The sequence below is a fragment of the Onychomys torridus genome, chromosome 2, assembly GCF_903995425.1.
Source record: "Onychomys torridus chromosome 2, mOncTor1.1, whole genome shotgun sequence".
NCBI lineage: Eukaryota > Metazoa > Chordata > Mammalia > Rodentia > Cricetidae > Onychomys > Onychomys torridus.
In genome coordinates, this window is record NC_050444.1 from 57170422 (window position 1) to 57242510 (window position 72089).

The 72089-nt window shown below is 40.9% G+C and overlaps 1 protein-coding gene across 1 annotated transcript; it reads right to left on the reverse strand.

The window, feature by feature from the left end:
- Nucleotides 1–303: 303 nt before the first annotated feature.
- Nucleotides 304–32455, reverse strand: C9orf72 (C9orf72-SMCR8 complex subunit). The gene is made up of 11 exons (XM_036179804.1): nt 32390–32455; nt 24566–25051; nt 23320–23379; nt 18946–19041; nt 17992–18056; nt 16309–16381; nt 14089–14205; nt 6376–6611; nt 3755–3812; nt 2191–2300; nt 304–2065 (listed from the first exon to the last, which is right to left on the reverse strand). Exons 2-11 carry the CDS (start codon nt 25007–25009, stop codon nt 1879–1881), a joined length of 1446 nt encoding a protein of 481 aa, XP_036035697.1. The 5' UTR covers nt 25010–25051; nt 32390–32455; the 3' UTR covers nt 304–1878.
- Between the last annotated feature and the right edge of the window lie 39634 nt (nt 32456–72089).

The window sequence follows — 72089 nt, forward strand, 5'->3', positions numbered from 1 at the left end:
AGCCCCATACAGCTCAGGCTGGTCTTGAACTCACTATGTATTTGAGGCTGGCCTTGAACTTCTGATCCTCCTGCCCCTACCTCCCAAGTACTGGATTACAAGCATGCACTATCATATTTGACAGTTTTATTATTTTTTTTAAAATGTGAGACTCCAGCATCATTCATAAACTTTAAATATCTTCTTTGAAAAGAAAAGATTAAAGACTATGGTTTATATTCAACAAGATTGTCAGCAGAACAGGAAACTAATCACACCCCTCTCACAGCAGTATTCTTCCTGAATGAAGAACTAAAACAGACAGAATTTCAAAAGTATTTTATTCAAAATTCCCCATCTAGCAGAAAGGATATATAACAGTGTTTACACATGCTTCAATAACTTATTTCACTGTACAACTTACATTCTCTATAGCAACACAGTAAACCAGCAAAAGAAAACAATTAGCACTTAAATAAGACTCTATTGTGTAAAGCAATGAGTGTGGGACACTGAAAGGTGAGATCTACACATTTTACCACAACTGAGAGGCTTGGAGTTCATAAGCCATCCTGGTCAGTGTGTGTTTAAAAATCAAGATGGCTATACTTTTCTGATTTGTAATGTCACAGCCACTGAGACCTTTCAGAACATTTTTTTTTCTTGCTAAATTTGGTGGGTGGGGAAAGGGCTCTATTTTTATCCCTTTTGTAAAAAATAAATATATTCTCCCTTTTCTGTTAAGTCCAGTTTTAAATAAAATACTTATTTGTGTTTATGCATACTCCTATGTCAACACTGCTCTAGCACAGAACTCTACTAATCAGTATTTCACAGCCAGCAAGATGGTCAAACATTACAGGATCAAATACAGACCACTGAGCTTGCCATAATAGCACCTAGAAAAAGAGTACTGGGGTCAGAGTTCTCCTGCGGTTCTTGTGATGCAGGCAAGGTGGAAAACACCACAGAATCCAGGCAAAACCATAAGGAAGGAGGCAAGAACCTTTTCAGATCTAGGAAGAAGATCTGACATATTTTACAAGGACTTCCAAGCCAGGCACACGGCAGACTGCGCACGAGTAAGTCAGATGGAGACGACTGAGCAGTGAAATCCGACCCTCTGCCAAGAAATTACATTTCCAAGACTGGGAAAGGCACAGGAGGCGCACATTTTAATTTGGCTCAGAAATAATGAAAATTAATTTTAAAAGTTGGCAACAATTACAAAAACAAAATGCCACTTTCTTTGACCAAGTTACAACAATAAACCAACAAAAGGCATACCAGGGTTCACGATATTCAATGACCACACATGACTGCCTGGCATTTCTATACAGACCACATCTGAAGGACTAAGTCTATAAAGGAAGAGCTAACAACTGATTTCACCCAGAACTCTGCTTTATCAATGCCTTCTTCTAAATGCTAATCTGTAGTCAAGCTAAGTTCCTTGCTGTGGAACTGGAAACTTGAAAGGCTCTAATTTTCAGTTGTTGTAGAAGTATGTCATCCTACACACCACAGGACACTGAGGGACAGAAAGTCAACTCGCACTGTATCCGCGAAAGCTAACTAGGGTTTCACTGTGATACATGTAAACGATGAATCATAAGTTTAAAAAAACAGCAGTTATGTCAAGTTTACATTCTATCATTCATATCTTTAAAAGACAGCAATAATATTTAGGATAACTGTAAACATAAGTCCCTAACAGAGTACATCTATTCTAGGAAAAGTGACATTCACTGTAACGATGCACCTGACACCCCTGGACAGACCTCTAGCGACAAGTGTAGTGTGACTAACCCTAGAGCAGGGCCCTGGAGGAACAGTGTGTCCACTGAGCTACGGTAACAGCAAGCCTGACTGTGATAAGATATACACAGCAAACCACGTTTAAAAAGTCATTAGAACATCACGTTCTTGTACACTAGTGTAGAAAGGTCTCCCAAAGATGAAAGAGTGTAGGCCTGGCTTAATTTTCTCAGCTAGAGCCATTATTATGTTAAGATCGCCCTCTGCTGTTAAATCAAGATCTATCTTCAGGTTCCGAAGAGATTTAAAGGGCTTTTTCCCCTTCTGCCTAAAAATAGAACAAAACAAACAAACAAACAAAAAAACCAAACATTATAATACAGACACTGTTCAACGGGAACAAAACAGAAACTTACAAGGCATAAGGTTTTTCTATAGAGGAGCTGGACTCACGTGTCGTCCTCTATGTATTTGATTAGTGTCAAGGCTTTTCTGTGAAGAACCAGTAGGAACTGGGCAAGGAAAGTGCTCCTGAGAGACAGGCCAGGTTTCAAATGGAAGACCTGCAGGTACACAGTAACAATGCAGTGTCCATATATTTTTATGTAGCAGCTGCCATGACAATGTTGACAAGATCTGACACACATTACCTATTACAGCCACTTCTTCCTGTTCCCAAAGGCAGGACCGTGGTAGTGGCAATGGTCTGGAAAAACTCTGACAGTTTCTGAGATTTCCTATTTTACTGTTAAAAATGCACTGAGATTTTTGCATTCTACACCAAAATATATCCTTATTTTATTATGAAAAATTGTTGTGTGAATTGAGGTTGTGTGGAGGAGAGGACGAGGGGGATTTTATTTCAGCTTTAGAAACATGGAATTACACGACTATGGATTATTCTCTAACTCTGTACTATCACACATCACACAGACCCAGATACAACTGTCCTAGTTAACACGAGGATCTCATTATCTAAAGCCAGGTCTTTTTGACACAGGGTCTTGGCCTGATTCCCAGAATGGTATTTTGACAAAGCTCTGGTTACAGTTAGAAACAAGTCCCATACAATCCATCACCTTCTCCAAATGTGTAATTCAGTAGATATATTAAAAATTGAGACAATAAAGATGCTACAATTTAAATACAAGTATACTAAGTTTTAAAAATATTTTCAATTCAATTAAGGCAAATAAAAGCATACTCCTCTTCAATGAAAAAGTCCTTAACGTGTTGTAGAATGTTATTTTAAGGTGTGTTACATCTGTTTATGTGTGGAACAGTTGTTTAATGATGCAAAGATGTGTTGTATTCTTATATGTTGCTTTTGTTTAACTCTGTGAAGCTGTGATACTTTGTTTAAAAACCTGATGTCTATTAAAGAGCTGAATGGTGAGTAGCGAGGCAAGAGAAAGGATAGGTGGGGCTGGCAGGCAAAGAGAATAAATAGGAGAAATCTGGGAGGATGAGAAGAAAGAGCAAGAGAACAAGGAGAGGAGGATGGTAGAGGTCAGCCACCCAGTTAACCAGCCAGCCACAGAGTAGAGTGAAAGTAAGACATACAGAAGTAAGAAACGGAAACGGCCCAGAGGCAAAAGGTAAATGAATGGGACAATCTAAAGTTAAGAAACAAGCTGGCAAGAAACAAGCCAAGCTAAGGCCAGGCATTTATAAATAAGAATAAGCCTCCATGTGTTTTATTTGGGAGCTGGGTGGTGGGTCCCCCAAAGAGCAAAAGAGCCAAAAGAATTAAAAACAAACAAACAAAAAAACCTAACAACATTAAAGTATAGGGTATTACTTAAAACAACTACTGGGATGGGGAATGCTGTTTTTAACTGTTAATATGCAGGCTATTTTCCATTAATAATTCAAAGGGAAATTCATTTACAGACTTCAGAAAGGAAGCACTTTAATTCCTTGGTTCTTTGTATGTATTCTGAAGGCACTGTGGGACATATTTTAAAAGAAAACATGCAATGTTACTTTCTCTGGCCATGGGTGGCATCATGCTTACCTGATCCAGGAAGGCTTTCACTAGAGTATCTCTGTGTAAGACATCTTGGAAAATATTCCTAAGAAGAAAATAGTCCAAATATTAAATGGTTTTACAGAGCCAGTTTCCATAACCTCTCACTCCAGTCAAAAAGTTAACATTTTATAAACAGATATGTAAGAATACAGATGTGAATGTTTGGAATGCATACTTAGTTTGCATGAGGCCCTGGGTTCAATATTTAGTGCCCACAAAATCACCACACACACACACACACACACACACACACACACACACACAGAGATCCATTTTAACTCAAGGGAACATTTGTACATTACTGGTGTTTTTTCTAGCCAGCATAAGCTGAGTATACCTAAGAAGGGGGCACATGCCTATCTGTCAATGAGTTTTAGAACCCACACCTTACAAAATGGGTTTATGTCAAGAGACTCACTACCTGTAAATATGAACCAGCAACCCAGTAAGTTACTACTACTTCAGCTATGGCTGGCATGTAAAGTCCAGACGAAATGGCCAATTGAAGTGACCTGTGTCAGCACAGGTCAGAGCAGAAGCTAACAGACAAGACTGTTTTTTTCTCAGACACCATTCCTTTCCACTGTTTTCCGAGGCTACTGCACTCATGTCAGAGGGAAGGTATAACACTTATTATGGAAAGACAAATGAAAAGCCAGACTGAGACAGTAGATCACGATACACCTGGATAGGAACAGCAGAGGAAGCAGGGAATGCACAGAAATAAATGGAAAGCACTGCAGGTTTCCCAGTCTTAGGAGATGAGTGGACCAAACCAGACAAAGAAGCCAAGAAGCAGGAACACCAGCATTTCACAATAGCCCTGGGAACTGACAGAACACTCACTGGGCTTCGTGGTCAGATTAGGACTTAAGGTCACCATTTTCCAATTTCTATTTTACTGAATAAAAATGTGGGTCACAAAAGAGCTGGACAAGCAAAGACTACCTCCAGAGAAAACACATATTTTAACTGCTTTTGTCTTCAAAAGGTTAAAATTAAAAATTAATTAATTGGGGATGTGGTTCAGTGGTACAGCAATTGCATAGTATGTGTGAACAACTGAATTTGAACTCCCAAACTTCCCACACTTAAAAGCATTATTATTTAAAGCATGCTAATACTAACATGAGTCCACAATAATAGAAGTGAAAATATAATTCTCTGGTTGAAAATATTTTTGACAATTTTATATTCAAAACATTTACTTAAAACTGGAAATAAAATTCTCAAATTCATGGCATTATTTTGTCATGCCGGAATAGCTGACCAATTGCTTTTGTCAAATCAGCCAAGCAAACATTCCAAAACAAAAGCACTAACAGGGTGCAATCCACTCAAGTCTGCATTTTCTGAGAAGAGATTCTAAATAGGACTTCAAGCACATTGGTTATGAGGATGATGCTGGCATGCAGACTCCGTGAGAAGCCTTCTACACGTTTTCCAAGATTACCAGCATGCGAACTGGTGAAATGAAATTTCAATTTGACCAATTCCTTTTCTGAAGCAATTCCTCTTAACCATTCTAAGCAATACAAAGAGCACAGGAGAGCTGTGCAAAATGTTCTGTTCTTCTACACGCTAGGGCCTCCAGGCATCATGCTCCCATTTGTGGCTCTGGCCAGCAGTTTACTGTGGCCACGGCTACCTCTTGCTTTGGCTGTTCTCTTCTTCAGACACAGCATACACCCATCTGCTGCAGACTTACTGCTGCCGAAATCTTCAGCCCACATAATCACAATGAACACCTTCTGAGTATATTTCTAAGGACTCCGATTTCAAGCTCTTAACTGATTCAAGAGAACAGTAATACTGTATCACAAGTCTTTTCCAGACCTCAGAACATCATTTAAATGTTTTCTTGGAGTTTTGTAATTTAAGATCACAATTTTTCTCCTAATCAACCAATACTTAATTATTGCCTTTTACTTTGCTGATCACATTTTCTGGTAAGAAATGAATAGAAAAATGCACAATGCAAAGGAAAAGTGTTCTCTGCATATGTATCAACTGTTCTTTCTGTTTTATATTCATATCCAAGAAGAAAGGCTTAGAATTACTGCAGTTTAGTGTATAAGAATGTCCAATAACCATTAAACACTAAATTACCAGCAGTATGGGCTGGCATTTTCTGGCTGATAATTGCTAACCCTGGCACTTCACTAAGTAATTAGAAGTTCAGTATATATTTACTAAGTTTTTTTGTTTTTGTTTTTAAAAGAGGAAATCTTAACCTATTTTACAGGAAATAATATTTTAAGAAATGAAGATTTAATCCAGGTATGGTGGTACACACCTTTAATCCCAGCACTTAGGAGGAAGAGGCAGGTGCATATCTGTGGATTTAGGGCTAGCCTGGTCCATATAATAAGTTTTAGGCCAGTCCCAGTGAGTTCTCACTGGGCCATATAGAGCTGCCCAGTGAGACTCTAAAAATAATAATACTTTAAAACTTAAAACATGAAGTGGCTGATTAAAGCTTCTTCAAGCCTCATTATGCTTGTCACATTTCTTTCCTTTTAAATACAACTCGCATTGTTTTTACTCGTAAATGATAGAAGTTTTATGTTGTTTGGCAAGGACACCTAAGGCCACGTGTCACATACAAATCAGGAGTGAAGCTTTCATCTGTGTAGATGATGGTGTCCTGAGCCATGTCCTCTTCTGAAGTTGCCCTCCAGAAGGCTGTCAGCTCTGATCTCATGTATCTGCGTTGATTGTAAATATGTTCATGACATGGTGGCATCTGCTTGACAGTATTGACATCCACATCAATGTGCGTGGTTGGATATGGAGCATACATAACCTGCCGGAAGGGTAGGACAAAGCTTCCTGTCGCATCCTGTCAAAACAAAGAGAAAACTTACTGACCACATGCCAAATGAGAAGCCATTTTAAAATAATGTAATAATGATAATAAGAGGTGTGCACCTCTGTACATTTGGTATAGGGCTCTTTCAGAAGTAACTCAAGAGGCTACTATGTAAAATCCAGCCACTGCAGTTTGTGCTTAGTGAAAGAAGTATATACAGTGTACCATTTAAAAAGCAGGTCAGAACATGCCAAGTATAATCCAACAGTGGAGTGTGGCACTGCAGAAGAAAAAGCCTACAAAGACCTGTGCCAACCATTAATGGCTGGTCTGTAAAATTATAATTGTCTTTCTTTCTCAATTGTTTTATCCATTCTGTAGCTAAACGAATATGTAGATTAGTAGGTAAACTATTTGCCTCTTTCTAGTTTGTTGGGCAGCCAGTTACCATGTAACAAAGACCTGATGTGTGTGGTATTGTGCTAAGTGGTGTGAACAGAAGAGAAAGGCTGCCTAACCCTCTCACTCTTAACAGCCTAAGGATAATCACTGTATGTCAAGGGATTTTCTGGAAAGCTATACAACTTAGCTTTGCCTGGAGAACTCTCAGGGTTTCACTCAGTCATAGCTGTGCATTTCCCCTGGGTGTACTGGGGGCTCTTTCAGAAGTGACAGTATGTAACTGAACAAGGGGTGCTAGGAAGCGCTATGTACTTCACTGTGCCTTTAAAGAAATTTGGTAAAATTGAGATTTGTAAAGTTACAATTAGAAGTGTATTTTCTTTAGTTCTGAGCTCATGGCATGTACATGATTTGAAACCCCAAAGCTGATTTTCATTTTGAAGGTGAAATGGGAGATTGAACTCAGGGCCTTCAACTTTCTAAGTCAGCATTTCTCAACTTTTGGGGGTCACACCCTTTGGGGTCTCATATCAGACATCCTGCATATCAGATATTTACATTATGATTCATAACAGCAAAATTACAGTTATAAAGTAGCAACAAAATAATTTTATGGTTGGGGTCACCACAGCATGAGGAACTGTATTAAAGGGTCACAGCATTAGAATGGTTGAGAACAACTCTCTAGTAAACAACCAACCACATCAATGAAGTGTATCTCAAATCTCCAAAAGCTAAATTTTTATTTGTAAGAATTTGGTTTTTAAAAAATATTTTGTAATTTTATGAACTTCATTATAAAAAAAATCTTACAAGTACACAGCAATTTTTCACATAATACCAAATATCACATACCCAAATTAACCAGACCCAAAGTCTACACAAAGCATGACTTAGCATATAGTTAGACTAGGCATTTGGGACAGCTGTGGAGCTTCACATTAAATTTTACCCTTTCAGTATCAAATGCATTACTGCACTTACCCTCCACTTAACACAAATTAAAACTAGAAAAACAATTAGCTTTATATTGTCTTTCACAACGTGTGCCCATTACATTTGCATCCAGTCTGTTCTCATCCCCTTTATATGTTATATTTAATTTTTAAATAAATATCATCCCAGCACTCAGAAAGTTGAGGCAAGTGGATTACTGTGAGTTCAAGGTTAGTCTAATTTTATGCCCCCTGACACAAACTAGAGTTATTAGAGAGGAGGTTGACTCAATAGAGAAAACGCCTCTGTAAATATTGGGCTGTGGGCAAGTCTGTTGGACATTTTTAAAGAGTGATTCTGAGGGGGGGGGCACAGCCCACAGTGGATGGGGCCACCTGTGGGCTAGTAGTCCTGACTTCTATAAAGAATCAGGCTCAGTAAGCCATGGGGAGCAAGCCACTGAGCAACACTCCTCCATGGCCTTTGCATTAGCTGCTGCCTCCAGGTTCTTGCCCTGAGTTCCTGTCCTGACACCCTTTGGTGATAAACTGTGATGTGGAAGCATAAGCTGAATAAATCCTTTCCTCCAAGTTGCTTTGGTCATGGTATTTCCTCACAGCAGTAGTCACCCTAACAAGGACAGACACTGGTACCAGGAAGTCACAGCTTCAGTACCAATTAAATGACAGCAGCATGGAGGGCTAGGGCAGGTTCCCCGACGGTGGTACATTCTTTGAATCGGCATCCAATACGGTACAATTTCTTCCATTAGTGAGGGTCCACAGGCCCAGGATCAAGGCACAGAAATAGAATATTTCCACTCACTATCACCCTTAGTGACCCACTAGGAGATTTTTTTGCTTCCTAATCCTGTGACCTTAAGTTCTGCTGCCTAGAAGTTTGGGTTACGGAGGGAGCGCTCCTGCCCGGAACCACAACTAACATTCCACTGAACTGGAAGCCAGCTTCGCCTCGGCCACTTTGGACTTCAAATGCCCTTAAGCCATCAGGCTAAGAAAGAAATATCAGCATTAGGAGGGGTGATAGATCCTGATCACCATAGGGAAGGAAACTGGATTGCTTCTCCATAATGGCGGTAAGAAGGATTATGTATGGAGTACAGGAGAGCCTTTAGGATGTTTCTTGGTGCTACCATGTCCTGTGAATAAAGTCAATGGGAAACTACCACAGCCTGATCAAGGCAGGATATTTTCTTTCCTTAATTTCTATATAATGTGATATAACACCAATTAGGAGAATATCAATGGTTATCATAATTAAGTTTGAGATACGAAAAGAATGTTCCTTGAAGGACATTGCCGCCCATTCTAAATTTATAATATGTTTGCAGTTATATGAGGGATAGTTATATGATGTTAGGCACAATCATGACCTGGTGAAATAGATAATGCCTTTCTGATTGTATGTGGGATAGTTATATCATGTTTAGGTGTTGTTATGACCTGGTTACTGGAATTTAATCATGACATAAGGAGATATGATTGTGTGTCAAGTTGACAAGGGATGGACTTGTGATGGCTAGTTTTGGTTGTTAACTTGATTACATTTGACCAAAATCCAAAAATGGCATGAATACCTGTAGGGTATTTTTGCTTAATTTGAAGTAAAAAGATCCACTTCTAACTGGATCTTTGAGGTAGGAAGATATGCCTTTAATTCAGATCATTTGAGCTAGGAAAAGATATGCCATTTAATGCTGTTTAAAAATTTAATACTGCCAGTCGGCAGTGGCACACGCCTTTAATCCCAGCATGTGGGAGGCAGAGCCATGTGGATCTCTGTGAGTTTGAGGCCAGCCTGGTCTACAGAGTAAATTCCAGAGCAGGTACCAAAACTACACAAAGAAACTCTGTCTTGATAAACAAACAAACAAAAACAAAAAACAACAAAACAAACAAACAAAAACCGACAACAACAAAAATCCCTTCCCCAAATTAATGCCATTAAAAATACATTTAATACAGATCTTTAATCTGGATCTAATCTGGAACACACCTTCTCCTGGAAGCCTATATAAGGACATGGAAGAAGGAAGCTTTTGCTCTTTGCCTGCTTGCCCTTGCCTTGGTAGCAAGTCCATTCCTTCACTGGCATTAAACTTTTTCAGGGTTCTAGCTTCTACTGAAGACTAGCTGAGAGATCAAGCCTCATGGACTGAGAAACTTCTGGATTCTTATACTTTGTTCACAGCCCTCCATTGTTGAATTAGCTGGACTGCACCTGTTAAGTCATTCTAATAAATCCCCTTTCTATATATATAGAGAGATTCATTCTATAAGTTTTATTATCCATCCATCCATCCATCCATCCATCCATCCATCCATCCATCCATCCAATCAACACAGAGCAATTGTATTTGCAGGGTACAGTGTAATATTTTATGCATACAAAGTGTATGATCTAATCATGGTGTCATACCTATCATCCCTGATAGTTACCATTTTCTTTTGTTATGAACATTCAAAATCCCCTTTACGAGATTTTTTTTTTTTCTTTCGTTTTTTGAGACAGGGTTTCTCTGTGTAGCTTTGCACCTTTGCTGGAACTCACTCTGTAGACCAGGCTGGCCTCAAATGCACAGAGATCTGCCTGCCTCTACCTCCCAAGTGTTGAGATTAAAGGTGTGCGCCACCACCGCCCCACTGAGGTGTTTTTTAAAAATAAAACTAGAGTTGAGGCAATGGCTCAGTGGGCAGAGTACTAATGCTGCACAAACATGAGGGCCCAACCTGTGTTAGGATTCCCAGCATACATGTAAAAGTCGGCTGCAGCAGCCTGTGCCTATAACCCAATGTGGGGGGTGTATGTGTGGACAGGTAGATCTCAGGGCCTCAAAAATCACCTAGTATAGTCAAAGTCAGCCCAGGTTCAATGAGAGACTCTGCCTAAAAAACACAGTGGAGAGTGAAAGAGTCATACACTCCATATCAACTTCTGTCCTACACATTTCTCTCTCTCCTTCCCCTCCTTCTTTCCTATACACTAAATAGAAAAATATAATTGACTGTCATAATTATTCTACATTATTAGAGAACACTGTAAGTTATTCTTTTTATGCAACTGCAACCCTAAGCCTAGTAATCATCCTGTCTCTCTCCAGCCTCTCCCCAGCATCCTCTCTATATTTTGGTAATTTCTATTTTAACTTCTGCTTCTATGACATAAATGTTTTAGCTTTTACATATAAATGATAACATGCTGCATTTATCTTTCTGTACTTGGCTTATTTCACTTAACATTATGTCCTCTAGTGTCACCCATGTTGCAGCAAACAATAGGCTTTCCTTTTTGTGATAAACATTCCATTGTGCATATGTACCATTATTTCATCCATTCACTCATGGATGGACATTTAGATTGATCCTATATGCCAGCTATGGTGAACAGTGCTGCAATAAACATGTAAGTGAAGGTGTTTCATCCATATAATGATTTGATTTTCTTTCAAGACTTACCCAATGGTGAGATAACTGGATCATATGTCTAATTATTTATAGTAATAAATAATTTATTATAGCACTGAACCTTGTTATGTTCTGGGTGAGTGCTCTACCATTTCCAATTTTTTTAAATTGTCAAATTGTTCTCCATAATGGCAAATGAATAATTTACATTTCATCAGTCATGTGACAGGTATCCTTCCCCCATATCCCCATATCCTTAAAAGTGTTTATTGTGTTGTTATTGTTTTGATAATATCCATCTAAATGGGGTACTATCTCACAGTTGTTTTGAATTTACCTTATACATAAGCAATGCTGAGCACTACTTCATATATTTATCAGTTATTTTCATATCTTCTTTGGAGATGTCCACTCCTTCAGTCTACTTGCTCATTTTCTGTGTTATGATACTTACACTAACCTGTCTGATGAACTGTTCACAAGTATTTTCTCTCATCCTATAGGCTCTCCTGATTGTTTTCTTGGTTGTGCAAAAGCTTTTTAGTTTGATGTAATCTATCAATTTTTGGTTTGTTGCTTATGATTTTTGGGTTACATTAAAAAAAAAAAAAGAAAGAAAAAGAAAGAAAACAAACCTTTTCCCAGATCTATGTCCTGAAGTGTTTCTTGTAAGTTTTCTTCTAACAGTTTGTGTTTAGGATCTCAGTTTCTAGTGCCTGACCTAGCTGGATTTGCATCTGGTAAGAAGAGTCACTCTTTTCCACAGTTCTTTCAGAATCACTCTTGCAAGAGACCCCCTTTTCTCTGATGTACATTCTTACTATAACCATCGGAATTCAGTCACCACAAATCTGAGGAGTTAAATCTGGGCTTTTGATTCTGTTCCACTGGTGACTATGTGAAGTCAGGTATTTCTATGCTACCAGCTTTTTTCTTTTTGCTTTGCTTACTCGGTGTCTATATTAATCAGATTTTCATTAATATGTCAAACTACCTGAGGAAATCAGCTTTAAGGAGGAAATACCTCTTCTGATTCACTGTTTCAGCCTATGGTCGTAGTTTGCCTTACTTTGGGCCCATGGACAGGCAGAACACCATGGCAAGGCACACAGGGCAGAGCCTGAAGGGACAGGGCTGAGGTGCAGGCCAGGTTCCTCTTATGCCCTTCAAGGGCATGTCCTCCGTGATTTAATGTCTCTCAACGAGGCCACAATTGCTAACATTTTCTCCACTTCTCAACAGTAGCACCAGCTCAGATTATATGTTCAGCAATACATGTGAGCCTTGGGGACACCGCAGTTCCAAATGGCAGCAGCCTCAGGGGCGCTTCTTTCTAGTTCTGTGAAGAACATCTTGGTTCTGTGGAAGGTTCTGGATCGGAGAGATGTTTTAGCAGCAGTCTTTTAATCCATGAACACTGGATGTCTGTCTTTCAGGTGTCCATTTTTACTTCTTTCATTGGTGCTTTATAATGATTGCAGCAGACATCATTCACTTTCTGGGTAAAGTTATCTACAGGGTTGTTTATTTTGTAACTACTAGGAGTGGGATTGCTTCCTTCACTTCTTTTTCTAAGAAATTTCCATTACTGGCATGAAAAAAAAAGTTGATTTTTTTTTTTTTTAGGCTGTACCTGCTGCACTCTCACTGGTTTTTATCCTTTATAGTATTATTTTAGTGCAGTCTAGGGCATCCAGCATGTTAAGCAAGCACTCTACCACTGAGGTGCAGCCTCAGCCTGGAGTCTATGTTTTTGCCTGATCTTGGACACAATGATTTCGGCTTTTCCACATTTGGTATAATGGTGGCTGTAGGGCTGTTGAATATAGCCTTTGCTTTACAGAAGTAAGGACTGTTCCTTGAGTATGTAAGTTTACTTAGGGTTCCTGTACCAGTATTCATTTTGTTTTCTTTCATTTTGTTATGCTTACATCCTTAAGAATAACTATGAAAGAACCACACAGTGATCACGAAAAGCTATTTCTTTATGGCTTTGTGTGTGTGTGTGTGTGTGTGTGTGTGTGTGTGTGCGCACGCGCACATATACATTAATGTAAGCATGGTATGCATGCATGTGTATATGAATGTTCACGTGTGTTGAGTATACATATGTCCATATGTATGTTTGTATACATGCATGTGAAAAACTGAGGTTGATGTCTGGAATTTTCCTTGATTGTTTTTCCACCTTATTCTTTTTTGAGGTAGGGTCTTTCACTCAAACCCAGAGCTTGCTGGAAAAATACTTATTTCTACTTAATTATTGAAAAAAATTGCTAATTTATATTTATCTGTTTTGCTTCTTAGAAATGAACCAAATTTAATATAAAAAATTAAAAATGTAAGTACTAGAAACAGACATTTTGCATAAGCTTTAAAAGATGTTTAAATTTTAAAAAATGAATAAGTATGGTACATATCCAAATCTCCTCAGCAAGCAAAAGAAACATTACCATTTCAGAGGCTCAGTCTGATTCAAGCATGTATTTAAAAAGAAAATACTGAGGCTAGAGGGATCCAAGTGAAATATAAATACTATCCCATGGTGCTTCAGGGATGATACCAGCTATAAATCCGTAAAACCTACACTCCATGCTCAGAACTATTAAAAGAAACCAGTCCCCAGACAACTAAAATATGATACATTAAATGCTAACAATATACTTTACAAAGATTCTCAGTAATTATACTTAAAATTCATTTTTCCTTGTGGCTTCACATATGAAAATGAATGGCAAGTATACCTTTAGCAGGCCTTGTACAAAGAGTCCTGATTCGTATTTAAAGGATGATTCTGCTTCACACAACCTGGAGCATTTCCTCTCTGCTGGAGTCAGAAAAAGGCATAACGTTTTCACTATCTAGAGAAGAAAAGATTTAGCATTGAAATGTGAAATCAAAAGACCACTGTTTGCTTCTGTAAGAAACTTAAGAAATTTTTGTTGCCATCACTAGAACAGTTCCCAAGTAAGGAGTATCCCTTGGTTACGTGAACAGGCCACAGGTCAGAATACACACTGCTTACAAACAGATTTTGTGGCCAGTTAAGTTTAGGAAGCAGTTGGAAAATCAACTGCATGGTATGTCAGAACTTGAATAAATACTGTTGTTCTCTAAGTGAGCAATATCCATTCTTTTCCAAATTTACTTATATCACATTTATTGAGCCTTTATCTCAGTGAGAAATAATAACCTAATGCAATACTTGACTATATCTCTACCCAGCAACAATTGCTTTTCAAGTAAGCAAAGAGCTCTGAGAAGAAATCCATGTATTTAAAGGAAACCATTGTGTGATACAAACAGACAAACCACATTACAACAAACAACAGGGACTGTCCAAACCTTCCCCAGGACAAACTACAAGTGAATGCGGTGGGGGTTTAGAAACGGCTGACATTAAGAAGAGCTGACCGAAAGCTGTATCGGGGAACAGTGACAGCCATGTAAGTGTAACTATGGGGAACTCTGCCCAGAGACAGCTCGGAGAAAGTGGTTTTCAACTAGAGTCGTGACAACTTGTCTCTCAAAATGAAAAGATAAAAGACAACCTATTCAACCTGAAAGGTGAAAAAAAAATTAATAAATGAAGATCAAACCATGGAGCCTATCTCCCTTCATAAAGCCAACCAAGATGGGCCGCCTCCCCATGGAACATAAGCCATCCAGTGTCTCAAGTGGAAAGCTACTTTTGGGGTCACATATAACAGCCCTAAATGCCTAGCTAAAATATAATGAGTGGTTTATTATTCTCTCATAAATGGTTGAATGAGAAATATAAATTTGGCAAATTGAAGTTCATATAAGCACACAGGGTGGCTTGCAAAAAAAAGATGAATAACTCTGTAAAGCAAATAACCATCCTAACATATTTCCATGTAAACCTTTTTGAAAAAAATTAGGTTTGTTATAAATGATATGAATATATATTTATGTATCTTTAGTGGCTATAAAGATAGCTGCACACTTTTGGCACTAACTTTGAGGAAAATTTGATCTCTTACTGAGTTCTCTGCCCACATGTATCTCTTTCAGGAAGCTACCCTGAAAGATACCCTAAAAGGGTAGTTTTGTAGCGTAAGACATGCCTACATTCAAGCTCACATCTCTCAGTTCAATGCTGATCTATAACTTCCCTGACAGCAAGAACATTAATTATTTATGTGCCCCCCCATTATGTAGATGGTAATAACTCACATATTTTGCACATCACGTCCAGAAGCTAGATGAATTATTTAACTTGCTCTTTTATATTATCTGCTTTTCATTACTCTCAAATATTTGTTTTAATCTAAAGTTGTATGTATTCACTCAGTACTTCATGGTTATATTCACCAATATAGTTTCCTCTTACCTCATATATTCAATAACAAATTATTTAGTAGGTAAAGTCATACAGGAATAAAAAACAACTGGAGGTTGGGGATGTAGCTCAGTGGTAGAGCACTTGCCTAGCAAGCGCAAGGCCCTGGGTTCGATCCTCAGCTCAAACAACAATAACAACAACAACAACAACAACGGGGACATGGAAGAAAAAGATTTCATCTAAAGGTCAGGCAAGATAGTGCATACTTTTAATCTCAGTGCGTGGGTAGAAGAGGCAAGTGGACTGTGGGGAGTTTGAGACTAGCCTGGTCTCCATAGTGAGCTGCAGGCCAGCCCAGACTATACAGAGAGACCCTGTCTCAACAACAACAACAACAAAACAAAAACAAAAAACAATTTTTTTTCTCAAAACTATTTATGATACAACTGAGAGTGATGAATTATCAAAATTAAAGTAGTAATTGAATTCTTACACACTTTATTAGTCAGTTTTGCTAGAGGTATCAGAGTAATTTGGTAAAATTACATTGCCTCCTTATACCATTAGGCTATTTCAATTGCAACCTAATGTTTAAATGGTAATTCCTAACATGACAGAGTACTAAGTCAGGTCTTATTTGAACTGTAAGAAGAATTACCTTATTTACTTTCTCTGCACTGCTGCCTACTACGACAGAGCAGCCACAGGTCTGCAGATGGGAGCTGATGGCGCTGCAGGTTAACAAAACATTAGCAGAATTACAACTTCACAAACAGGAGAAAACTAAGCGAGCTTCGAATAACACAGAAAACCTTTACTGGACAAACAGCAAAGCTGTCAGTATGACATTGTCTTTTCTTGTGTAAAATCGCATTGTCTAGGCGCCTTTCACAGACATCAGACTACCTGAATCTTAAGACAATCCAGGAGAGATGGCCCACTGGCCAAGAGCACTTGCTGCTCTTGGAGAGAAGACCCAGCACCCAAATGGTGACTCACAACTATCTAGTTCCAAGAAATCCAAAGCCCTCTTCTGGCCTTCGCAGGTACCAGACATAGGTACACATGTGGTGCTCATACATATATGCAGGTACTCACACACACATAAAATTAAAATACATTTTAAAGAAAAACTACCCCAGTTAGTTAACAAAATGCCATTGTTTTATTGTAATTTCTATAAAGACATATTTGAAAACAATATATGAATGGCTGACACTAGCAAACTTTATAGAGGGCTTCCGAGTCAAGCCATTAAGACCTTTATGTTAAGGACACTCACACCTGGCATTTCATTGTGAGCTTAAAGGAAGAGAATGTAGAGGTAAATCCTTTTATAAAATACTTAATCACTGGCTGGAGAGATGGCTCAGAGGTTAAGAACACTGGCTGTTCTTCCAGAGGTCCTGAGTTCAATTCCCAGCACCCACATGGTGGCTCACAACCATCTGTAATGAGATCTGGCGCCCTTTTCTGGCCTGCAAGGATACATGCAAACAGAACACTGTATACATAATAAACAAATCTTTAAAAAAAAATACTTATTCGCTTCTCATTTTTAAAAACAAAAGCTGGTGACAGTCTGCACCTTGCGCAACAAGGAGACCATCACAGGCGATTGGTACACACGCAGAACACTGAGTACTGCAGGAGAGCACACAGCTGCTCAGTATGTACTGGCTAGTCCACTTACCATCTTTCACGGAGGAAATAGGAATAGAAAACATTGGCTTTTGGCTACTGAGGGAGGTGATGTGCCTGGCACTGTCCTATGTGCTTTATATGATTCATCTCACTCGATGCCTACAATGACCCTATAAATCAGCTGTTATCACTGTTGACATTTCATAGCTAAGAAAATGGAGGGACAGCTTTGGGTAGCTTGACCAAGTTGACCCAGCTGTAACCCAGACAGTTGTAACCAGTCTGGTTTTAGAGCTCATGCTCTTAAGTATTAAATTCCATAGTTAGATGAAAAATATCAGTCCAAAATATGAATGATTTCTATTTCTAAACCTACAGAATCCACAAAAATTTACAATGCAACTCAACTTGATAGGTTTCTAAGGTTTATCTTTAATGAGAATTACAAGTAGAGACCAGAACCAAACAAAAGACCAGAAGTTGTCTGGGTACTCTGGAAACTCAGCTTTTTCAGACCGTGGAAGGGCTAACATCAGAGATGTCACGTGAGCAGCAGCTCAAATGTGCAATGCTGTCTCTAAATAATTGGAGTAAGTAGGTATTCTATTAATTTTTCCCATTAAGTCTTGTCATGGGCAAGCATCAAGACTTTTATCTGCTTTACTAAGTGTTTCAGAAAAAGAAGTAAAATGCTTACTTGAGAAGAAAGCCTTCATGACAGCTGTCACCAAGGTCATCATCATTGAGCACGGTGTCAGCTATCTGAAAGGCACACACACACACACACACACCATCAGTCTGTTTACAACCGGGGTGAGAGAACTCTTAGTAAAAAGTATGCTGACGTCTAGAGTCAACAAGACACAGCACTCTGGTTACGAGCATAAGGAATACCTATAAAATGGGGCTGTGCACGTACTTTTCAGAAGAACAAAGGGGAAAGTTGGCCAGGCAGGTTAAGCAACAATTTTTACAACTTCCACCTCTAAGCTATCAGAATCAGGAGACCAAGCTTAATGACAAGTCAGCATTAGGAACAGTGTCTAGAGGAAAATGTGTGATCAAAATGTCCTCAACACATGATCAAAGAAAGGGAAGAATGAGGCACTGGAGAGATAGCTCAGTGCTTAAGAGCACTGGCTGTTCTTCCAGGGGACCTGAGTTCAATTCCCAGCACCCACATGGCAGCTCACAACTGTCTGTAACTCCAATTTCTGGGGATCTGACTCCCTCTTCTGGAGGGCACTGTATTCAAATGATACACAGACACACATGTAGGCAAGACACCCAAACACATAACAAATAAAAAAGAAATTGGAGAATGTGGCACCCACTCACAGCTTAATTGGCACACTGCTCTGTTCCAAAGCACTTTATTTAATACTAATTGTTTCTATAAATGCCTGGAACTCCCCCCTCTTCTTCACCAAAGTGAAGAGGTAGTGAAACAAAGGAAGTTTAATGTTATCCGAACATGGTTGATCAAAGCAACCTGTCTGGTCAGAAAATTCAATGGATTGAAGTTGATTCTTCATATGATAGTACTACAACAAAATTCATACTACTAAAACAAGAACATTACCACTCCCACCCCACCCCACGAATCACTCAAGGGAATCTAGAGAGGGTACAGATGCCCCGTGGCACTTACATTTATTTCTTCGGGAACACTGTGTGACTTCATAGATGCAAGCAGCTCCATCACAGGAATGACTTCCCCAGTGAGCATGGGAATGATACTCTGACCCTGTATCAAACATAATAAAGTGAAGGAAATCACAGTGTGGGTAAGCCAGGTAGTAAACACATTTCAAATGAATGCAGAGAGCAAAACACCCCCAGAGGGAATTGCTCAACATGATCCCAAACAAGTCTACCACTCCAGAAACAGTTGTCAAGTATTTTCATGCTCTTTAAATTTATTTCCATTCTTTTAGGAATAATTTCCTTCAGTGAGTATGGTTTATAATTTACTATCACATACAACAATCAAACCACAATGCCACACTTAGAAAGGATCTCCTTTGGAATTTAACTAAGACACAAAACCTCTTGTTGAATGCCATCTTTATACTTTCCTTTTAAAAAGTGAGAGAAGTCCAACAAGAAAAGATGTTGAATCATTGGAAAGGAACCAGGAAGCTCTTCTCAATATCCAACCTCCACATTCAAGTGACATAATCTACTCATATGCATACTAAAGACATCACACAGAGCAAGAATCAGTAAGGCAGAAGATCTTCCCTGGAGAACTTGCCAGATAGTACTACCATTTGCTGCATCTCTGAAGTACCACTTTAAAGTTTGTGTTTTCTGGCATCCAGTTTGTGGCATACTTGCAGTGTGTGACACACCGCTTACTCACTACCATCTCTCCAGTCTGTCCATGGTCACCTAAATGGGATGCTGAAACTGCCAAGTGTCTATCTGTCTCAGCTGAACATATTCTAAAATCAACCACTTCTGTTTTTCAGTAGGTTTCTTTTGTTCACTCAGGTTTCATGAAATGAGTATTTAAACCCCTCACATGTATTTTAAAGTTATAACCTTAAATTAAGAGCTGAGGACTATATACCACTCAGGGGCAGAATGGCTGCCTGGCATGCTCGAGGCTCTAGGTCTAATCCTTGCATACAAACAAACAAAAATCCATTTTCAAATCCTTTTATCATGAAAGGCATTTATTTCTTTTGGAAAATTATCCTAATCCATAAATGTCTATGCAGATATAGAAAGTTTCATTATTTCAAAAAATTCCTCTTACAGTAACCTCCAGAATAAACTATACATCATTTCTGCTTTTTAGAGTAGTCGCTGAAGTGTCTATTTACAAATACAATTAAGACATGGTATTCCGCAATGTATGTTAAACTTCCTTCCTTGTTCGGTGATTTTGTCAGATGACAGAGATCCGGACCCCAGACTCCCCAGGGCTGGAATTGTTTCAGAGTGCTGTGCCACCCTGAAGCAGTAGCAAGATTCACAATAGAGCTGCTGCAAGCACCTTCCGTCAGCTGCAAATACAAAGCAGGAAGGGTGGGTTTTATCTCCCCTTGGGTTCAGGCATACACAGCACTTCAGATGTGGACTCTTGGGCATTTACCATCACCAGGAGTGAACGAACAGTCTCTCTGGAGTGCAACAAAAAAAAATCTTACAGGAAAATTGCAGAAGAAACTGGCTCCCTGTGTTTTTCTAACTTGACCTTCTGTGGGACAATGTTTCCACTTCACATCTCTTTAGTTTATTCTCCATGTACTTTCCTCCTGACATGGAAGGCGAGGATAACATTTTTAAGTACAGCTGGAAGAGCAGAAACTCATCTTAGTAAGTACAGGACTCTGGCTTTAAAAAAAAAAAAAAAAAAAAAAAACTGAGCCGGGCGTTGGTGGTGCACGCCTTTAATCCCAGCACTTGGGAGGCAGAGCCAGGTGGATCTCTGAGTTCGAGGCCAGCCTGGTCTACAAAGCTAGTTCCAGGAAAGGCACAAAGCTACACAGAGAAACCCTGTCTCGAAAAACCAAAAAAAAAAAAAAAAAAAAAAGTAAAATTTTATTTGGTTCTAAGTAGTTTCTTTATGTTGAAATGACTCTCCCTAATTACTCCAGAAATACAGTTCGGAGGTCAGTGAAAGTGACTTTATTCTTGGAGACCCTGTTTACTTATCAGCAAGCAATAAGGACTAGATTTCTAATCCTTTAGTGTCATATCTTTTGTTGGACTAGTTCTTTCTTTTTTTGTTTTTGTTTTTGAGACAGGGTTTCTCTGCGTAGTCCTGGAACTCACTTTGTAGACAAAAGCTGGCCCAGAACTCACAGAGATCCACTTGCCTCTGCCTCCCAAGTGCTGGGATTAAAGGCATGCACCACCACCACTCAGCTCCTGAAAAGCTATTTAGCATTCATAACAGTATAACACATAATTTTGTAAAGGTCATTTGTGTGTGTGTGTGTGTGCTTGAATAGGAATGGCCCTATAGTAGACTGTTTGAATGCTTGGCCCACAGGGAGTGGCACTATTAGGAGGTGTGGCCTTGTTGGAGTAGGTGTGGTCTTGCAGAGGAAGTGTGTCACTGTGGAGGTGGGCATTGAGGTCTCAAATATGCTTAAGCCACACCCAGTGTGACACACACACTCCTACTGCCTGTGGATTAAGGTACATGGTAGGGGCACACATCTTTAATTCCAGCACTCAGAAGGCAGAGGCAGGTGGATCTCTGAGTTTGAGGCCAGCCTGCTCTACAGAGTGAGTTCCAGGACAGCCAGGGCTACACAGAGAAACCTGGTCTGGAAAAACCAAAACCAACCAACCAAACAAACAAAAAAGATATACAACTCTGCCTGCATGCCACCCACTGTGATAATGGACTAAACTTCTGAACTGTAAGCCAGCCCCAATGAAATGTTTTCCTTTGTAAGAGTTGTCATGGTATCTTTTTACAGCAATAAAAATCCTAGAAAAGACATGAGGGATCAAACTAAGGTCCATGCCACAGAGGACAGGCAAATATTCTACACCACACTCTCAAACCCTCAGAAATATTTAAAACAATTAGTTTGTTCAAGTACCATTCTGTTTCAGTCATGCTAAGGACAATGAGAGAAAAGGCCACACAGCCATGTTTAAACACAGGAGTTTTACAAGGAGAAATAAAGAGAGTGGGTGGCATGCCAGGGGAATGGGAAGAAGTAGCCCTTTTCCGATGGGGACTCCCCTCCACCGGTGCCCCTTCAGAAGAACTTGTCTGCCCCACACAGATAAGGTGGAAGCCATTTCATCACAAATCGTGTTTTTAAGACTCCACTGTCACCCCTGAGGTCATTTAGAACCACAGGATAAACACAGCAGTATTTCCTAGAATCACTGATATGAGAAGCCTGGATGGTAGGAAGATAAAGGATATTACCAGCAAATTTCAACAATAAATCAAGTAACTCTACCATGGAATACATATAAATAGTCTGAGTTTGAAAAGTACAACATAAACCTTTAAAGAAAACTGTCTACAGCTGGGTCTGAACCCCTAAGCGGCTACCTCAGGCGTGCGCTCACCTCCTTCAGATTGCAGCTTCTTCTATGAAAACAGTTGCAGAAGGCTTGCCTTTTAAAACTTGCATGTGCACAGGGTTTGCACAGCCTGGACCTGATGGGGTCCCAGTGCTGAGAGGAAGTGGATGTAAACCCACATCCCTAACCCAGAACTATGCCCAATTGATAACTGCCCACAAATGAAAACTTAATTTTCTTCAAAAGTTTCACTGAGTATACAAACCACTCTGAAAGTCAGGCCCCACGCCCAGCACTAGACAGCTAACCCAAAACAAAGTCAGCATTTCTGGAAGTTCTCTACCTATAATGCTGTCAGGGCTTTGTGTTTTCCTCTTACGTACATACTATAGTTTCCAGTTTTGTGTTGCTAATGGGATTTCTGTGTTTGCAACTGTGTGTGTCTGAGTCTGTCTGTGTTTCTTGAGCTTTTTCTTTTGTTCCTTTTTCTTCTATTTATTTATCTTGTCCTATTCTGGTTTGTTTTTATCTAATGTTACTTTACTATTATTATTATTATTTTAGATGCCTGTTTATATCTTAATGAGAGAGAGAAAGAATGGGTATGGATTTGGGTGGGTCAGGAAGTGGAGCAGGTTCTGGGAGGAGTTGAGGGAGGGAAACCATAATCAGAATATATTATAAAGTCTATTTTCAATAAATAAATAAATCACATGTAATTTCTTACTTTTACTCTGAGTACATGATCCCAAACTTATTCTGGCAGATTGTAAAAGGGTGGTCAAATATTAATTTGTAGATGCAATTATCTTTTCTTTTTTTTTTTTTTATCAAGTCTTCAGATTTAGGCTGCAGAAATTTTTATTCAGTCCATTCTATACAGCTTCACAAGAATTATTTGTTTTCAGGCTCCTCTGTCAAATTAATACATCTTCAGGCCCTTAACAAAAGTACCACCAGCTTATACAGACAGAGGCAATGGGGAAATGTCATTGGCAGCATGTGATGTGCACTCTACCTGATCTTCCATTCTCTCTGTGCCTTCCAAGACAATTTTCTGGACACTTTCTTGTCTTTCCTAAGAAAAAGAAAATGCGGTTTAACAAATCCAGTTTGGTGCTTGTTTATTTTTCAATGTAGATACGTTGTCATGTGTATTTCACAAGCAAATCCTTTCTATTGCAGGTGGGGGAAAAGGAGGGAGACAAGAAACTATCCCAACAAGTTCCCGCTCTCACACACAACATAAAATATAATCAAAGCATCCTTTATTCTACAGTAAAGAGATGGGATAATTTGGTAGAAAAGAATCCACGTAACACCTGCAGCTTCAAAAGAAAATAATTACACACTACTCAAATCAAACAAAAGTGACTTGCATCTGAGGAACAGAGCAATGGTTGTTTTAGTTTTGCTTATTTCTGGGACCGGATCTCACTAGGTAGAGCAGGCTGGCACTGAACTCAAGTCCTCCTGCCTGAGTCTTGAGCTCCATGATTGCTTGCCTGTGCTACTACCTGCAGCTAGGCTTTTAAAAATCTGAATGATTTTCATTAAGTGTGTCACAAATAAGAAGGTGGGTCTGCAACAGGTTTAACAGAGAAAACTCGTCTTGAAAAATGCCATTTCCCCTTATAACGGGTTAGAGGCCTTAAGAAACTAGTCATGCTTTAATGGACTTTCGGGATGGTCTTAAACCAGAAAATAGGAAGGACAATTGAGTTTGTTCTTTAGATATGCCAAAAATACACAGCAATGTAAGTATCAGGAAGAAACAAAATTTCCTATAGCTAAATCTGAAAAGTGAAAGAAGTAAGTCCCTAGAATCCATTTTGTCTATGCGCCCAATTTTACAAATCTGGCAACTTAGGAAAGTGGCTTTGCCACAGTAGGCTGTGCGGCTGACAGCTTATAAAAATCTGTGAACTTTTATACTTCCCACAGTTGTAAGGAAAAGACAAAGTCACACAAGAAAAGGAAAACAAAAGGGATGTAGAGTCAAAGCTTCCCAAACAAATTCAGACTAAATGTTAGTGTCTCTAAGCCTTAACTTTTCACTTGCAATGGGGAGCCACTGTCTCATCATCTATTGATACCATGAAGACCATGGTTAGGAGACCAGCTCTCTGTGTGCCCAGGAGACACAAAAACAATATCTACTATCTGGTTCTAATTGCGTATAATTTCCAAACTTAAGTGTAAATGTACCAGAAGATAAACTTTCAATGACCAGGTTACCATGAGCATGCTAAAAAGCCCCTTACCTTATGCATCCATATTCTTCCTTTGCGAATGATGTGTGTTAATCTGTCAACACACACCCTATGAAGTGGGAGGTAGAAACCAAGTTCTGTCTGCGGAAGTATAATTGATAGTCCGTAAGTGCTCCGATCTCCATTCCAGTTTCCGTCGAAGATTAATGAAACAATAATTACTCCTTTTTCAGATAAGACAAAAAACTTTACATCTATAGCTCCACTCTCTGCATTTCGAAGAATTTCTCCATTTAGAGTGTGGTTGGCAAGAAAAGTTATTTCTCCATCGCTGAGAAGTACCTGTTCTGTCTTTGGAGCCCAAATGTGCCTTACTCTAGGACCGAGAATATTATCCCAGTAAGCAAAGGTAGCTGCCAACAACGGTGATTCACCACTTAAGGCAATCTCTGTCTTGGCTACAGCAGGAGATGGTGGTGGGCAGATAGTCGACATCCCTGCATCCCAACTCTCACATTATCCAAAGGCTGGCAAAAGCTAGACAGGGACATAAAAAAACAGGGATTAGGTTTAGCCACTTAAAGATATCCATCCAAACCCCAACTGACTTAGAAAAATGTCACATACTAATATGAACAAAGCATAAGCCTTCATTATCTCCAAATAGAAAGCCTGCATACAATGACTGGATACTTGGTCCCTAAACCATTTCATCCAAAGAACAAAAGAGCCAGGGGAGAACTCTATATAAGTGAATGGAAGCTTACTTGCAAATAGGTACAGTTAGACCAAGGTGGTCTATACTAGAGTGGAATGGGTTCTAATCCCATGACTGCTGTGCTTAAGAGGAGAGGGGGAAGGAGAAGGAGAGCTGGAGCAGGAACGGAGAAGGAGAGGGAGGGGGACCCACAAAAGCAAAGCAAGCCAGCTGCAAGAAGACAAAGGGCCAGGCACTGGAATGCTGAACCTGGAAGGCAAGAGTACCATGAATTACTGGTCACCACCAGATGTGGAAGAGACAAAGATGGAGGTTTCCCTGGCGTCTTCAGAGGACCATGTTCCTGACAATCACTTGACACTAGCATTGAGCTTAGAGTTCATAGAACTGTGAGAGAATAAACTGCTGCTGTTTTAAGTCCCCTTGTTTGTGTTTTCATTATACTGTTCCTAGAAAAGTGATTAAAAAGACTGATAGCAGAAATACCATACAACAGCTAGGAAGATGTAAGATCAGAACCACAGCAGAGCAAACAGGTCTGTCATAGAGAACTCTGGTACTAAGGTACCGCAGCCCAATACTATTGTTAAAATGACATTGAAACAGGGAGACAAGCATAAACAAAGATGCTAGTTCCGAAGGCAGTAGAGCTATATGAAGGGCTTATACTAAGTCATGAAAACAGTAGAATTTCAGTTACTCAGAACACAGAGAACAGAAGAGCCAACAACCTCACAGCCAAGTAGGGTTCCACATATGGATCTTCATTCATACAAACACACTGCTCTGGAAGAAACTCTACATACTATCTGCATAAAAATCAATCATTCTTACAAATACTCTAATTAAAGGAAGACATGTAATCAAAGATTTAAAGTAGAAAAAAAATACAACAAAATGGTAGCACAATCCAAACATCCCATCATTATACTGGAAAGGAAAGCACTTCTTAAAGGTAGCAGTACTGGAGGAAGCTAATGGGTGAACTCTGATAAACCTATTTCTTTGCCTGTATAATTACTTTGGGAATGAACATTTGATCTATAACAAACTGATGTCCAGTAAGTAATTTTATTTAAAAATGTTTATCTACTGGGCTGGCAAGACCGTTCAATAGCAAAGGCTCCTGCCACCATGTCCTGTATTCAGTCCCTAAGGTCCATATGGTGAAGGGCATAGCTAATCCCCTTCTCTCTCTCTCTCTCTCTCTCTCTCTCTCTCTCTCTCTCTCTCTCTCTCTCTTATCTACATCTTGTCAAGAGAGTTCAGAGTCTCATGCAAGGGAGTACCATCTATATTTAGAATGAGTCAGTGTTTTTTTTTTATCATATTATGATTAGGCATGCAGAACTTGGCAAACATTTAACTCTAAGGACTAGTTTACATGTGCATTTTTAATTTTAGAAATTCACTTAGATATGATTTAATTTTTAATGTCAATTTGATAGTCTGAAGAGACCACATACTATAGAAGATGTACAGCTTGTTTAAAATATCGAATATTTTGGATACACCTAGAAAAGTCAGTTTTCAATGAGGGAACAGAAAATGTAATCTGAAGTGAACTGTAATGGTGCTACTGTCCTCATTAACAGCAGCAAATAGGAGGCCGACATGACAAATTAGCTGAACGCACAACCATAAAATTATATTGCAAACATATTCCCTTTCCATTCTTTCTGTCTGTTTGTTTAAAAAGGTGAATAATTCCAGGGTAGGCCCAAATGAGAATAATGTGCATAGAAAAAATTTCCTTGAAAATATGACCACCAGTGTAATATTTTCAGATGACATTCCGTGGGGCATGGCCTCTACCCAAAGGCATTTCTTTTCTTCCTGACACTGAAATATGACCTTGTAAAAGAATGTTTCAGAGTTGGGCACACATCTCAGTGTAGAGCCCTTACTCAGCATGTGCAAGCCCCTGGGTCCCATCCTCAGCACCAAAGGAAGAAAATGTTTCATGTTTAAGTATGTCCCACAGAACATGAAAAATCTATATACTATAGCAGAATGAGTAGAACTTTTGTAGCATTACTAGCAATGAAATTTTCAGAGATGAGGCTTTAAAAAAATTTAAAGACCTTCATTATACTTTTCATTAGTCCAGAAATATTTTTATATCTAAAGAAGCAGTTTTCAACCTGTTGCAACCCCTTTGGGGGTCTCATAACCAGTATATTAGACATTTACATTACGATCCATAACAGTAGCAAAATTACAGCTATTAAGTAGCAATGAAAATAATTTTATGGTTGGGGGTCAGCACAACATGAGGAACTGTATTAAAGGGTCGCAGCATTAGGAAGGTTGAGAACCACTGCTCTAAAGGACCCTCTTGTGAACCAAGCACTATCTGATACTGGGTTGTAAACCTTGCCTAGAAAACTGTCTCCATCTCCTGCCCACTACCCATATTTATATGCTAATTAAATCTATCTTTTTAATAAAGGTGAATAATTCTAAATACAGAAGCACAATCCAAACATCCCATCACTAGACTGGAAAGAAAAGCACTTTTCTTTTTTTTTTTGGTTTGTTTTTGTTTTTTTTGAGACAGGGCTTCCCTGTGTAGCTTTGCACCTTTCCTGGAACTCACTTGGTAGCCCAGGCTGGCCTCGAACTCACAGAGATCTGCCTGCCTCTGCCTCCTGAGTGCTGGGATTAAAGGCGTACGCCACCACTGCCAGGCGAAAAGCACTTCTTAAAGCAGCATTGAGCCCCAGAGCATAATCCTAAAGAATTATGGGAAAACTTTTAACCTGATTGTGAAAATTAAACTATTATAAGCCATTAATTTTATTTAGCCTTATTCCTGGTCTAATTATAAAGAAAGAAAGGACTAAGGACCATGTTGGATTGTTTAGCTTCAAGTGCAGCCTGCCACAAAATAGTACTTGCCTCTTACCCTCAGGGGATGAAGTGTAAGCCACTCCCCTGAATATCTAAATTGTAGAGTATACATGTATGTGCTGTCTTTTTCTTTACATTTCATTTCCTGTAAGGTATAATTTACAAATTAGACACTAAGAGATTATTAATAACAAAATGTAACTATTAATAATGCACCAGAATAATAATGAGCCATATGAATGTGGTCTCTTTCTGAAATGTCTGTTTGACTCACTCTCCTTCCGATGATAACAGGGGATGGTACACACTACATTGTGAGATGTGCTGCAATGCAGTGAGGCGAATGGCACAGGCCTTTAGGTTACTGCTGACCTTCTGATGTGTCAGGAGATGATCCTGGATCACTATGACAACCCTGGCAGTTAGATGTCAGGGAGAGGAAATGGTTCAGAGGTTTCCACAGCTGAAAGGTCTTCTGCCCAGTTCTGGAAAGACATCGTATTCAGAAGTTGGTGTCTTTTTTAACTCATCCATTTGTGGCTGCAGCAGTTAGAATCCTTTGGATGATTTTGTGCTGAGCTCCACCCGAGGTCTGTATTCCATGGCTCTGTCTTTGAAGACCTTCACAATTGTATACACATCATCCTCATCACATTTCCATGTCTACATCACAGGCTGTTTCAGTTTCTTCTTCCCCTTTTTCTGTAGATTAGTAAACATGTTCTTCTAATTCCTCATTTGCGACAACTTCCCAGTAGCCTTCAGCATGTCTACACATCAAACTTGCAAGCAAAGCCTTCAGCAACTAGACTTGCAGCTTCTCTGTTAACTTGTTTCTCTGGTTCATACACATCCTTGCATCCGTGCAGCAGCCTTGTGAGGGGCTTAGTGTCCCTCGCTTCCAGAGAACTTCACAACTTATTTATTTTATTCCTGTTTATTTATTCATGATGCATATCTATTTGTATTTATATATTTATTATTACTGTTAATTATTATGTATACTTATTTAACTTTATGTTTTGCCTGCATGTGCTTGCCTGGTGCCTGTGGAGGTACCTGGGTCCTCTGCAAGAGCAAGTGCTCTTAACCACTGAGCCATCTCTCCAGCTTCTTCAGAACTCTGGCTGAAATCTTTGAACAAGACTAATGCTTTAGGCACAACATGCTCTTAACAACTGATCAGAACATGGTTTCCTGATTATGTCTTCCACCCACAAATGCAACTTTTTAAAAGATATTAAATACTGTGGTTATCACTTTGTAAAATGAATTCAACAGCAAGACCAGCAGAACTTTTATCCCTTCCTCACAATTTCACAGAAGATGTAGTCTTACATGGTTTTCAGTAACATCAGCATGGTCCCCATTCCCCATTTATGGTGACAGCTTTCACCTTAAAAGAGGTACTTCATGGCTTCTCTCAGGTAAATCCAAATACCAGTATCATTATCTCCTATGCTATGAGGCTATTATTAAGTAAAGTAAGGGTTAGATACAAGTGACTTTATAACTAAATTGTCTACTGAGTGACTAGGAAGCAGGTGGCATGTCCAGTGTGTATACAATGGACACAGACATACTGAACAAAGGGATTGACCATGTCCTGGGCAGGACAGAGCAGAGGTGCAAGATATCGTCAGGCCGTTCAAAATAGCACACTGCTTAAAACTCAGAAACTGTCAAGAATATAATTATTTTCGGACTGTAGTTGAATGTAAATGAAATCATAAAAAAGGGGAAATTACTATAACCTAAAATATGAAGTATTCTGGAGAAGTATAATTAGGGAAGCTGTAAGTACAATTTTACTAACACTTGAAGTTAGCTTTGATGAAAATCCATATGCAAATATGGCAACAATTTTCGTTTTAAATTTAAAATTTTTTTAAAGTCCACAGAGTCTTTTGAGGAAAGCCAGGATTCAAACCAAGTGAGATGGTGGCTTGCCACTTTATAAACAAAACTCAGGGTTCACAAGGGCTAACCAATACTTCCAAAAGTAATTAACAGCATATTTATGTTAATAAGCATGTTAACACTGTTAGCAGTTAGGCACATTTGAGCCTTTTTTTTTTTCTTTCTTTAAACCTGTGCAATACAAAACAAAAACAAAGGAAAACCCCAGCTACCTCTTTGCAGGTTGCTTTTAGGATGTTCCTTTGCCTTCTGCTACTGTGAGGCAGGATTATACCATCATAAGGCTCTCACTTCTTGTAACAAGTGCTTTATTTCTCCCAGTAAAGAGAAGCAGGGCCATAAACCAGCCTCGTTAGCCAAACAGGAGCTAAGCAAGGCCTCTGTAAAGGCAGGGGGCTACGTGGGAAGCTTTGTCATTCTTTACAAATTTTCACTTTCAGTCAAGACTCACACACTCCTGACACAATGCACCATCGTCTCTCACAGTTTCTCAGGCAGAGTAACCTAACACTTTGGAACTATTCAATTAACATGGGGCTCTAGGGCAGGCTCGAAGATAAAAATCTTATTCATTTAATCATTCTCTAAAAGCAAATATTAGATGGCCAACATAGCCAAGCAGACTATTTTACCAGCTTCTTAGCTCTATTGACATTTCTCTCCCGGAACATGAAATGCTGCAGAGCGGTCTGAAGTTCCTCTCCTTTCGTGTGGGATGAAATAAGAGCATGGCCACCTTGAGGCACCTCCCAGCTGATTCAGAGTTTTCCCACAGTGCCAACGCTCAGTGATGTGCTAGTTGGCAGTGCCTCACACAGACAACACTAGTTCCTCCTGATGCACAGACTATTTTCTGAAGTTTCAACACCTGTAGTAAACTTTAATCCCAAAATGGTAAAATTCCCAGAAGAATCTAGCTGGTAGGTGACGAACGACAGACACATCATGCTGTGCAGTGCGATGAAATCGTGGGCTGGCTGTCTGCTCCAAGGTTGAGATTCACCTTTGTCCAGCATATTCATGCTATCCATGCTGTCTGCCACTAGTTACTTCTCTGTCTTCTCGATTATCAGATCAGGTGTCCAAGGACTGAGGTGTCTGCATTCAGGTAAGTCCTGTCTTACTTAACAGGGGTGAAAGTACAGTAAGCTGCTTTGAGAGACTACATTCACAGAACTTCTATTACTGCATAGCTGCAATAGTCCTACTTTGTTATTAGTTATTTTTAATCTCTTATTGCGCCTAGTTTCTAAACTTTATCATGTGTATGATATGTAAAGAGGGAAAAACACCTTCATTCACACAATAGTATATATGGGTGCTTCTCTTCACTGGGGGCCTTCTGGCATGTCCTCTTAAACACAGGGGACGATTACAGTATTTCAAATATTCTTATTCCATATAATTATTAACATCCATGTATTACGGTCTTTTACTTTCTGTGCTGTTTCTATATTATAAGTTTTCTGAGTTGACTACAGATCCTATCACAAAGTATTTTCCAGTCTTTTGGGGGGCCCTTTGTACAAAGTACAAGTATTGTTGAGACAGACTGTGTATCCGTTTTACACTACTGGGGATGGACAGGAACACTGTGGATAGGGATTTATCCACCTGCCTGGACAAAACTCTACCGGAACCGAATAATCCCCACACCAGAAAGCAATCCCTCTTGGGCACGATTTCCTTCCACTTCCCCGCTGTCCCTCCTGGCCAGACAGACCCTGCCTGGACAGACTTACAATCAGTGCCCTTCTCTCTGAAACTGATTACCATCAGTCAAGTGATGCCCAAGTCACAATGGTCACTTCCTTTAATAAGTCTGTGTAACCGCGGAACTGTGAAGCAACCAGGTCATGTCCCACAGAAATGGGGAACACCCTGTCTAGAGCTGTAGCCCACGCTACTGGGCATCAGCACTCCTTGCAAACTTCTGTGAAATTCTGCCAGCGTGCTGCCGGTCCCTCCTCCATCCCACCTGCGCTCTTCTCCTCCCGGGCGGGGACCCTAGGTGGACCCGAATGGGTCCCAGGACCGCCAGCATTCTGGCTGTCGCAGGGCCAGGCCCCTGGGGCCCAGACTTCTGGCGGTGGAGGCCGCGCCCGCGGTATTCCCAGCGGGTTCCCGCAAGGGCCCGAGGGAAGCCCGGGGACGGGGAACGCGGGTGGACAGAGGAGACGAGGCCCATCCCCATCCCCTCCGCGCCGCCGCGGCCCCCGCAACTCCACCGGTCGTTGCGCTGCAAAGCCGAGGGAGCTTTCGCTCAGGGGACAGGGAGGAATTCAGGCCGAAAAAGATCCCGCTGGCCCCCGGTGCCTGCCGGCAAGGCGACCGAAGCAGCTGCCCCGCTCCGCTCCGCCCGCCCGCCCGCGCGTCTCACTCACCCACTCGCCGCCGCTGCGCCTCCACCGCCGGCGCAGGGACCACAACCGCAGCCCGCTCCGGGCCCCGCCCCGGGCAGCCAGCCCCGCCCACGACCACGCCCCTCCATGGCCCCGCCCCCAGTCCGCCGGCGTCCCAGGTTCCCCCGGGTCTCTCTGCGGGTCTTGGCGATCTCGGTCCTGTCTTTTGTCTTTGGTCACCCTCGTGGAGTCAAGCACTGAGCTGAGGCAACCAATGCGCACCTCCCTAGCACACCCTCCCTGGTCTGTCTAGACACCACTCCCCCAAGGAAGGAAAGGGCAATGGGGATGGCTGACACTACAAGCGCCATCTTTCACGTGGGCGGAACTTGTCTCTGCTTGACGCGCCTCTGTTTCCTAGTGGGACGCCGTAAGTTCCGGCTTCGAGCTTTCAATTTGCTCTGCCGTTGCCTCGAGACGCCGGTGACAGGCTGGGCGGAGGCTGACCTGCGCTTTGTATATGTTCTTCCGAAGCCTGGTCAGGATAGATAGTGCCATCTGCGTTAGGGAAACCTGCTGGGCCCCAGAGTGGTTGTAAGTTGTTTTTGGATTGGTCAGCAGGTAGTGGGTGCTCAACAATACTTGATGAATGAGTGGATTTCTTTTTAGCCATATGACACAGTTAACTTCCCATACGCTCACGCCACAGCAAGCACAGTTTGTAATTCCTCCCCCTCTGTGCGTAGTCACCGCTTTTTCTTCTAAATGTCATTTTTGCTAAACTACACAGTGCCCGCCCCCCCCCCCCAATTTTTGGGAAAACGCACCATTGCTTACTTTTGATGTCTTTAATCTCTTTGGTTTGTAAATGTATTATGATTTTTCACTACAGATGAGTAGGGTTCAATATTTTTCAGCAGGTTGTCAATTACAGAAAAAGACAGGGATTAAAAACAAAATAGCTCTGAAGTCGACACAATCGGCAAAAACAGACCTCTCACCCTGTATTGCACGCTCTTTAAAAAGGCAAAACAAAAACCCAGCAATAGCCATCGATCAAGTTCTCACACTGTTTTGTATTATGCTCTTCAGTCTACACAAAGAATTATACTTCATTTATGTGTGGAGTTAAAAATGCATCCAAATACACAGACCCGTAATAGAACCATGTTTGGAAGGTGGGGTTAAGAGTGATATGCTTAGGTCAAAGTGGGTAAATTTGCAGATATGTCAGACAAGTGAGGCCAGCCACCTAAAGTACAAGATGAGGAATATGTTTATATTATATCCCACACTGAAAATTCACTAAGTAGGTAGGTACTATCACACGCAGACACCCCCCCCCCACACACACACACTGTTTGTTTGTAGTAACCCGAAGCTGTCAAAGTAATTCATTGGATCAGGTTTTTTTTTTTTTTTTTTTTTTTTTTTTGTGATTCCCACTAGATGCAGAGGACATTTATTTGGTGTCTGTTGAAGTAAGCCCTTCTCTTTAAAAACCTGTCTGTGGTGATTAAAACTAACCCTGCACTTCAGAGTAAGACTAGAACTTGGATTAAGTGCCTGGGAAAGAATATACCTCCTCAGTTTTTCCTACTTTAAAATTTTGCCTAGAGACAGAAAATAAACAGCATCTATCAGAAATCTGATTTTGTGCCACATTAGTCCTAGAACAAGTATGTTTTATAAAAAAAATAATAATAACAAAAACAAACCAAGAAAGGACTAAGGATGCAGCTCAGTGGGTATAGGGCTTGCCTAGCATGTATGGCTCTCTGGGTCAATCCCTAGCACCTCTCTCACTCCCCCACCACCACCCTTACCCTGTGAAGTAATAAAATACCAAGACCTAAAATTCTAAAATTCTGTATGACCAGCAGGGTGCTGGTGGCACACGATTTTAATCCCAGCACTTGGGAGGCAGAGGAAGGCAGATCTATGTGAGTTAGAGGCCAGCCTGGTCTACAAAGTGAGTTCCAGTACAGCCAGGGTTACACAGAAAAACTCTGTTTTGAAAAACAAAAACAAAACAAAACAAAAATTCTGTATGACCACAAGAAATGAAATAAATCATGATATATGATGGAATATTCCTTTACACTGTGTGAAGATGTATCACTGTGATTGGTTTAATAAAAAGCTAAACAGTCAATAGCTAGGCAGGAGGTATAGGCAAGACCTCTGGACAGAGCGAGCTCCGTGAAAAAGAAAGGCAGAGTCACCAGTGGACACAGAGGGAACAGACATGCAGGAGGAGAAGTAAAAGCCACAAGCCATGTGGTAACATGTAGATGATTAGAAATGGGTTAATTTAAGTTATAAGAGCTAATAAGACAAATCTAAGCTATAGGCCTAGCTTTTATAATTAGTAACAAGTCTCCATGTTATTATTGGAGAGCTGATAGTCCTGAAGAAAAATCCACCTACAATGATAAAACTTATATTTTTGTACTGTACTTTGTGACCAATGAATGGAAGCGTTCTTCTTCACATCTGATGGAACAATTACTTAGTCATTGGTGCAGTAGTATAGTAGCGTATATATCTTTAATTGGATTGGAGCAAAACTTTAATAATTAGGAAGAAAATAATAAGTATGTATGCTGGCCCATAATTCATTTGTTGCCTGAAGGTATAACATAGTCTAGCACACGTCTTCACATCTTTACTCCAGGGAAAAAAGAGAAAATGTGTAGGATTGTGACCCTGTTATTGGTGTGGGAGATTTTTAACCCTTATTCTCTTTCAAAATAAACTATCTCAAATAACTCTGGGCTCTAAGTGAAAATACATTTTGCTATAGAACTATATTTTCAGGGCTGAAAATGTAGTGTGTTTGGTAGAGGGCTTGCCTAACATGCACTGGTTTGCTCCCCAACACCAAACCTGGCAAAATGGCAAAACCTATAATCTAAGCCAGAAGGATTAGAGGTTCAAGGTCATCCTAGGCTACACAGCAGGTAGATGGCTATTGGGGTCTACGTATTCGATTCCATCTAATAAAAGAAAAAGAAAGGCATATCGCTTCAAACAAGACCAGGAACTGTATCCCCCATTTCCAACTAGAACAACACCCTTAAAGACCCTATATAGAAAGTTTTGAACTATCCATGTTTAGTTAACGTTCTGTCATGCAAAGGCTCTCCAACAAGGGGAACATTAAAGTGGAATAAGAGTTTGGACTCTGCAGTCACAACAGATATTAAGTATTGTCTCTGGTTTAGATTAACCATTAAACTTTGGACAGTTCTTCACTTCTTGGTGCCTCAGTTTCTTCAGTGTTAGGTTACTTCGGGTGGCTTAAGGGAGGGAATGAAAAGCAGAAAGAGAGGCCAGTCTGACATTTAGGCAAGACTATTTATGGCAAGGGAGCATTTTATTACCCATGTGTGTGGATGGCAAAATGCCTACAGGAAAAAAAAAATGGCTCTGGCCCTCTTAATAGGGAGGAAATGACTACCACAGGTACATTACAATCTTTCTGTAGCCCCTTCCTCCGGGAGCTGTCTTGCCTAGCTGCAAAGAAAGCTTGTAAGTGTAGTCTTTTATCAGGAAACAGTCAAAAATAGCATGTCCAGTAATGTCCTGCCTGGTTGTTGTGAGGTTTGTGTGCAATCAAGCAAGCTACGAATTTAGACCAGTGTGTCCTGGAAGTGATGGCTTTACTAACTACTAATCAGAGATACTAGGTGTAACAATAGATGACTTATAATTCTCTTATACCATGCACATTCATACAGTTCCAATAAATATGTCAGAACGCAGAGAACCTTCTTGCTGCATCACAAATGCCAGTTGTCAGGAAGCCTTTTCTCCATCTTCTCTGCTAATGTGTTGCAGAAGTGTGACATGTATTGCTTCTGAGCTGGAACCAAGGGCTTGCTGATTAGCTCTTACTAAGATTACAGAAAATCAGATGTGACCGAGACTGGCAAGTGAACAATTTCATGACAGACACGGATGAAGAATATCGCCATGTAAACCGCACAGTCCATTGAATTTCTCTTAGGTAATGTAATGTTGTGTGGTTGCCTTCTTTAATCATTGAAGACTTAATAAATATGCACTTTATGATACATTGACGTTTGTTGAAATATGAATGGAACAACACCCAAATAAAATACATCCAGTTGGAGCCGTCGTTTGATGAGTCAGTATGACGTAATGATTTAGAAAAGCCTAGGGAGTTTCTGTCTGGAACCAACACTTTATAGTTCCAACAACACACAATGTAGCTGTAGCACTTCGAGAAAATGTCATTGGACACAAACATTTCAGCTCCTCCTGGGACTCAGGATTTTATCAACAATATCCTCAGTGAGGGGAATGCCATCCTTAACCAGATGTTGTTAAGGATGCTGTACACCTTATATACAACTGTTTCCATGGATAGAGGCCCTGAAAGTAGTCCCAGGGGGAGGGATTTCCTAGGTCATTGCACCCCATAAAACACAAGAAAGCAAAACATCCTCTTAAATCTTAGACATTAATGTATGACCACAAAAGTTTTTATTTATTTGTTTGTTTGTTTGTTTGTTTATTTATTTCTATTTATTTATTTATAGGAAGAGAGAATTTGTGGTTGTGCATGTCTGATAATTTGATAGATTACAGATGCAGCCAACAGTGCATGTTGATGGTGTTGGTACCCATGCAGAGGAGTCACAGACATAATGCACCCTTTCCAACCACACACTTCCCAGGCTAGCTCAGAATGTTTTCCTGAGCACCTCTGTCAAGTGTCGCCATCTACTTAGAACCATTAGCCATTTTGCAGTTATGTTTATATTTTATTGTATTTAATGAGGCTTGGTAAGCAGGATTTTCAGTGTTTAGCAGTATGAAAAACTGATTGTCAGTGTGGTCACATACTATTTGAAACCCAAGACCCTATGCCTATAGTTTTACCTGTGGATTCATTTGCTTTTTAGCAAATTGTGATTAGAAAACGTCAGGTGTCTAACTGAAACCATTCCAGCTACTGAAAAGTGTTATCCTTGAGACAGTGTCCTCCTCTTCCTCCCCCTCTTCCTCCTTTTCTCCTACACCCAAAAGGATATCACTCTGTAGCCCAGGATGGCCTGGACTGGGAGCAATCCTCCCGCGCCGAACTCTGTTGTTCGTTTTGAAAATAGTGTTACTTAAGAGTCAGAACATTAACATTGACTTAAACCAAATGAGAAGCCCTAGGGATGCTTACATCTTTCTTTCCACCAGCTGAGCTTCTTCCTTATCACCCTTCTCATTAGTTCTTTAACTCAGCAGAGAAACAGAAAAACACAGCTAATATCTCAGGACCAATTTAAGGCTGTTCAGTTAAGAAAATATAGTGTGTCCTTACATTTGCTTTTTGTCTTTGTAAAAGTTATTTGGACAAGTTTGGTCCTTTCTCTTCTACACAGATATAGGGCCTGGGCCAACTTTAACTTTCCAGAGATACCTGTGTGAAGTTCTTACTGAACCTGAACTGATTTTGTAGATCACCTGTGCAGGAGCGTGGCAGAGCAATCCACACCACTTCTAACATCATTTTATCTGAGAAGTTATTTCACACTTTTTTTGGTGAGATTTTCCCATTATATTTTAATGTGTTATGAAATCATTTTTATAAAATTAATATTTTCTATTTTTTTTGGAAATCTAGCAATACTAATTTTGTATGTTCATTTTGCATTTGGCAATCTAGCTGAATATCCTTTCTGGTTATATGTTTTTAGAAAAACATACGAATCAAACAAAATACACATGCCTCAAACCCAAACTAATGGTCACTTCACTTTTATGTCCTTCAGACTTTAGTAGTTTCCCATTTTCTTGAGTCTAGGGTCCTTCTTATGTCTTCAAAGCTGCGCCATCTAGTACTAGTCAGCTTTCAAGGGTCCACTCTTAACTACCTTTCTCTTTGCTCTTGCTGATCCGTGTGCTGGTGCTGACTGCTCTGTGGGCCACATACCCAGCTTGGGATAGCCTTACCTCTCAGTTTTGTGTAGGTAAATCTTTTTTTTTTTTTTTGAGACAGGGTTTTTCTGTGTAACAGCCTTGACTGTTCTGCAACTTGCTTTGTAGGCCAGGCTGGTCTCAAATGCACAGAGACCAACCTGCCTCTTCCTCTGGACTGCTGGGATTAAAGGCATACACCACCAGGCCTGGCTTGTGTAGGTAAATCTTAGCTATTGTCGTAGGCTGTCTCTTCCATAAAGCCTTCCTATATTTTTCCAGATGTAATGGATGACTCATTCCATTGTGTATACTTAACCTCCACTAGCCAAACCCTGTCTTTACACTTGACATTTCTAGGGTAAATGGTTATTATTTGATATTGACAGATATAATAGAAACTATTAGAAAATGTTGGGACTGTAAAGTCATGGGTTTTGCAGTCATACCAACTGAGACAAATCTGACTCAAACATTTTATACATTGGTTGAGTCACTAATTACCTTTTAGCTTCAAATTCTTCTTTTATAAGATGACCTTTCTTTGAAGACTAAATGAGATAATCCATGAAAGAAGCCTGATGCGTTCCCCATGGTAAGAGAGCCACTATTAACACATGCCGCTTGCTAGATACTCAGTCGGTGATTGGTGAACAAATCTGTTGAGTTGAGACCCTAGTTTCACAATGAAGACACTGAGAGGGAAGGAGAGATGGAGAGAGGAGAGAGAGAGAGAGAGAGAGAGAGAGAGAGAGAGAGAGAGAGAGCTGGAAGAGAAGAGAGGAAGAGAGAAAACCAAAATAAGGACAGGGTTCTTGCTTAACTTACATCTGAGGTTTGTCAGATCTGTAACATTTTTGCATGCCAGCAACCAAATCAGAGTCCATTATCAACACAGCCACACACACATCTCTGTCCTCATTAGAGTAAAAAGCTTCCTTAAAAAGCAGGGTCTTGTTTGAGTCACTTTCATCTCTCTGCATTTCAGCTTAGTGATTTTCCATGCTAGGTTCCCAATATGTGATACAATTCAAATTCAGCAATTTCCATTAGAAACAAGAAATTAATAGAGATATCTTTAATTGGTGTATAGGCCTGTCTCAATTTGCAAAATATTACTAAGCTCCAAAAATGACACATGCTCAAATGAAGAAATCCTAGTTCAAACATCATTACATTTTTTAAGGTGACAAGACCACAGTCCACTCCATAATCAAGGTTTCCAGGTAGATATTTCACACACTGCCAAGCAAAAATGAGTAAGAAAGGCCATAGAACTACTATAAGGTATGGCCTTGTTGGAGAAGGTGTGGCCTTGTTGGAGGAAGTGTGTTCAGTCACTTCCTGCTGGCTGCTGATTTGGGTATAGAATTCTCAGCTACCTCTCCAGCACCACATCTGCCTGTGTGCCACTATGCTTTCCACCATGACGATAATGGACTAAACCTCTGCATTGTAAGCCACCCCAATTACATGTTTTCCTTATAAGAGTTGCCATGGTCATGGTGTCACCTCACAGTAATAGGAACCCCACCTAAAACACCCTGACACATGGGTTTGGCCTATACTTACAGCTAAAGTATTTGTCATCAGTTTGAGATTTTTATATAAACTGTAATTAAGTGTTATTTTTATAGATGGAAGGAAATTTGATAAGTTCTTATGACACGAGGGTAGTTCTGTGTATAAGAGTACAGGGCTAAACTGCAGGCAGGAAAGTCTATTTCAATAACATAAGGGGTAGGTTGTGGTGTTATTGTCTTTCAAAATATGTGGGGAGATAGTCATATTAAATAGCTTACCTAGAAAATTATAGAATATCTACTTGGGCAAATTTAAGACTGAAATTTCATGTGAATTCTAGACATACAGACATCACAATCTAGAATAGAACTACATACTAGGAAGATAGATGGAAGGCCTGTCACTACTTCAAATCATAGTATTTCAACAACATTTATTTTTTCTTACTTCTAATTGATCCATTGTCTGCACACTTGTATCCCACGTTCTGGAATATGAAGAGAACCAGTGTTTGCACACTGCTGGTCATGTCTCAGGACTCTCAGTTGCCTTTATCACATAGATCTTAGAAAAGAAGACACTGTACAGAAAGTGCCATAAGAATCTGATTTGAAGACATGTTTCTTGCTAATTAACTGTACATTATGAGTCAGTAGATGCTTACTTGTTTTATGAACCAGAGAAGAGAAAAAGCAGTGGTCCATTTGATGAAACATATGCACTTTTGTATCCTCCCATCCCACCTTGAATCCAGAGCCTTGTACTTACTAGGCAAAGCCCTTTACTACCCAGCAAAATCCCTGATGGAGATCGTATGTGTAGCATTCTTCCATTCCCTTTTTTCCCCTTCCTTGGGGGAGGTTCTTTTGCTATGTAGCCCAGGCTGGCCTACCATCATGTTGGAATTACAGGTTTGTGCCACCACACATGGCTCTTCCACATCTCCAGTTTTTACAGTTTGCCCTTGTACTCTCATGTAATTAAAAGAAAAAGAAAAAAAAAAAAAGAATCTTGGTTAGGGAGGTAAGCGTACTCACAAAGCTTGAGGACCTGAGTTCAGATCCCAGCATAAACACAGAAGGCCTGAATGGCCATGTGAGTGCCTCTGACACCAGCACTGCTGGTAGGAAAAAGGAGGGCCACTGGATCCCGCTGGCTGCCAGACTCATTCAGGGACAGATTCTGTGCCAAGGGAGAAAGGTAAAGATTGATAGAGCAGGACCCCATGTCCTTTTCCATGGGCATGCACACCACATACATACTTTTTATTTTCTTGGTAAAGGATAAATAAAGAAGAAACAAAAGAAAAACACACAAAAAAATTGCAGGACAGATAATTTAAAACAACTAAATAATGATTTTTCTTTAACAACAACACTACCACCCATAAAAAAGGTGTAGCTTGAATTCATAGTTGGTAGAAGGCTGCTGAGCACTGTCCAGTTCAGTGTTCTGAGTGCTTGTTAAAATTAATTATCATACAGCAGCTTCCCTCCCTATGTCCAACTCCCAGAAAATATGCTTGGAGTGGAAAAAAATGCAAATTGGGTTCTGAGGTAATTTTGTGCTCCAGGGACAGATTTTTTTTTCACTTCACATTACTTCATGTTGGAAAAGGTTCATTATTATTTATAAAGCAGAACAAGCCCCAAAGCCAATCCATTTTCAGCTACATTGTCACTTCCTGCATTCCAAACACCACTAAATTCCCAAATGAGGAGGCTAATTCTTTCCTTCCAGAGCCATGCAACTTGCCTTGGGTATTACTAACATAAGTGACAGCACTTTGTCCAGAATAATTCTTAGACTCCATCACCAGCACTCAGACACCTTGTTTAATTTTTAAAAAATATTTATCACTACTAAATTTGTGTCTCTTTGAGTAATGTGGCCCTATACTCCTGAAACACTTGGGAATGTGGACTTTGAAGGCAGTTATTACCATGTCAACTGTTGTGTATGTCTAGATATGCTTCTGAAAACATTCGTTTTCTTAGTGTATTTGGTCAGTGAGATGGTTATTCTTTATGTATGTACATGTGTGTCTGTTCTTGTGTGAGTGTGGGCACATGTGTATACATGGGCACATGGACATCAGAGGACAGCTGTAGGTGGTTTTCCATAGGTGGTTGAACCACTTTTCTTTTGAGACAGGGTCTCTCTGGTCTGGAACTTGCCACACAGTCTGAGTGAAACATGAGCCCCCGAGATATACTTTCCTCTCATCCACAGCACTGGGATTTCAAGAGCCCAACATCAAGCCGAGATTTTCTTTAACATGGATTTGAGGTAATCAAACTAAGGCACTTTGTCAACTGAGTTATTATTGCTCCTGTTCTAACTAGTGTATTAAATATAAAATGCTGTCATACCTTGTTTTGGATTACCAAACGTTGTTACCTAGTTAACAATTCTAAATACAAAATTGATACAAGTTCAAACAAAACAATGGGGGAAAATGTTCCCCTTCCCTGTAGTCCCCGCCCCCCAACCTGACATAAGAACTGTACTTCAGGGCCATTCTTCTGAGTGACAGGTTTGACTTTGTGGTACAGTGTTTTTCTGCTTGTCTTTGAGGTTACTGTACAGTGTGTCAAAGTTAAGATATTTCCCCTGTCGACACGAGGACTTCTGGCAGTCTGAACTGCATCAAGACAGCTGTGGTGATAAATTCTGTCAGGGGTTGCTCAAGGGTGGGTGAGCTGTGCTGAAGAGGCCACTCAGGTATCCCATGTCCCTGTGCCTAGAGTGGACACGTAATGGCTTCTTTAAGTGTCATATTTCCTCTATCCCTCACGGCTCGCTTCCTGTGGGCCAAAGGGCACTTACAAAGTGAAACTCTTCATAGGTCTAAGACAGGAACAGAAACGGGAGGCTCCCTTCTGATGTCCCAATTTCATGCCGAGAAAATGTCCTGACAGCTGCCAAAAGCAGAAACTTCTGAAAATGATAGATCTGAAACTGGAAAGGAATAAAATAAATCAAGATTTTTCTTAAAATGTAGATTTTAGTCTGACTCTTGCTTTGGTAAAACTGCTTTTAAGAGAGAAGTCTGTTGGGGAGCCTCATTTTGCAAAGTTCTTCATTTTGGTAATTGAGTGGCAACCCTAGGACGTTTTGTGCTGCTGGAGAAATCAACACAACCAGAAAAATGCTCTGTGCAGCAAAGCTTTTTGGGAAAAGGTTTCACTTAAGCGACATCCAGGGCAGGTTTGTAGTTTAGCTTCCTCTGAACCCTTTCTAGACTAGTTCAGGCACAGGCCTCTTCTGCTTCACCACTGCAGCATCAGTATTCGCTTTGCCCACCATTAGGCTCTTTCAAGTTTTAGAAACAAGGAGAACCATGTAGTTAGAGTTTTCCTGCCTGGCCCAGAGTCAGGACAAATCTCTCTCACCCGCCAGGCCCATAGACGCTCAGCCCAACCAAGAAAACATACAGAAACTTATATTGTTTACAAACTGTATGGCTGTGGCAGGCTTCTTGTTATCTACTTCTTCTATCTTAAATTAACCCATTTCTGTTAGTCTATACTTTGCCACGTGGCTTGTGGCTTACCGGTGTCTTTACATGTTGCTTCTCATGGCAGCGGCTGGCAGTGTCTCCACCCCAGCCTTTCACCTCCCAGAATTCTCTTCTCTCTTGTCCCACCTATACTTCCTGCCTGGCCACTGGCCAATCAGAATTTTATTTACACAGAGCGATATCCACAGCAGAACCATTATTGGAAGATGGTATAACTTTTGAGAGGTAGGACCTCAGGAGAGGATTTTAGGTTGTGGCTGGTTTTGCTTGCAATGTCTTCCTAGATGTGCTGCCTTGCTAGAAGCCCAACGCCATCAGGCAGCTAGCTGACCATGGACCAGTACTTTGAAAACCAAACACAGATAAACCTCTTCTCTCGGCAAATTAATCATACCAGGTATTTTATTACAGTAAAGGAAAGCTGACATGTCTTCCAAAGAGCCCAATCCTAGGGCCAATTATGTATGTTAGGCAGCAGGCAACCTTACAAAAACCATCTCACATCAATGGAGACATCATTACAACACAAAATCAATATTCCTTACGTTTGTGCTTATGGCTATTCTTTGACAATGACCAAAATTGTCGTTTATGCCGAGATGTGTTCTTTTTTTTTTTTTTTTGTATGTGGAACTGAGGATCGAACCCAGGGCCTTGTGCTTGCTAGGCAAGCCCTCTACCACTGAGCTAAATCCCCAACCCGCAGAGATGTGTTCTATTTTGACAATGCTAGAGAACAAACAGATAATGACTTTGGAGAATATCAAGATTAATGCTTCTAAGACCAACATTCACTCCTAGTCACTATAATATCAAAGTCACAGCAGAGTTGATGTGAAGCTCAACAAATTAGTCAGCAAATAATAATCACAGGAAGTCATCGAGTGCTGTCTTTATTTCTTAAATCTATTTTTAGGGTTTACTTTACTTTTAAATGTGTGTGTGCATTGTGTCTGCATACCGGCATGTGCATCTGAGTGCAGGAGATCACAGAGGCTGGCAGAGGAAGTAGGCTTCCCTAGAACTACAGTTACAGATGGTTGTGAGCTGCCCAGTGTGGAATCTGGGAACTGAACTTCATGTCTTCCGGAAGAGCAGTATCCCTCTTTAACCTCTAAGCCATCTCCCCAACCCCTACACCTCTTTTTAAGTTGGAGAATACATCACACCCAAACGAAAGTGCACAATTTGTAGGTGCACATCTTGTGGATGTTACATTGTCAGCACACGTGGGCAGGAAAAATAACACCGCTGAGGTGGCTCAGTGGGGAAAAGTTCTTGCTGCCCAGCCTGAGCTCGATTCCCAGGACCCACGTGATAGAAAGACAGAATTCATTCCTACAGCTTGTCCTCTGACCTTGACTTGTGCACAGTGATGTGTGTATCCACCCACAGCTCACCCATCCGAAACAAACAAAGGTCAAAAAATTCCAATGCCTTATCTGCTTCAGGAAGACACACAAGCTCTTCTCTCCATCATCTCCTGACCCTTCTCATTAAACAGCCATTGTCTTGATAAACTAGCAAGATGAGCTTTGTCTGCTTCGGAATTTTATACTGCAGAAAATTTAAGCCGTTATAACCAGAGCTTCTAGAAACCATTCCTTCTGTGACATCCCAGCTCAGTGGTAGAGTAATTGTTTCTTTGTAGGTAACTCTGTCATGTAGGTGAATGGTTTACCCTACACATCATTGCCATAAAACCTTATTTATAATTTACATGAGAAGTCAGCATCAAGAGGAACATTATGACCTTGTGACTTAACACACTAAAAGATGGAATTATTAAGATTAAAGACAAATGAGCATTGAATATGTCAATTTGTGAGCCTCTGGTTCTCCATGCTCTATTCTTTCTTAATAGTATGACTTTAACCTCTGGAACACAGTAATAAGTTGTTTGTTCATTGAAGTATTTTTCTTTCTACTTGCTTGGTCTGTTATTGGAATGTGTTTTTCTTGACAAAATATGTGAGTGTTTAATAGTTTAAGAACAAATGATTCTGAGTGCTTGAGCTATAGCTCAGTTGTTGAGTGGTTTTCACACACCCATGGATCCCTGGGCTCTATGCAGAAGATAGTTATGGTTTCTGTTGGTGCCATAAAACACCATGACCAAATGCAACTTGGGAAGAAAAGGATTTTTCTGGTACTTCTTCATCGAAGTCCTTCACTGAAGGGCATCAGAACAGGAACTCAAACAGGACAGGAACCTGAAGGCAGGAGCTGATACAGAGGCTGTGGAGGGGTGCTGCTTACTGCCTTCCCCTCATGGCTTGCTCAGCCTGCTTTCTTGTAGATCCTAGGACCACCAACCCAGGAATGGTACTACCCACAGTGGGCTGGGCCCTCCCACATCAATCACTAATTGCCTAGAAAATGTCCTACAGCTGGATCTTATGGAGGCATTTTCTCAATTGAGGTTCCCTCCTTTCAGATAACTCTAGCTTGTGTCAAGTTGACATAAAACTATCCAGCACAGATGGGACACAGAGGTGCGTGGGGAAAGGACTTGAAAGCTCATAATATGTAGAAAGACTCATATCTGATTATGTTTTCCTTTCTTCCTTCTCCCCCATCCTTCTCTTTCTTTCAAGACAGGTTTCACCACATAGCCCTGGTTAGTTTATGTAGATCAGGCTAACTCTAACTCAGATATATGCCTGCCTCTGCCTTTCCAGTGCTAGGATTAAAAGCATGCAATACCACCCCTGACTGGTTATGTATTTCTAAATTTATGACAGACCCCAGTTCCTGTAATTCACTCAGTTTCAAAGGAGGAAATCAGGAATGAGATGCAATGAGGAAAGAAAATGAAAGAGCACATTGAATGGTGGTGTAGGTGTAATCTAATTTCAGAAATACTGATGTGTGTGTGTGTGTGTGTGTGTGTGTGTGTGTGTGTGTGTGTGTGTGTTTATTGGGGGAGTATGTCTTAGAACTCAGGAGGCACAATAGTGTCATTTGCTGATAATAGCAGCATATGATAATGGCAAAACATGGCTTGATGTTGGTAGAATTCCTCTAAAAAACCACAAACAAGCAAACACACAAAACAACAAGTATCTTTAGAAGGGTACTCTGACATTAGTATTTTAACAGACTCATTCTGGGAAGTTGGGTGATGCCCACCAGCTGTCACTGGGTGTAAGAATAAGTTACCTTCCAAGGTAATGAAGACATCCATGAATCAAGTTATTTACAAGAGTTGTGGGAAAACTCTGTATGATGTTCAGTCTTTGCCCCATGGCCCATCCACCCTTTCTTTCTACCATCTTAGGGTGTTTGGGAAAGGAAGCTGGCTCCTTGGTTTCTCCTCACCTTTCTCTCAGTTCTTTTTCACAACTTAATTGTGTATGTTAGTTAATTGTCACTGTTAAAAGCACAGATTCTGACCTGGAGGGAATGAAGTGTAGGACAGATACTTATTAATTACCAACTGTGATCTCAGTTTACTGAGAACAGAAAACTCCCTTTAAAGCCTGAGAGTACTTGATGAACACAGAGAGGGTTTCCCAAGAGTGTGGCAGCTGCAGCCCACAGGCTATCAGAGCTTTCTCTATACCAGCGGGTCTGAGTTTGGCTACTACCTCCATTGCATGAGCTTCGAGGAGGGCAGTAAACACCACTTATTTAAAATTGTTTCCCTTTGACCCACCAATAAGAGGATCCATTCAAAGCAAGCTCATTTGCCATAGTTTGTCCATATTAAGCTATTTCTTTAATTCAATCTCGTTTTTTTTTTTTTTATGCACTGTTTATCTTAGAGGAAGAGTTTTAGATCATGTCCATAGTACAAAACTGTACTATGTGTATACATAACTGTATTACTTCCCATAAATAAAAAATAAATGTGAAATAAGTAAGTCTTTAAAGTCGTCTCCTGCTTAGAAAAATGAATTTGGGATTTGGAATCAGAAGACTAGACTTGTCAGGTCTGCTGCTTCCAAGTTCTCTGGTTAAAAAGGTAAAATCACTTCTCTGAGTCCCAGTGTCTTCATCTGAAAGGGGAAGGTCATGGTGACAGTACCCACTGCAAAGGGGACTGTAGTTCACACTTGTCTTGGCATTCTCCCTTTCTTTCTTTCTTTCTTTCTTTCTTTCTTTCTTTCTTTCTTTCTTTCTTTCTTTTCTTTCTTTCTTTTCTTTCTAGGATATTAGACCCACTAGCTTACCAAGGAAAAGAAATGTTTCCTATTAACTTTACGCCCAAAGTCACGGCTGGCATGGTACATGGAGCTCATCTTGAGTGTACAGGTCCCTTAATTGGTAGTGGTTTGTGGGTTGGTTCCTTGGGAAGGGCTGGGTACTCAGTGCTGAGGCTGATTAATGATGTTTTCTCCAAGCATGGAGGGAAAACTGCCGGGGGCAGCATATCTGAAATCACTTGCTTTGATCCTCTCCTCACTAAGCCCCTTAGTTCTCCAGAGCACATGCTGACAGTCACCTTTCATTTAGTGGGTACTTCTCAAAAAAGCTGCCCGAAGTCAACTCAAATAAATCATACTTATTAAGCGTCTTCTCATCCTGAAAGAGTCTCCTGGAATGAAGCCTTGTCAAGCTGTTCTCATTCAGTCTCCACTTTCTCACTCTCCCTAAAGAACGCGCCATGCTGCCCAAGGACTCCTTCTGTAGAGAGAGGCTGGGAAGATGAGGCTTTTGTGAGGTTGCCAAGGCTTTCTCTGTCATGCCACAGAAGGTGAACAGGTTCCTTCCCAGAGAGGCTGTGGTGAAGGAAGTTTGTGTGAGGCCTGGGATCCGCTTAGGGTTGGAGTTTCCTCAGCTGCTCGCTGAACGCCGATTTATCAGGATCTGCAAGAGTTGCTGCAGTGGAAAAATGCTATCAATTGTGATACAGCAGAAAACCTATGGGACGTAAAAACCTATTTATGACACTTCCCTTCTCTCTAGCTCACACTCTGCAATGAACCAATAAACAAACCATTAACACACAGAAGAATTCTTCTTCTGAGGCTTACTGCTCTGTCCTCAGAGGAAAAGAACACTGTGGAAGGAAATTTGACAAAGAATACTTTGAAGAACTTAACTTTGAAATGACATTCTGATGCCAACAGACTCTAAGAGCTGACATCAACACTTCTAATATCTGTGTGTTACTGTTTAATACAATAGGTTAAGTGTTGCTTAGGGCGGTTTAGAATCATTCACTTCTCAGAAGCAAAAAGGATGCTCATTATCTTCTTATTACTTCTGATGAAAATTTGCATTACTCCCATCATCCACACACTGCTCCTTGGCAATTCTTATTACTAAGAAATCTATAACCTGACTGGCTTCTCTTGAAATAGAGGGTATGGTGGAGTCACTCAGGAAACAGATACTGGACGGATGGCATCAATTGAAATGAGTTGTAGCCAAGGGAAAGGTGATTTGCGAGGCATTTCAATGTGACAAAGACGAGTTTAGAAATAATCGCTCACTTTGTGACCACATTCCATCATCTTACTCACCCAGGTGTTCGTGACAAACACATCCTGGGCCCACATAAAGGGTGACAGAGGAAAACAAGCTGGCAACATGACTTCAGAGGAATTGGGGTTTATTGAAGGGCACTTAAGGGTTTTAAGGGTTTTCAAGAGAAAGCATCTCCTTCCGTGGGCAGCTGGAGGAAGTACAGTGGGAAAGAACCAGAAGCCTCCTCTCCTCTAAGTGTTGCCTATAGGTCTACATCAGGATGTGTATGAGGCTGTGCTGTTAATTTCTTGTTGAATTGAATGTCTGAGCTGTATAACTCTTGTGCTGTTATTTGGGAATCTGAATTAAGTGCTATACGAGAACATTCCAAAATGATGAGTTTAAACAACTTGTTACCAGACTTTCTGAATTAGAAAGGGAAGTTTTTAGTTTTGGCTTTTTGTTTTGTTTTGTTTTGTTTTGTTTTGTTTGTTTTCTTCCCTCTATTTTTTTCCCTACGACAAGTTTTCACTGTATAGCCATGGCTGCCCTGGAACTCCCTTTGTAGATCAGAAACTCGCCTTGATCCACCTGCTTCTGCCCCCAAGTGTTGGGATTAAAGGTGTGTACCCCCACACTGGGCACATTTTCCTTAATGTCAGCTTTTACTGAAAAGCTCCCTAGGTCATCAGGGAAATGCAAATCAAAACTACTTAAAGATTTCATCTTATGCCAGTCAGAATGTCAAAGATCAATAAAACAAGTGACAGCTCATGCTGGCAAGGATATGGAGTAGGGGGAACACACATCCATTGCTGGTGGGTGTTGCTTGAAATCTAATTGGTCTTAAGAAAAACCTGGAGCCACATATCCAGGTGAAAGCTAAAAGATCAGAGAAGCAGAGCAAGCCACAGCCACTATCTCTTACCTCATCAACTCCTCAGCCTGAAAGAGCGTGAGTTCCTGTCTCCTCCTGCCTTATTATTCCTTTCTCTACCCAGCCATATCACTTCCTGCCTCAACCTTCCTAGTGCTGGGATTAAAGGTGTGTGCCACCACTGCCTGGCTCTGTTTCTCTTTTAGACTGGATGAATCTCGTGTAGCCCAGTGTGGCCTTGAACTCATAGAAATCCAGATGGATCTCTGCCTCTGCCTCCTGAGTGCTAGGATTAAAGGTGTGTGCCACCTCTGCCTGACCTCTGTGGCTGGCTCTGTCCTCTGATCTTCAGGCAAGTTTTATTTCTTAGATTACAAACAGTGTATCACCACAGGTGGGAGTGTAAACTTGTACAGCCACTATGAAAATCGGTGTAGAACTTCTCCAGGAAGCTGGGAATAGATTTGCCTCAAGATTCAGCTATACCACTTGTCTTAGTTAAGGTTTCTTTTGCTCTGAAGAGATACCATTGTGGGGCATTTACCCACCAACCCCACAGCTCCCCAGAGTTTTCTTGAGTGTGAGCAGCAGGAAATATTGGATAGAAGGATTTATAGTGTGGAGATAAACAGATAGAAATACAGGATAGCCTTGAGAGGGCCTGGAACCTATTCCAATGGCCTGACTGTCTCTGCCCCAGGGTATTTATAGAGATGCCAAGGGGTGGAGCAAAAGACCTCCTCCCCCAGCACAGCCAAGTGCAGACCATTTCAGACACCTGCACTCAGGCCCGTGGCCCTAATCATCCTCTATGCGGGCCTGCTGGGTAAAGCCATGAAGAACCCGAAAACAGGCTCCCACACACCATGACCACAGCAACTCTTATAAAGGAAGACATTTAATTGGGGCTGGCTTACAGTTTGGGAAGTTTAGTCCATCATTGTCATGGTGGGAAGCATGGCAGCATGCAGGCAGACATGGTGCTGGGCAGGTAGCTGAGAGTTCTATATCTCGATCTACAGGCAACAGGAAGTGAAATGCATCCTACATTGGGCATAGCTTGAGCATATGAGACCTCAAAGCCTGCCCCCACAGTGACACACTTCCTCCAACAAGGCCACACCTCCTAATAGTACCTCTCCCTATAGGCCAGGCATTGGAACACATGAGTCTATGGGGCCATATCTATTCAAACCACTACTGTCACTCTTGGACATATACCCAAAGTACTGTTCATCCTACTACAGAGATACTTGCTCATCATGTTCATTGGTACTCTATTCATAATAGAAATTAGAAACAGTTTACATGCCCATCAATAGACCAATGAATAAAGAAAATATGGCATATTTACGCAAAGGAATATTTCTCAGCTGTTAAAATATGAAATAATGGAATTTATAGGTAAATTGATGGAACTAGAAAAAAATCATCTTGAGTGAGGTAACCTAGACCTCAAAACACAAATATGATATGTATTCTTTTACATGTGTATGCCAGCTATTAAATATTTAATAAGCAGACAAAAATCCATATAACCACAGAGGTTAGGTATAGAGTGAGGAACCAGTGGGGGTGGGGGAGGGATCTCTTAGGAATGGCAAATAGAAGAGGTAGTTATGGGTGGAGGGAGGGGATGGCTAGAATGGGAGGACCAAATGGGAAGGGGAGGGGAGGGGAGGGCAGGGGAGGGGAGAGCAGGGGAGGGGAGGGGACGGGAGGGGAGGGGAGAAGAGAGGAGGAGAGGAGTGGGTAAGGCAGGAAATGCTGGGAAGGAAAACTAAAATTAAGAGCCTTTTGAGGGATCATACAAAAGCTAATGCAGTAGAAATTTTTAAAAATATATGTGCATATAAAGGAGATCTAAATGGAATTGGCAAATGACAGGGGAGACAGAAACCCAACTGGCCATCTCTTGACACCAAATGAAGCTTTCAGTTCTGGAAATGAGTTACATCTAATTGAGTTGTCAGCTAAAGGGATCCCATGGGAACCCCCAAACAACCCAGGCTATTGCCAGGACTATTCACAAACTGAGGATAAGACCCTATTGCTGAAGATAACACCCACACAACTCAGTTATCATGGAGAAGTCAAGCTGATGCCTACCTAGAGACTTCACTTATTGTGACTAGTCTTTGGGGTACTGGAAGATACTCTGTATCCTACTAAAGGAGAAATGTAAACAACCAAGCCACATACCCTTTGATATACAATGATGACCTGTCCACAAGATACACTGTTGCAATAGTGGTGAAAAGCAGTGGGAGTAACCAACCAATATCTGATTAGATTTAAGGCCCTTTCCACGAGATAGAGTCAATGCCCAACACTGCTCAGGAGGCCGAGAACCTGAAGCTAGATAGGCCAGGGCCCTAGGGGAAAACCAAATATTACTGTCTCCTAAAGAAATATAACAATGAAATGACTCCTAATGACACTCTGCAATGCTTATAGATCAGAGCCTTGCTCAGCCATCATCAAAGAAGCTTCCTACTACAGCAAATGGGAACAAATATAGAGACCCACAGCTTGACAAGGTGCAGATAGAGACTTTGGGACACTCAGTCCTAAACGGGATATCTTCATCAAATCCCTCCCTTCAAGGCTCAGGGAACTCTGCAGAAGAGGGAGCAGAAAGATTGTAAGAGCCAGTGGGGATTAAGGACACCAAGGAAACAAGGCTTTCTAAACGCAGCAGGATTGACACACATATGAACTCCGGCAGCACACACAGAACCTGGTCAGGTCCAGCCAGATGGGGGTCCAGCACTGAGAAGGAAAGTGGACACAAGCCACCATTCTTCAGTCAGAAGCTGTACCTACCACTGATAACTGTTCGCGAATGAAAATTTACTTTTGTTCAGTGGATTCTCACTGAGTACATGAACCACTCTTAAGTCCTGGCCTCATGCTCAGTGAAATATGGTTGACACAAAACGATCTCAGTGGCCTTTTTGGAGGTCCTTTGTCTCAATGCTTCTCTAGGGCAGTTTCTTTTTTTCTTTTTTAACCTTATGAGTCTTCTTTTTAAAATATATATATATTTTGGTTTCCAGTTTTGTGATTTTACTGGGCCCCTATGTATTTCAGGTGCTTTCTTTTTTTTCTTTTTTCTTTTTGTGTTTAAATATTGTTATTTATTAATTTTTTTTCCATTTTACAAATCTACCCCAGTCCCCCCCCCTTTCTTCTTTGGCCCTTTTTCTTCTATTTGTTTGTTTTATCCTATTTTGGCTTGTTTTTTTAAATCTTCTTTTATTATTTCTTTAGATTCCTATTTGTTTTCTGAAAAGAGAAAGAGAGAGAAAGAAAGCATGTGGATTTGGATGGGAGAGGTGAGGAGGATATGGAGGGAGTGGGGGAGGGGAAACTGTAGTCAGAATATAGTGTATGAAAAAATATTTTTTCAATAGAAGAAATAAAAAGTTCCCTTGCTTGTATCTTTTCAAGCACTGCCTTTCTGGCTGTTGAGGAAACAGAAATCTTCTGCTCAGTTGTTTTTTTTTTTTTTTTTGTTCTGCCTTTTTCTTCCTCTCTTACCCTCACCAGGCTCTACACCACAGTCTCCCTCACACGCCATCTTTTCGTCCCTGTCCCCATTTTACCTCCTCTACTGACCTTCATTTATCACCCCTTCTTCATAGTGACCTTCTCTCTCTATGTGTCTCCAAATCAGAAAGATCCCGGTTTACTTCTTCCTGGGGACCAACTCAGTCTTTTCACTGCTAAGCTCCGATGCTGTCCCATGGAAATAAATGAAAATCCCATACGTAATTTTATGGTGTCTTCGATCTAATATGTCCAAAATATTATCATTCTATATGCAATCAATTGAAAGTCATTAATGAGATATTTCTATTTTTCCCTAAGTCTTGGAAGTTTGGTTTACAATTTGAATCCATGGCACATTTCCCGTTTGGATGGGCTACAGTGCAGGGCTGGTAAACACATTTCAAGACTGTATCGTATCCTCTGGCTCTTAAACATGTATTTTAAAGTTTTAAATCTATTTACTTGGATCAAATTATATAGAACTTGGAGGCTAGGACTTTCCCCCTTCTGGTTTCATATTTCATTCTTGAGTGTGTAGTACACAGTTTGCATTTTCTATTATTATTGTTATTGTTATTATTATTATTATTATTATTATTATTATTATTAGTGCATGACTTTTTCCTGCACATATGTCTGTACATCACATGTATGTTTGGTGCCTGCAGAGGCTGAAAGAGGGCATAAGCTCCCTTGAAACTAGAGTTTCAGATAGTTGTGAGCCACAGTGTGGGTGCTGGGAATCAAACCTGGGTCCTCTGGAAGAGCAGCCAGTGCTCTTAACCACTGAGCTGTACCTCAGGTCTCACAGTTGCAATTTCCTGTTGAAATATTGGATGTCTTAACCTGTCAGTCACTTCTGTCACGGAGCATACTCCCACCATAATGTCCTCAACTTGAAGCTTCGCTTCTCCTTCGGCACTCAAGATATGATCCAATAGCTGTGCCGTTCCTCTTCCAGCTGAAGTTGGAACCTTTGTGTTGTTGAATGTGGCTGTGAGAAATGGATGTGCATTATTTGCAGATCTGTTGCACTAGAGAGCAGCACTTTCACAGAAACCATTCAGACAATTCAGGCACATTGGATATGCAGCTGAAATCAGTGGAATCATTGCACCCATTGATTTTACTTCCTAATGGAGATGTGGTTAAAGGCATGCAAAAGTGTCCTGCTTGCAGGATGCAAACGTGAAGCAGGGTTTTTCCAATTTGATCATAGTACAGAGACAGAGTGTTATAAGCTGATGTCACTGCATAAGAGTAGCTTATAAAGCAGCAGGGAGGGAGGATCCCAGGGTGTGCAGGACGCAGAAACCCGAAACCAGAACCTGAAACTGGAAAAGATGAAGAAAGTACTAACCTCCGTCAGGCTTGCTGAAATTGGGAGAACACATAAGCCTTATTCATTTCACAGTTTCATGAACAAATTGCTGATGTGTGTACTAATTCCAGCCCTCTCATCAACTCGTTTCATGGCAAAAGCCTCCTACACAGAATTCTAGGATTATAATCCTAGAACTGAGCAATGAACACTACATCAAAGTCCATGATTTTTCCTCATTACATACATTGCCGTCTTAAGCTACAAATGTTGTCTTCGTATAGTCTAACATTCAAGGGATCTTTAAGAATTTACCAAATAGCCCTTATTAAGTATGCAAGGTTTTTATGTAATTTTAAAGTCTTATTTCTCTTTCCTATTGATACTATCAATCTTAGTTTCCTATTATTTTTCTCTTTGTAATATATCTGCTCCTGAGCAGAACTCCTTATCTGGCTTAGTATTATATTTTAAAAATTGTCCGTTTTAAGCCTCAATTCTCTTAGGAGTTAGTGGGATTGTGACAGCTGGGTCCTCCTGTCACAGCCGCTTCCCTGCGAGCAAAGGTACAGGTGAGCAGGTGTCCTTCAGATGAGGGGTTGCCGACTACTGTGAGCTGGGGAGGGACAACCCTAGCAGGCTCTGATGCTGCTGTTCTCTTTTCCCATAGCTGCCTATCCCGGTTGCCAATGCTCTGCCCTGGACTCTGGTCGAGCACAGGCCTGAACATGTGCATGCCGTCTGCTGAGAGGCCTGGAGAGCTCTTCCTCAGTGCTTCTCACTTGGGGGTGCCGAATGGCTTTCTCAAACAAAGGAATCCCCCCTTCGGCTTTCACAGTTTGTCAATGGAAAAGGAAGTGGTAGGCTTTGCTTTTTAGCAACTTTTGCTAGTATTTGGCCAAGCGGGTGTCCTTTTCAGAATGGGTCAGTCAATGGTGCTTGTTTTTCCTAAACTATGATTGCTTTGGTTTTGTTATGAATACAACTGTAAATATATTAAAGCTAATAATAAGGGAATTGAGACTTTAATTTTGAGTGGTTTGGATTTTCACTTTTTAGCAACTAATTTTTGTTGTAGGGAATGGTCTTCCAATGGGTCTTCTGCTGTAGTTTTATTTCTTGCTATATTGAGTACATAGGGAGTTCTCATCTCTTCCTCCCTCTCCTCTCTTTGTTATGCTTTAGAGTAGATTTTGACAAGAGGAAGGGAACACAGAACTCTGGCCACCGAAAAGAATAAAGGAGAGGAAATACTAGTTTCAGTGAAAAACAGTTACCTTCATTATTTCTCCTAAGGCTGTTTTCTGTATCTGTTAGAAGATCTGCCATTTTGTGAGCATTCATTTAATAAATAGACTGTGTGTTCAAGACATTGTCGTTGGTGATAAAGGGACTGGAATAATCTCTACTTTTTTCTTGTTAAAGCTCTAGGACAGTAATTAAAAAAATAGCCACTGTAAATAAAAACCACATGGAAGGTATATGTGAGGAGATGCAGTAAAGACACCTGGGATATGACTGATCTATGATATGGTTAAGGTTTTTATTGTAGATAGGAGTGAAAGACAGAGAACAGCAGAGTAGGAGTCTACAGAAGAGAGAGAAAGAAGTACAATGAACATGGTCAGCAGGCTAGACATGGACAGTGCTAGGAAGTGGGAGAGTGAGAGAAAATAGTGGTGATAGTGAGACAGCAAGAGAGAATAGAGCAGAAGGCTTTATAGAAAGTATAGATTTTGAGGTTCCATCTGAAAAACCTGCAGAATCACAATGTTGGTAGCACCTCTGAATCTGCATTTCCAAAAGGTTTTGAGCCAATCAGTTATCCACTTGGCTTGGGTAGTGTTATTTTAGCTCTTGGTCACCCTTTAAAATGAGGTAAAGGGAAATCAGTAACTACTGGGATATGAAAATAAAATGTCATCAACTCAATAAACACATAGGAAGCATTCCACTTTCCCAGATGACAGGTACAAAGAAGTTATACTAGTTAAGGTAAATCATGTCAGTTACTATAATCACAATATTCATGTCTTGGGCATTGAATATAGTAGAGCTCACACAAGTCCAGGGCAGATAGTCTGATCAAACTGTTCTCATGAAGAGGTCTCCTCAAAAGGGAACCAGGAATCGAGACTCAGAACTTCACACTCAATGCTCCTCACTATGTGGCCTCCGGGTTGGCTCTATAGGTAAAGAAAGAAAGGGTCACATCTGAAGAATTTGTCTAGAAGTACTCATGGCACCACAGTGAGATGAAGGCAAGGAAATGAGAGCTGAGTATTTACGGAGGACAGAAAGAACCTGGAAAACACAGTATCCCTGCCGCTGCTGTATAAAATGGAGTTAATTAAGCAGCCGTATCTTTTACCAAGCTAGTGGGAAATCAGACCACTGAAGAGGTGTGGCCAGCAAGTGCGAGCTTCTGGGGAGGTTGTTTTGTTGCTAATGCTCCCTTCCAAAGAATTCATGGTGATGAAGGCAATGTGATTTTATATTGGAGATAAAATTCTCAAATCTAGATGTGTGAATTGTGCAGTATTTTCAGGAGATACGTCATCTGTGTTGGAAGATTAATTGTAGCATTGACTATAATGAACTATGACCAAGCCATGCAGAGATACTATGCATAAGGAATGTCAAGTGTTTAGGATCACAGGCCAGCATACAGAAGACAGAGATGTGCTGGCTTGTAGAAACTTTGGAGGTTTTACTGACGTTCTCTGGTAAGAACATTGGAGCAAGCTGGATGCTAATCTTAAGGGTGAACAAAATGAGCACACACACAGCTTTCATAGCTGGTATATTAACAACACACTCTTCTAACCATTACAATTACACTCTGTCTCATGTAACAAGGTCTTCCTTCACCAGCATGGCTGAAGGTAGGTAATAATCGTGTCCTTGTGTTCTATTTCATGAAATTTGGTATCACAATGTATTTATCAGGATCAGGTGTCTTAATTTTGTGGGTTACATATTTTAAGATCAGCATTCTGTCTTGTGGAACTTCCAAAGCATCCAAACTCACAAAACCTCCAAACAAACCAAAACCCAGAAAGGACAGAGCTGAAGATTTTTTTAATAATATAGAGGTGTTGAATTTAATATAAAATATTAGTCTTCTCTGAAATTTCTTCAATATTAAAAATTTCAAATTTATATAATGTTCTTACAACAACCCTTCACTTTTCCCTTTTTTGAAAATAAAAATTAAATGAAATTAACTAATTAATTATTGTGCCTGTGTATACAAGTGACAAGCTGAAAAGATAACTTTTGTAAGTTGCTTCTCTTTTCTACTATCTAGGGCCCCAGAGATCAAGCTCAGGTCATCAGGCTTGGCAGTAAGTACATTTCCTTGCTGAGACATCTCTCTACCTCTCCAATTCTATTCTTAATTGTTATTTGAGCTGTTATTTAGTTTTGGACCCTGTCTTAGTTAGGATTTCTATTGCTGTGAAAAAACAACCATGACCATGGCAACTCTTAGAAAGGAAATATTACAGTTTCAGAGGTTCAATCCATCATCATTGTGGAGGTATGCAGGTATGCATGGAGACATGCAGGCAGACATGGTACTGGAGAAGTAGCTGAGAGCCCTATGTCTTGCAGCCAACAGGAAGTTGCTTGAGATACTGGGCAGCATACTGAGCATAGGGAACCTCAAAGCCTGCTCCCATAGTAACACTCCATCAGACCACACCTACTCCAGCAAAGTCACACCTCCTAATAGTGCCACTTCCGATGAGATTATGGGGGTCAGTTACCTTTAAACTACCACAGACCCCAAATCTAAAGCTTCACTGTATTCTGAAGAAGGGTTTTGCCTTCCATCCAATTGGTTACAGTCACTAAGTTCTATAGAGTATATTCTCCTAAATTCTTATCTTTTTTTCTTTTCTTTTTTTTTTTCTTTTTTAACAAATCACAACTGCTAAGAGACCTCTTGCTGATTCTTTGTTTGGGCAGACTCCATGCAATTGGATTTTTCATTGTGCTCTTTTGCTAAATCTTTTTGGCATTAATATTCTTCCCAGCCCCAGATAATCCTGTTCTTGGGCACTTCTACCATGTGCTGTTCTTGTTCAATCTACTAATATACATGGCCCTTATCTCTGAATGTATAGGGGCCATTGGAAGGAGACTGACGTTTGTATCCATTATTACTAATAAGACCTTATATGAATTCACTTTCTAATAGAAGTTTTGATGTCTGAGGAGGTCGAACACACCATCTTATCCAATGAAAAGGAACTCAGAACTTGATGAATTGAGATGCCATAAGCAGTCACTGAGGTAAAGAAAGGATCTCTATTAGTCAGTTCCCCATCACTGCACCAAATCTTGAAGCTGAACAATGTAAAATGTGGAAAGACTTAGTTTTGTTACAGTTTCTGAGATTTCTGTTCATGATTGCTTGGCCCTTTAGCTCTGGAACTGTGGAGGTGCAGTGCATCATGACAACTGGAAAGAAAAAGGAGAGACAGACAGACAGGAGGGGACTAGGTTCTCAGTATCTTCTCTTATGGGCACATCCTAATAATGACCAATTTTCTATAGTGTATAAGATTTGATAATGACAATTGATGATTGTGATTTGGGTTACATATTTACTATATTATACTGCTTTCACTACTGAGTAGATTCCCTAACTACAAAAACAAAACAACAAACAATCAAAAAAAACCCCTACACCCAAACCAATCCCATTTATTGTAAAGCTGATGTTATTTTACAATGGCAGCAACCTCACATGTCTTTGTTCATTGTGTATCTTCATTGCACTGTATGTTTGGGGGCTTAAGTCAACCTGATGTTCCCTTTTCTGTTCATCACATCCCAAGGAGAAACAGGTTGTGTCACATATATATGGCATAGAGACTAGTGTACCACAGGATATACCACTGAACTTTATACATGTATTCCCTATGACATCACACAATGAGGAAATCCAATGATGCATATCTCAGAATGTATCCTTTTTTAAAGCAATACACGAGGACAGATATTTAATTAGGAGAAGAGATCATCCACTTCAAACTGCTTTCTCTTATCAGGATTATGTGCTGAGTAAATTGTAAGTGATTATAGTCCTGGGATGCATCTCTAGGAAATGAGAGAAAATAGTTAGATGTATAAAATGGTTCATTGAAACATTATTCAAAATAGCAACACTTTAAAACAACCCATTGTCCACTAGAGAGGAATGGTTGAATATTGATGTCTCCAAATGATAGATAATTATCCTATTGTTTGAAAAATGACAGCTGATGACTTTATAGGAACTGTCAGCCTGTTATATACTGTGAAATTAAAATAACAGGCTACAGATATGTGGCTTTTCCTACCACCGACACAGAGATTCACTGGGTAAAGGAGGAATTGAGGAAGCAAGCCGAGGGTATAAGATAAAGCCTATGCTGGCATCTCAGTGGAGCTAGTCATAGGAACAAATGGAAGGCAAGGGGCGGGGGGAGGGAGGTTGCAGGGCAGTTCACTCACTGGTGATAACACTGCATTGCTGTTGATCCCACGAGGAAATAAAGTGATGGTCTAAAAACTGTTCTATAGGTCCTTGTCTAGACAAGGTCGCAGTTTCACTGAGAGCTTTTTGTAAACTTTGGAGCATTTCAGTTGTTAACCTATTCAGATTATATTTACAGTCTTCAACAAGGTGTGATTTGTCTTTTAAAATAGTCACCCTTTCTGGAATACACAGTATGGCACAGACAGTCACTAAACATTTAAATTTTAACAGTTTTCAAGATCGCTCTCTGTCCTTGAATTTTATTTAAAATGATTTGAATATATCTTCTCAAATCTCAAAGCTAGCAGAGGCTGAGCTGACACCAAGGACTCATTATTTTGCTACCAAGAAAGTTGCAAAAATAGTATTTATTAAGCTCTTGGGACTATGTTGAGAACTAAATGAGTTGCTCAAAAGATGTCAGAGCTTGCAAGAGGCTTGCCTTGACTTTGAAAGTAGACTGGCAAGGTTGGAGCATAGACTCAAAAGGCCAAAGGGGGCATGAGAATCCTATTTCCCATTATTCACTCTCATGCAGAACTTCAGTTAACACATCCTAGAAAAATGAGACCTTGCTTTTTATGGCATCCAGGGAGGCATGTGGTAATCCTATTGAGGAATGACTTTATGAGTAGACAATAAATATGTTCACGTATCAGTGTTATTGCACTTGAAAAAAAAGCATTGCTCAGCCATAGAAAAACTTCAAGGATTAAAAATGCCTGTGTTGGTCATTAGCTCAGAGGTGGCAGTTTGTTTCTCTGGATTTCCATGGTCTATGTGTAGGGAAGCAAAGCAGATTCATACAATAAATTGTGCGCACACACACAATTATATTTAAAAGGAAACCCAACTGCACACATTTCTACAGAGGGCTTCAAACTAAATTACAGTTTTATCAGATGACACATTAAATAACTTTAATACAGCTGAAATCACTTAGGATATGTAGTAATTTCATTCATTGCTTATAAAACGTATTGATTGAACCTCTTATTTATTTGGGGTTTGATTTAATCTCATGTTGTTCTGTTCATCACGACCCTAGGAAAAATAGGAAGTGCCACATATGTATGGCATAGAGACCAGTGTACCACCAGATAAATCCACTGAACTTTATGTAAATATGCTCCATGACAACATACAATGAGGAAATCTCCTAAGGATGTGTTTCTCAGAATGTGGGATATTTATTTTCCCCCTAGACAGGGTCTTTCTCTGTAGCCCAGGCTGGCCCAGAGCTCATTATACAGCCAGGCTGCCAGGGAAATTGTGAAACTCCTCCTGGTTCACACTCATGATTGTTGAATTTATCCCCAAGCCTGGATATGGAGGCCCTTTCTTTGTGAGAAGTACCATGTTAGGTACCATAAAGCCTGTGCAGACACACAAAGGTGGTCCTGCCCAAAAATAAACTGAGGAGCAGGAAGGAGACACAAAGAGGACATACCTATTACCTAGGGCACATGTAATGAAAGACTTTTGAAAGAGCTGAAGCTATCAGGGCCTTGGACTTGCTCTGTAGATTAAATGTTCTTTTGATAAGTGCATTCATTCTGTCAGCAAATATGTACTGAGAGTCCATGGCAAGGCACTGTGCTGGTAAAGAGTAAACAGTGGTGAAAACAGACTAGATCCAAGTTTTTTGAGCTTATAGTATGATAAAGAGATAAACATCAAATCACCAAGTAAAGCCAAAAAAAAAAAAAAAAAAACATCAATAAGTGCAGGGGGTAAAAATGTGTTTGTTTCTTAGGAATGCCATCAAAAAATGCTGCAGCCACAGGGATGGAGTGGTGGGGGAGCGTGCATGGCACATGCCTTTAATCCCAGCACTCAGGAGGCAGAGTCCAAATGGATCTTTGTGAGTTCAAGGCCAGCCTGGCCAGGACTACACAGTGCAACCTTGTCTCAAAAAACAAAAAACAAAAAGCAAAACAAAACAAAAAACTACAAACTGAGCTACTTAAAACAACAGAGATTTTTTGTTGTTGTTGTTCAAAAGCCAGAAGCCAGAGATTAACCCTGGCAGGTTAGAGGCTGAGGCCTGGCCTGGCCATCTTGTTAGCTTCCTGTGGTTACTGACAATGCCCAACATTCCTTTGCTTTTGGTAACATAGCTGCACTCTCTGCCTCCTTTGTCACGTGATGAGACACCCTCTTTGTGAGTCTGTTTCTGTGTCTCCATTTCCCTCTTTGTATAAGGGTACCAGCTATACTGGTACCAATATATATGCCAATTTAGCATGACCTCCTATACTAGATTCCCCAGTTTCAAATACTGTCACATTGACAAGAGCCAGGATTAGGACTTGAATTCTTTTTTTTTTTTTTTTTAGTACACAGTTCAAACCCAAACAGGGAAAAATGGGATTAAAGTGTGGGATGGACAGGACAGGATGTAAAAGCAAAGAACAGTAGGTGCAAATAGCATGTGGACTTAATTCAGATTGAGGGCACCCTCTCAGAGGACCTGGCATTTAAAGTGACTCCTACAATGAAGAATTGTGCTTAAGAACCTTTGCCTCATTGTACGATCTAACCAAAGGAAGGAACAGAAAATTCCCATTCTGCCAGCAGTGCCTTTTGAGTCCCATTGAATGGTTCATCAACAGGAAGCAAGTGGAGCCTGTGCAGGGGAGGGCTGGGAGGTCTCTTGAGGTGAACTTTTATTTAGGGATGCAACCTCAGGACTTGCAGCCTAAACACACTAGGAACCATAGACAATGCTAGTTGTGCAATTATAGATAGCTACCTTCAACCCAGATGCCGTGTGGAGGTTTGAATGAGAAATTCCACCCCCAGGCTCAGGTATTTGAACACTTGGTCTCCAGTTTTTTGAGAGGCAATTGGGAGATGTAACCTTGTGGAGGAAGGATGTCCTCTGTGTTTTGAGAGTTTAAAGCCTCACCACATTTCCAGTTTTCTGCTCTGTGTGTTTGCTGTTAAAGACATGATCTCTCTGCTTCCTATTCCCACCACCATGCCTGCCATGATGGACTCTCTTCCCTCTGAAGCCATAAGTTAAAATATATTCTTTCTACTACAAGTTGCCTTGACCATGGTATTTTACAATAGAAACAGAGAAGTAACTGGTACATTGTCTTATTTAGGGTTTCTGTCACCATGTGTCCTGCATGTATCTCTCTGATCTCAGACCTCTTCCTGAAGATCAGGGCATCTCTGTTCATAGTTCAAGTCTTTGCCATTAGTTGGTGTCTCCTAAAGAAAATGAAAGGAAGGGGCCATGTAAGTCTCACAGGGATAACATTTCTAATTTGGATGTCCTGCTAACACCAACTGCTGATTTCAAAATCAGATCAGCAATACTTTTAGAGAGTTGCTGATGAAGTGCTGGAGGCAGAGAGGAACAGAAGGTTTGTGTTGGTCACAGGACACCAGACACCTGGAATGTTTTTCCAGTGAGAATCTACGTGGGGATGGAAGCACTCACAGCGACAACCCATGCATGGTGCTACAAAGGAGTTAGGAAAAATTCACATCAAAGAGCAGCAAGTGGTAAGTGTTGTGTTCCTTCAGACAGAAGACTGTCTGGTTGCAACTCTGGGCTTGCCTTTGATGATCTTGGGAAGCTTAAAGGGCATGTTGTCGTGTTCTTTTCCCAACTGCATACATCTCTCCCTCCCATTTCCTTGGCCTCTTAGTAGGGCATCCGTGGTCACAGAGCTTCTGCTTCCACTTTGCTTTGATTCTCCCTGATCTCCTTAATCACATCCTTTCCACTCAGAGAGATGAGTCCTTTAGGCACTGTGAAAAGAAGACCCAGAAACATATCATCGACAATCATGTTAATATAAGCTTTGTCATGAAATTTTAGGGGACATCCTAAAGTACCTACAGGTACCTGGCTGCTACCATTCATGGAAAGGGACTTGTAGATCCTGAATGTAAGGCACTTGGATTAGCGTCAGGCAGAAAGATGACCAGTGCAGTTTATCATCAGTGAGTTAGAAACAACAAACTTTCCAGGGATGAGGTCATGACTCCTAATGATAATTGAGTCAATTTGATCAAAAGCTTTCTTACATTACTTGTCATTCACTAAATGATGGATTGCTTTGAGGGCTCAAAATGGTAAGGAACTATACAAATGATCTGAAGTATAAGCACCCTGAAGTCCTGCCATTAAACACCCAAGGATACACATCAAACACATGGTCAAAAACTCACCAGAAATGGAACCTTCATTAATCCTGAAACTAAAGAGCCCAGATGAAACTTCAGGACAATCCTTGAAAGGAAAGTAGGCCAGTCAAAACATGAATCCATAGTAGCTGTCTTAGGATTTCTATTGTTGTGAAGAGACACCATGACATAACAACTCTTATAAAGGAAAACATTTAATAGGGATTGTCTTACAGTTTCAGAGGTTTAGTTCATTATCATCATGGCAGAAAACATGACAGCATTCAGCCAGACATAGTACTGGAGAAGGAGCTGAGAATTCTACATCTTGATTGTCAGGCAGCAGAAGGAGACTGTGTGTCACAGTGGGTACAGCTTGAGCATATGAGACCTCAAAGCCTGTCTCTACAGTGACACACTTCCTCCAACAAGGCCACAGCTAATGTGCCACTCCCTATGGGCCAAGTATTCAAACACATGAGTCTACGGGGGCCATTCCTATTCAAACCACCACATCCCACTCCCTGGCCCCCATAGTCTTGTAGCCATAACATAATGTGGAAATGCATTCAAATGCATACAACTTCAAAAGTCCCCATAGTTTAAAACAGTCTCAACCTTGTTTAAAAGTCCAAAGTTCAAAGTCTCTTTTAAGAATCATTCAATCTCTTAACTTCAATCCCCTATAAAATCAAAGTGAAAAAGCAGATCACATACTTCCAACATACAATGATACAGGATACACATTACCATTCCAAAATGGAGGAAAGGGGCCATAGTGAGGAAATACTGGACCAAAGCAAGACTAAAAACCAGCTGGGCAAACTCCAAACTCTGCATCTCCATGTCTGATGTCAAAATGTGTTGTAGAATATTGTTTTAAGTTATGTTACATTTGTTTATGCTGTGGAACATTTGTTTAATGATGCAAAGATGTGTTAAATTCTTTTATGTTGCATTTGCTTAACTCTGTGGAGCTGTGTTACTGTGCTTGTCTAAAACACCTGGTTGGTCTAATAAAGAACTGAACGGCCAATAGCAAGGCAAGAAAAAGGATAGGTGGGGCTGGCAGGCAGAGAGAATAAAAAGCAAGAGAGGTCAGGTAGAACGAAGAAGGGGCCAGCCACCCAGCCACACAACCAGCCATGGAGTAAGAGTGAAAGTAAGATTACAGAGATAAGAAAAGGAAAAAAAATCTAGAGACAAAAGGTAGATGGGATAATTTAGGTTAAGAAAAGCTGGCTAGAAATTAGCCAAGCTAAGATCAGGCATTTATACATACTAATAAGCGTCTGTGTGTATTTATTTGGGAGCTGGGTGGTGGACCCCCAAGGGAGCCAAACAAGTACTAAAAACAAACAACGAAAACACTCTTCAGAACTCCAACACCTTTCAGCTTTGTTGACTGCAACACACTTTTCTCTCTTAGGTTGGTTCCATTCCCTGTTATCAGCTTTCCTTGACAGGTATACCGCATTTCTGGCATCTCTAACATTTTGGGAAGGTATTCCAGGCTTCACCTTCACCGCTTCACACAATGGCCCCTCTAGGCCTCCATGCAGGGACACCCCTGCCACATGCCTGGCCTCAGCAGCTTTCCTTAGTCACAGAGAGAGATGCCACAACCCCTTTTTTTTGTATCCTTGACTCTAAAGCCAGAACCATGTAGCTGGGACTGCCAAGTTCTGCTGCTTACTGGGGCTGGAATGTGGCCCCTTGTTCAATTACATCTTCATCAGCTTTCTGTTTTTGATGGTTTCCTGCATGGCCTAAGTTTGACTATTCTGGAACTTAATCTGTAGATCATGCTGGCCTCAAACTCAGAGATCCACCTGCCTCTGTCTCTGGAGTGTTGGGATTAAAGGCATATCCCACCCGTGCCTGGACCTAAGTTGTTCTTTAATTCCTTTTGGGAACGTGGAAGTTTAGCTGGGTGGGTGTTATCCTGAGGTTGTCACCCCTTTTATTCCATTTAGTGTCTTTAATATGTTTATCTCCTTGAACACAGGACTTAGATCCATTCTATTTCCTGGTGCCCCTTTTCTCCTTGAACTGTAGACTTCACAGTTTTCCTTACTCAACGTGTTCCTTTTCATTATATATCTCCATAAGAGTGAACACCAATAACCACACAATAGAGTCAATACTAGGCTGTTTTGAGATTTCTTCTACCAATGAAATTAACCCAAAATTCTTCACTTTAGCCTCTGACAAACTTTTCAGACAAGGGCTAAAGGAAGCCACATTCTTTGCCAAAATATCACAAGAACAGGCTGTAGGATACATCCTAATATTCTTTTACTCTGAAACCTCTTGAGCCAGGCCTCCACAGTTCAAATCACCCTCAGCACCACTGTCTTCCACACTCCTACTAGTATGGCCCATTAAGCAACACTTAAAGCATTCCACTGCTTTCCTAACCCAAAGTCCAAATTCCTCCAAGCAAAAGCCTGGTCAGGCCTGCCACAGCAAGACCCCAGTCCCTGGTACCAACTTCTGTCTTAGGTTTTCTATTGCTGTGAAGAGACATCATGACCACAGGAACTCTTGTAAAGGAAAACATTTAATTGGTGCTGGCTTACAGTTTAGTGGTTTAGTCCATTATTGTTGTGGCGGGAAGTATGGCAGCATGCAGGCAGGCAGACATAGTTCTGGAGAAGGAGCTGAGAGTTCTACATCTCGATCCTCAGTCAGCAGTAGGAGACTGTGTGTCACACTTGGTATAGCTTGAGCATATGAGACCTTAAAGCCCAGCCCCACAGTGACATACTTCCTCCAACAAGGCCACACCTAACAGTGCCACTCCCTATGGGGCAAGCATACAAACACACGAGTCTATGGGTATTACCTAGTCTAACCACCACATACATTTATCCAGGACTTGAAGGGACCATAGACATAAGAAGTAAACTCAGTATTTCCATGATGAGGTTGGCACAGGTATTTCCTAAAGCATCTTGGGAATGCTCATGTGACCTGGAGTGAGAACCTCACTTCCTGTTGTCATTGTAGCAGAGCTTCATCACCTTTGCCAGATGAATAATTGGAAAATACTTTATTTTTTATTTTTTAACTTCCTTTTTATTTATACTTTGTGTCCTTCACATCATGCATTTTGATCCTATTCATTTCCTCATCCCTTGGTGTCTACCCTCTGCCCTTGCAACCCTCCACCAATAGAATAAAATTTAAGAGAAAAATAGAAAAAGAGAAAAGAAATGAAAGGAGAAATCTCATCACAGAAGCTGCAACATGACACATTGAGAATGCAGTGAACTCTTTCCTCTATACATCTCTACTTGCAAGTGTTCACTGCAAAGAGTCATTGGTCGGGTTCGAGGCCTCTGGTTTCTGCTCTACTATCGTTGCTGGGCCCTCACTGGGACTCCTCTTGGATATCCTGTAATTTCTCTTTGTTGTGGTGATTCTGCAGCTTTGGGTCTACAGGACTGGACCCTTCCTGTGCTTCTGCAGATCATAGATGGGTGGATGTTGGGATGGGCCAACTCATAACCCTGGTTCTGGGCCTGGGTAGTTGCAGGGCTGGTCAACCTGCCAGCTCTCCTCCATCTTCACTAGCAAGGTGAGCCCTCCAGCACTGCCCTGGCTAGTTCATACCTTACAGAGATGAGCAAGGGGTGAGGCCAGTTCTCCTGCTTTCACACTTTCCCGATCAGCTCTTCCACCCAGTAGGGTCAGCTCTGCTGTGCTGCCCAGGCAAGGTGCAGGCCCCACTTTCCTGAGTGCTGCAGCTGGAAAGGGGGAGGGTCAGCACCCTCACCCACCACAGGTAGCAGGGGCAAGGGAGGAGGCCATCTTTCTCTCACCCTCACATGGCAGATGAGGCGTGTGTGGCCAGCTATCCCACTTTCACACCCTCAGGGCCAGCTCACCTTTGTCTCCACCACCAGGGTCAGCTCTGAAAATGATACTTTAGGAAACTGAATAGCCTGTTAGCGTTTTATTGCAGTTATTATTTATGATGTTCTATTCAGGAGATGGGAGATGGGGCCTTGTAAAGTTCACCTCTGTCATGGCTGTTCTTTGATCATTAGAATCCCTTTGTTTGCTATTGTGATTGATTTTTATAAGTAAGTCTTTAAAACATTCATTTATACCCATTGTTCTAATATATTATGCCATCCACCATTGATCTCTTTCCATGAACAATAAGACTTGAGGGTCTATGCGGTTACCTGCAGTTCCATTGAGTGCCATTATCTACCATATCCCATTCTTATTATAGAACCGTTTCAGACTCCTGAATACTGACTTATCAATGCATGACAAGGAAATCGTATTTAAAAACAACCATCAAAGCAAGGAGTGTTACACTTGAGAGCCCAACCTCTCAGAATATCTTAGTTCCTCCCTTTCAGGATGCTTCACTAGTGAGTATTTATTATTCCTAATTACACTGCTCTCAGCATTTATGATCAGCTCTGGTTCCAAGCCACATGCAGCACAAGTTTCGCCTTGCAAAGGAATTTGAGAATACTGTCTCTGTACACTGAGTTCTGTATCATCTTTAGGTATGGGTTATGGTTCAATGAATAAATCTGATCAGAAATAATACACAGAAATTTAACTCTGCATGATGGATTTGTGTATGCTAAACAGCTACTCTACCCTAAGGTATACTTATTGACATAGAAATTTAACTTGAAATACTTGATTCACAGATACTACTTGTGGAATCCTTTCTTTAAGCCAAATGTTATGAATTAACCCAACATAGGAAACATGAAAATGGAACCAGTTTGATTAAAACAAGGGCTGGAGGCAGAAACGTCCAGAGAACTTCAGGATTCTCAGAATATGTGAGTCATGAAGCCACGCTCAGACCTGTGATTACCAGATCATGTAATTACTGAGTCCTTGTGGCATGAGACCCTTCCACGGGTCCCTTGTGGAAAGAAAATAATGTAAGTTGTAGATTTTGATATTCCCCTCATATATAAAAAAGCGACTTGTCCCTGATTACGTGTTGTTGTTGGACACAGAGCTTCTGAATCAGATACCTGTTGTTGTCTTTGCCTTTCGTCATCCTCCTCCTCCTTCTCCTCCTCCCCATCATCATTATCATCCTCATCCTCGTCGTCATCACTGTCATCGTTGTCAGCATCTTTGCTGTAGTTATTGTTTTAAAGCATTGAATTTTTCCTCTATTGGAAAGTGGAGCATAAGTACAGGCAGAAGAGTCAGGTTTTGCTTGTTCCCTTAAATGAGTCATGGGCTGGAGTGGGGATTGGAGGGTGGAAGGAGAATAATTTGACAAACTTTCCCTTCAAACTATATTCAATTTCCTCCCTGCCCAGGCTCAGCAATAAATAAACAAATGAGCGAGTCTTCATTCCAGCACATTTTATTTCCTCTGGCCACCTTCCGGTGGAGGTGTGAAGAGCCACGTTGTGCATAGCTGAAGGGAAAGGTAGAAATGGAGCAAAGGCCCCGTTGACAGAATGAGCCCTATCGGCTCTAAGGTGCTGAGCTCGCAGGCACAGTGCGGCCCGCCGATTATTGCTGTTACCAGTCACCAGAATGTGTAAATTTAAAAACAGCAGGTTGCCAGGGCTCCATCTCTGCCGGTCTGTCAGCCTCTGCCACTCCCCCTCTTCCATAGCTGAAGCCTTCCTGACTCCAGGGTACAGCCCGTACCCTGAGCCAAGCCAGCAGGGAATGCAGCGGCCTCATGGTTCTGATGTCTGCATCACATTTCTCTTCAAAATCTTGTGCTGAGTTGCTGAAGAGCTCAGGTGAAGCTGTCTGGAGTCCTGTTATTCTAAGTATGGCTTAGGGACCGGCAGTGTCGGCACGCACAGCTATCTTGTTAGAAATGAACAATCTTAGCCCTCCACCCTCCCGGATGAGAGTTTGCATTTATTTTAGATTCCCAGGCACAGTGATTAGAGGCACATTGCTATAGAAGCAGCTTCCTGCTCTTCCCACTGTAGGGACTGCCTGCCTGCAGGTCAAATTCGTCCTTAGTGTAAATGCTTCCTTGATGGTAGCTGACGTTGCCCAGCCACTTGTGTCTTTGGTGTTGGCATCACTAGGTTGGTCATCACTCTGCTGGTTTCACTCCTGCCAGCTGCCATGTTGTCTCCAATGGCCCCAAGCTGGGGCGTCTCCTCACATGCCTTCAGCGCGTCTTCCTAAACGCTCTTTGGAAACTGTATCTACTATGATTTGAAGTGCTTCCCTGGGTCACATGAGATGGTGGGAAGAAGTTCAGTCGTTGAAGGTATTCCTTTGAGGAGGGGGTTAGGAACCACTCCTGTTTCTTTCTTGGCTTCCTGCCAGCCATGAGAGGAACAGCATCCATCTGCCACACTCCCCACTATGCACCATGTGCGTGCCTGGTATCTGCAAAGGCCAGAAGAGACTGTTGAATACCAACAGAGCTGGTGTTACAGATGACTATGGGCTGCCATGTGGGTGCTGGGAGCAACTCCAGTCCTCTGCAAGAGCAGCCAGTACAATTAACTACTGCTTCATCTCTCCAGACCCTGGGTTATACATTATTAAAAGGCAGGGGCGAAAAGTCTCCAAATAGCTATCAGTAAAGATATAAGGGCCAGTTCCCTTGCTTTCACATCCTCAGAATCAGTTCTCCCACACCTTCAGGGCCAGCTCTGCTGTGTTGCCCAGGTGTCAGGTACGACTCACTCTCCTGAGTGCTGCAGCTCATGAGGGGTTGCTTGCTCTCCTGTTCTTATGATCCTAAAGCCAGCTCTCCCTCCTGCCTCAGGCATTGATGGGTAGTGGTGGTGGTCAGTATCTTTCCCCCACCCATGCTACTGCAGGACAGATGATGTAATGGGGACAGCCCTCCCAGGATCACAACTTCAGGGCTGGCTCACCCACACCTCTGCCGATAGGATTGGTTCTATTGTGCTGCCCAGGCCAGGTGCAGGGCCTGCTTTTCCAAGTGCCTCAGCCCCAGGAGACAGGGGCAGCTCTCCCACCTGCCTCACTGTAACGGGTGAACTAGCCAGGGCAATTCTGGAGAGCTCACCCTGGTGGCTAAGAACGGGGGAAAGCTGGCAGGCTGACCAACCCTGCAACTACCCAGGCCCACCCTGACATCTACCCCATCTATAATCTGCTGGAGCACATGAAGGGACTGATCTGCAGATCCAAACCTGCAGGATCTCCACAAATCAGGGCAACAACAGGATCTCCAAGAGGAGAGTCCCAATGAGGGCCCAGCATCCGTAGTGTAGCAGAAGTCAGAGGCCTCGAGCCAAACCAATGACTCTTTGCAATGAAAACTTACTTGAAAGTAAGGATATATGGGAAAAGGTTTACTGTGTGGCTCATGGTGTCACCTTAGAGCTTCTGTGATGAGATTGAGTTTTCCTTTTTTTTTTTTTTGGTCTTAAATCTTATTTTATTTTGGGGGAAGGAGGTGGATAGGAAGGGACAGGGAAATGAATGGGATGGAGATACATGATGTGAAAGACACAAAGAATAAATAAAAAGAAAGTTTAAAACAAGACACAAGGGAATAAATTAGCCCATTCGTAGTTCAGTGTACTCTGAAAATTTATACTATACTACATTATATGAATATATTAAAAGAGGGAGGTATATTAGAGGTGGCAGACATCAAGTCACCTTATATATAAATATATCTTTCTAAGACATGCATTCAAGTCCATTGAAAAGCAAGTGATAGAAAAATTACCACAATGCAATTCCATTCATTTTTTTTTAAAACCACATATGTCTGTGTCTGTATATTTTTCTCTATATGTATGTATATACAACAGTCACTTGGGTTAAAAACACTGAACCAACATCTTTGAGAAAGAGTAGCAGGGTATGATGGTATATGTCTGTCTTCAGTCTGCATCATTCCAAAAGCTGAGGCAAGAGGATGTTAAGTTTGGAGCCCACCTGGTCTAC

Bases quoted from the DNA above. Each gene is read 5' to 3' on its own strand.
- C9orf72 (XM_036179804.1), bottom strand. From the start codon at position 25,009: ATGTCGACTATCTGCCCACCACCATCTCCTGCTGTAGCCAAGACAGAG. The intron at 23,380-24,565 runs GTAAGGGGCTTT...TCTTTTTCTTAG, and splicing joins GAAGAATATGGATGCATAAG to GAAAGACAAGAAAGTGTCCA. The intron at 2,301-3,754 runs GTAAGCATGATG...GTGTACCTGCAG, and splicing joins TGAAAGCCTTCCTGGATCAG to GTCTTCCATTTGAAACCTGG.